Source organism: Sus scrofa, chromosome 16 (assembly GCF_054392235.1).
Source record: "Sus scrofa isolate SSC_HxYL_T2T_F1_AM1 chromosome 16, Sscrofa_HxYL_maternal_Yorkshire_Landrace_v2.0, whole genome shotgun sequence".
Taxonomy (NCBI): domain Eukaryota; kingdom Metazoa; phylum Chordata; class Mammalia; order Artiodactyla; family Suidae; genus Sus; species Sus scrofa.
In genome coordinates, this window is record NC_139398.1 from 59,628,265 (window position 1) to 59,700,353 (window position 72,089).

The 72,089-nt window shown below is 41.2% G+C and overlaps 3 protein-coding genes and 1 long non-coding RNA gene across 12 annotated transcripts in view; 3 read left to right on the plus strand and 1 right to left on the minus strand.

The window, feature by feature from the left end:
• Nucleotides 1-4,484: 4,484 nt before the first annotated feature.
• Nucleotides 4,485-18,458, plus strand: LOC146395598 (baculoviral IAP repeat-containing protein 1-like). Its single transcript, XM_085002456.1, has 3 exons — nucleotides 4,485-5,103; nucleotides 5,504-5,601; nucleotides 18,284-18,458. Exons 1-2 carry the CDS (start codon nucleotides 4,509-4,511, stop codon nucleotides 5,563-5,565), a joined length of 657 nt encoding a protein of 218 aa, XP_084858582.1. The 5' UTR covers nucleotides 4,485-4,508; the 3' UTR covers nucleotides 5,566-5,601; nucleotides 18,284-18,458.
• LOC102164352 (baculoviral IAP repeat-containing protein 1) lies at nucleotides 16,877-18,257 on the plus strand (the record flags this gene model as incomplete). Its single annotated transcript, XM_021076820.2, is given in 4 exon segments — nucleotides 16,877-17,545; nucleotides 17,547-17,771; nucleotides 17,773-17,827; nucleotides 17,830-18,257. Coding segments are annotated over 4 exon segments (1,377 nt in total), but the record flags the coding sequence as incomplete, so codon positions are not given.
• A 12,266-nt stretch (nucleotides 18,459-30,724) lies between the features above and the next one.
• On the plus strand, nucleotides 30,725-37,738 carry LOC146395599 (uncharacterized). Its single transcript, XR_014831522.1, has 4 exons — nucleotides 30,725-30,932; nucleotides 33,371-35,098; nucleotides 35,991-36,524; nucleotides 36,815-37,738. It is a non-coding gene; the product is annotated as an uncharacterized LOC146395599 (long non-coding RNA).
• Nucleotides 37,739-47,476: 9,738 nt separating this feature from the next.
• SMN1 (survival of motor neuron 1, telomeric) overlaps nucleotides 47,477-72,089 on the minus strand; it is a 38,593-nt gene continuing 13,980 nt past the window's right edge. For 2 of the 9 annotated variants that reach the window (XM_013984845.2, XM_005672519.3), the window contains 7 exons: nucleotides 69,675-69,875; nucleotides 69,376-69,531; nucleotides 67,628-67,720; nucleotides 66,163-66,273; nucleotides 59,711-59,761; nucleotides 50,820-50,845; nucleotides 47,477-47,824 (listed from right to left, as the gene is read on the minus strand). In XM_013984845.2, the coding sequence (XP_013840299.1) occupies nucleotides 59,714-59,761; nucleotides 66,163-66,273; nucleotides 67,628-67,720; nucleotides 69,376-69,531; nucleotides 69,675-69,875 (609 nt within the window). In that variant the 3' untranslated portion in view covers nucleotides 47,477-47,824; nucleotides 50,820-50,845; nucleotides 59,711-59,713. 9 annotated transcript variants of the gene reach the window in all.

Consider the following 72,089-nt stretch of genomic DNA (forward strand, 5'->3'; position numbering starts at 1 on the left):
ATGTTCTCCATAAAGTAAAAGGGCTTCAGTTCAGGTCACACTTGTGTGGCTTTTAATCAGACTTTTTAACCATAATTTTGATCCATCAGTTTTTAAATTGGCTAATCCCCTACTGAAAACCAAGGGTCAATACACATTTGAGGAAAGCTGGTGATGTGAAAAATAAACACAAGGTAAACAGAAATTAGCCTTGGAGGAAACAGATACTCAGGAGACAGAGGAACTTTATCAGATTAGTACCGATAAAGTTAATTGCCTATGGGGACCCACAAAAGGGGGGCCACCTTCATGGCCTGAGCCAAGTCACAATTCTAAACCTAAGTCAGGTTGCACTTATGGGGAACACCTGTCAAGGAAACCAAATATACACCAATCACAATCCCCCAACTCAGCTTTAGCTAGTTTGCCTGACCCTAGAAAACAGGACCTGCTAGCCTTTCCCTGAAACCCCCGATCTCCTAGCCAATCAGGCCCCTTCTCTATAAAGCCTGCTCGTGCCCCACCCCACCCCCTATCCCTCTGGAGCAGCATCTTACTCCTCCAGTTTATGGGTTGTTTTCTCTTGACTCAAGGACGGCAAACACACTAAGTTAATTTTGTCATTTGACAGTATCATAGGAGGGATTCAAAAAGATGGCCTGGGCTTAAAAAATTAAATCTCATGGATATAAGAAATAGAGAACAAGAAAGAGCTGTGGGAAATTGAAAGTATAATTTACTGATCTTAAGAATTACTTTTGGGAAGTTGGAAGATAACGAAGAGGACATCTCCCAGAAAGGAGAGCGAAAGCACTGAGGGGGAAAAAAAAGATAAGAATTTTGGTGATAAATTGAATTCCCATATGAATAATGGGAATACCAGAAAGAATGAACAGAGAAGAGCAGACGGTGCGAAATGACCAAAACCGCAGAAGCTAATTTTCCGGCACTACTGGGAGGCCCACGTGTTCAGCTTGAAAAAGTCCACTGTGTACAATCAACGTAGAAAGACCCACATCAAGACACAGTGACGTTGAAATTTTATAACCCACAGATAAAAGGAAATCCTAAAAGACACCCCAAAGAAGGAAACTGCTGCCAAAGAAATAAGGCTTATATTAGCACCAAAAATAGGAACCAGTCAAACCATTTAGAATAAAATACTTCCTATCGTGAGACTTGGTAAATTTGGTTAGACCATTTGGGTTCTCCCTAAGCCCTGCTGACTCAGCACCCTGGACATGTACTGGTGATTCTGCAGCGAACAGCAACTTGTTTTGAGTTTTAGTTCCTCAAATGTGTTCTCACCTTCCCTAAAATTAAAGGACAAAGAGAGCATTTGGAGTCATGCCACAAATTCTCGTTCCAGTTGACTGGGACTCTGGAAAACCTCGAGGTAAGTAAATGACCATCTGTGGCCAAACTGCTTTTCTTCCACACCTAAACTTCCAGCCCTTTTATTTCTCTCAGTTTTTCCCTCTCTTTGGAGGCAGGAGGGCAGGCACTAGAGTTACACAGACTTGGGTTTAAATCCTTTCCAGGACCCAGCAGCCTCGCTGGTACCCTTAGGACTTGGAGTCAAAGAGCCTGAAACCTGAAAAGGACCTTGGAGTCTTGTCTTCTCTGCTGCCCAGAAGGGGCCCCGGGGAAAGCAAAACTGACCACTGAGGAGTTCACTTCATGGCTCAGTGGTTAACAAACCCAGCTAGGATTCATGAGGACGTAGGTTCAATCCCTGGCCTTGCTCAGTGGGCTAAGGATCCGGCGTTGCTGTGAGCTGTGGTGTACGTCACAGACACAGCTCAGATCCTGCGTGGCTGTGGCTGTGGTGTAGGCCAGCAGCTGTAGCTCTGATTTGACCCTTAGCATGGGAATCTCCATATGCCGCAGGTGTGGCCGTAAAAAGTAAAGCAAAAAAAAAAAAAAAAAAAAAAACAAACAAAAAAAAACCCACCAAACCCACTGAACTTTGCTGCGGAGGTGTAGGGCGGATTTCAGCTGATCTGTTGCCACCTTGTGCTCAATTATCTACAGGGAGCCCTGGAGCCATGGTGTTACCTGTTGGCCAAATCTAAATGAAATGTCCTAATTCACTAGTGATGAATGCAGCCCTGTGCCAGGGTCTGAGACACAGCTGGGGGCAGCCTATATCTGCTTGTTTCTGTTTTTGAGACTGGTTAGGCATCCTAGTTTGGGCCATGTGACCAGAGCGACATCAAAGACGCCTCCTCAGGTGAGTGTGGTTTCCCTGAGACCAAGGTGCCTGGCACAAGGCTAAGTGGTTCCTTACCTAAAACGTCCTATATGATAGATGAAGGCTTCTAGACACTGGGCCCGGAGTCTGAGACGTCTCTGATGTTGGCCTGGATTTTTTTGGTTTTATTTTTGTATCTTATTCTTTACCTTTATTAAAGTCTGTAGTAAGTATGCTATTTAGACGCTTGTAAGTTTTTCAATTATTCCACTCCGTGTACTTGCTAAAGGCAGCACTGCAAATGGGATAATGGGAACAGGTTTTGACTTAATAATTTCAATGCTGGCTCAGGCTTTGGAAGAAGAAAAGATGAAAAATGGAGAAAGATCTAGAAGCATTGAGTGATGCCAGGCTGACTGCCTGGTTTGAATTCACTCTGGTATTAGAACTATTCATGGGAGGAAAAGCACAGCAATGGAATTTATTTGCTATTTGTTTCTTTTAAATTGAAGTTTAGTTGATTTACAGTACTTGAGGGGTATAGCAAAGTGGTTCAGTTTTATATGTATAAATATATATTTGGACTCTTTTCTATTATAGGTTAATACAAAATGTTGAATATCATCTTGTGTGCCACACAGTGGGTTCTTGTTGTTTATCTCCTTTATTTTCTTATTGGTTACGCCCACAGCATGTGGAAGTTCCCAGGCTGGGGACTGAACCCACGCCATGGCAGTGGCCCAAGCCACTGCAGTGACAGTGCCCAATCCTTAACCTACTGTGCCACAAGAGAGCTCCCTCGTTTATCTATTTCTTTTTTTTAATTTATTTTTTATTTTTTTTATTTTCCCACTGTACAGCAAGGGGGTCAGGTTATCCTTACATGTATACATTACAATTACATTTTTTCCCCCAGCCTTTCTTCTGTTGCAACATGAGTATCTAGACAAAGTTCTCAATGCTATTCAGCAGGATCTCCTTGTAAATCTATTCTAAATTGTGTCTGATAAGCCCAAGCTCCCGATCCCTCCCACTCCCTCCCCTTCCCATCAGGCAGTCACATTCTCTTCTCCAAGTCCATGATTTTCTTTTCTGAGATGCTCATTTGTGCTGGATATTAGATTCCAGTTATAAGTGATATCATATGGCATTTGTCTTTCTGGCTCATTTCACTCAGTATGAGATTCTCTAGTTCCATCCATGTTGCTGCAAATGGCATTATGTCATCATTCTTTTTTATGGCTGAGTAGTATTCCATTGTGTATATATACCACCTCTTCCGAATCCAATCATCTGTTGATGGACATTTGGTCGTTTATCTATTTCATACATAGTAGTGTGGATCTGGTAATCCCAGATTCCCCATTTAGCCCTCCCCCACCAGCCATGAAGTTTAAAGGGGTAGGTCCAGAGCCAGTGGAAGCAGCTAAATGGGTTAACACAGAAGTTTAGACAGAAAAGAAGTCAGCCAAGAATAGTGGGGCGATCAAGGATGGCCTCAGCAGCCAGCTGGGCATCGGTGGCTCTAAATCATTCTCCGTGTTTCATGGTTTGGGCTGATGTGACAAAAATGGAAGTAACTAAGAGAGAGCCTCAGGCTGCCGAGCCCACCAAGTTCTGCCCAGTCCCTTTGGTAAAGGGAAGGAACATGATGCCGACGGGGGTTGGGAGGAAGTTTCTTTTGGTCAGAATGTGACCCTTGCCTGATAACCCCGAAGAGACTCTTGGTGGGGGGAGGTGGGCACAAAGGGACAACTGATGGGAAGGAGCTTTGAGTCTAAAAGCTAAGTAACATGGCGAGCTGCTTGAGCTTCCCGGGGAACCACTGCTGAAGTGGACTGAGCATACTGGTGACAACGGAGCTCTTTTCCTGGCATTAGGTGCTGCCAAATGAAGGGCATGCTCGGGCTTTAGATCTTCAGTTCACTGTAACTTTTGCAGAAATGTGGGTAGATGCGCCAATTCCAAATCCGCTGAGCTGGATTAAGGTGGGGCACAGAACGCAAACCTTGGCAGGTGCACGTATCCAACTCCACCTGTAGGTGTTAAACGGAATAGCTTGTTGATGCCTGAAATGAGAGATGAACTGGTTATATGATGATAGATGCCTTTAATGTAAGTGATGATTGATGCTGTGAAAGGGGGCCTCCGACTGATTGGACTCCATAAGTGACCTTGCTGTTGAGAGGGAAGGATGAATGTTGGCTGTCACAGACCTACTGGCATATTGGCTTTGAATTGGGCTAAATGATGAGAAGATCAATACTACTCGGAAGCAAAAACAGGAGGAATGAAAGGACTGAAGGAAATCTCAGGACTAGGACACCAGGTGGCAATGTTCATGAACCTCTTCTTTCTCTTTGCAGAAAATGCCGCCCAAGCTCCTGACGAGAAGATTTCGCCGTTTGCTGATGCTTGGCTCCAGGAGATGTCTGCCCTTCTACACATAGATGCGGTTCAGTTTGCCAAAATAATAGAAGAGGAGCAGAAAGACCAAGAAAAAATGCAGAAGGCCTTTAATTCACAAATGCGTAGCGAAGCAAAAAGGTTGAAGACTTTTGTCACCTATGAGTCCTATAGCTTGTGGACACCCCAGGAGATGGCAGCAGCTGGGTTTTATTTCACAGGCATCAAATCTGGGGTGCAGTGCTTCTGCTGTTGCTTCGTCCTTTTTGGTACCAAACTCTACAGACACCTCACGGAGGATCACAAGAAGTTCCATCTGGACTGTGTGTTTCTTTTGGGCAAAGATAAGGGTAACATTGCCAAGTATGATATGAGAGTAAAGAACCCAGAGAACACGCTGAGGGTGGATGACAAAGCAAGGTACCAAGAAGAGAAGGCCAGACTCGAATCCTTCCAGAACTGGCCATTTTATGCCCAAGGAACATCCCCAAGGGAGCTCTCAGCTGCTGGCTTTGTCTTCACAGGTAAGTTGAAATCACTTTCTAAAATATTTTGCTGGAGGAGTTCTCGTCATGGTGCAGCAGAAACCAATCTGACTGGAACCATGAGGTTGTGGGTTTGATCCCTGGCCTCGCTCAGTGGGTTGAGGATCTGGCGTTGCTGCGAGCTGTGGTGTAGGTCACAGAGGCGGCTGGGATCCCGCGTTGGTGTGTAGGATCCTGTTGGTGGTGTAGGCCGACAGCTGTAGCTCTGATTGGACCCCGAGCCTGGGGGCCTCAATATATACCACAGGTGCAGTCCAAAAAAAGGAAAAAAAAAAAAAGAAAGTGCAGGTAGGGCTTTGCTCATAAAGCCCCAGGGACTTTTCTCTGTCATTTGACATACACGTGGCCAGTGGCACCGATGGAACTTCCTTCCGTCTAGGTATCAAGGACACCGCAGTGTTTTTCCTGCGGAGGATGATTGGAGGAGTGGGAGAAAGGTGATGACCCGTTGGAAAAACACACCAAATATTTTCCCAGGTGAGTGGAATGAATGTTTAGTGTCTATGACTTTGGATGTGTGTTAGCAATTTTCCCATTTTATATTCTGAACAAGACTTTGCCCAATCCTCTGATTCTTACGATGAAGCGCGAGTCTTTATCCCTTTCCTACCCTTGCTCTCGCGACACACTTTCCCATCTAGCCTTCCCCTCACGGCCCTCATAGCGGTTTTGGTTAGATCATTATTTTCACATTGCATGTTTACTTATCATGACTTCATAAATGTTGCATCTCGTGGTAACTTAAGATTTCTCTGTGTAGGAAGCAATAATGGTTTTGTTGATTAGTGTGTTTGCCTAGTGTTTTGGTTTTTGAGGTGAGATTCAGACTTAAACTATATTTTTTTCTCCATCTACTTGGCAACACTTGTTATATTCCTTTTAAAAGATACAGCCATTTGCTTAGTTTTTAAAAAATTTACTATTTTTAATTATAGTTGATTTACACTGTTGTCCCAATTTCTGCTGTAGAGCCAAGTGACTCGGTCATATATACACACATTTTATTTTTATTTTTTTTGTTTTTTGTTTTTTGCTTTTAGGGCCGCATATCGAGGTTCCCAGGCTAGGGGTTGAGTCAGAGCCACAGCTGCCGGCCTACACCACAGCTCACAGCAACGCCGAATCCTTAACCCACTGAGCGAGGCCAGGGATCGAACGTACAACCTCATGGTTCCTAGTCGGATTCGTTTCCACTGTGCCACCTCGGGAACTCCTTTAAACACATTTTAAAAGTATTTTTCACCATTGTCTGTCTCAGAAGATTGGGTATATTTCTCTGTGCTATACAGCAGGATCTCATCGCTTATCTATTCTAAATGTAATAATTTGCATTTACCAAGCCCAAACTCCCAGTCCATCCAGTCTCTTCCCCTCCCCCATGGCAACCACAAGTCTATTCTCCATGTCTGTGAGTCTGTTTCTGTTTTGTAGATAGGTTCATTTGTGCCGTATTTTATTTTATTTATTTATTTATTTATTTATTTAATTTTTGTCTTTCGTCTTTTTAGGGCTGTCCCTGTGGCATATGGGGGTTCCCAGACTAGGGGTCCAATTGGAGCTACAGCTGCCAGCTTATGCCACAGCTACAGCAATGCCAGATCTGGGCCATGTCTGTGACCTGTACCACAGCTCATGGCAACACCATATCCTTAACCCACTGAGCAAGGCCAGGGTTTGTACCTGTGTCCTCATGGATGCTAGTCAGATTCGTTTCCGCTGAGCCATAACAGGAACTGCATTTCATTCTTTTTTGTAGCTGATGTTCCACAATGTTAGCAATTATACAATGTGGTTCATCGTATAAATGAACCACATCTTCTTGATTTATTTTTCTGTCATTGGACATTTAGGTTGTTTTCACTTCCTGACTATTTTGAATAGTGCTGCAATGAACATGGGGTGCATGTATCTTGATGAATTACAGTCTTGTCTGGATAGATGCCCAGGAGTGGGATTGCTGGATCATATGGTAGTTCTATATTTAGTTTTCTGAGGAACCTCCAAACTATTCCCCATAGTGGCTGCACCAATTTACATTCTCACAGTGTAGGAAGGTTCCCTTTTCTCCATATCCTCTCCAGCACTTGTTAATTATAGACTTACTAATGATAGCCATTCTGACCTGTGTGAGGTGGTACCCTGTTATAGTTTTGAAAGACCTAAGAAAACATTTGTATGGCTTATATCAGAGAATATTTTGCCTTCTAGGAGTTTTATGGTGTCTTATGTTTTAAGTCTTTAAGCCATTTTGAGTTTATTTTTTGTGCATGGTGTGAGGGTGTGTTCTAGTTTCATTGATTTACATGTAGCTCTCCAGTTTTCCCAGCACCACTTGCTGAAGAGACAGTCTTTTTCATATTTTATATTCTTGTCAAAAAGATTATCTGACCGTGGGTGTCTGAGTTTATTTCTCAGCTCTCTGTTCTGTTCCATTGCTCCGTATGTCTGTTTTCCAATTAATACCACACTGCCTTGATGACTGTAGTTTTGTAATATTGTGTGAAGTCTAGGAGAGTTATACCACTTGCTTTTTTTTTTTTTTTCTTTCTCAGGAATGCTTTGGAAATTCTGGGTCTTTTATAGTCCCATATAATTTTTTGGATTATTTTTTCTAGTTCTGTGAAAAATGTCATGGATAATTTGATAGGATCACATTAAATCTGTAAATTGCTTTGGGTAGTATGGCCATTTTAACGATACTAATTCTGGAGTTCCCTTTATAGTTCAGTGGGATAAGGACCCAACAATATCTCTGTGAGGATGTGGGTTCAATCCCTGGCCTCAATCAGTGGGTTAAGGATCCAGTGTTGCCATAAGCTATGGTGTAGTTTGCAGATGCGGCTTCAATTTGGTGTTGTAGTGGCTGCGGCATAGACCGAAGATGCAGCTCCAATTCAATCCCTAGCCCAGGAACTTCCATATGCCACAGGTGCCACCATAAAAAGAAAAAACATACATAATTCTTTCAATCCAAGAGCATGGGATCTTTTCTTTGAATCCTTTTTAATTTCTTTGATTAATGTTTTGTAGTTTTCAGCATATAAGTTTTTCATCTCCTTGGTCAGGTTCATTCCTAGTTTTCCTCTTTTTTTTTTTGGTGGAAGGTATTTTAAAGGTATTTTTTAATATTCCTTTTATAACATTTCATTTTTAGTATATAGAAATACAACTGATTTCTAAATGTTAATCTGTATCCTGCTACTTTGCTGAATTTATCAGTTTGAGTGTTTTTGTGTGCAGTCCTTAGGGTTTTCTATATATAGTATCATGTCATCTGCATAGAGCGACAGTTTTACCTCTTTTCTTCCAATTTATATACTTTTAATTTATTTTTTTTACTTTTTTATTACTCAAATGAATTTATCACATCTGTAGTTGTATAATGATCATAACAATCTGATTTCACAGGATTTTCATCCCACAGCCCAAACACATCCCCCACCCCCCAAACTGTCTCCTCCGGAGACCAGAAGTTTTTCAAAGTCTGTGAGTCAGTATCTGTTCTGCAAAGAAGCTCATTGTGTCCTTTTTTCAGATTCCACATGTCAGTGAAAGCATTGGATGTTGGTGCCTCATTGTATGGCTGACCTCACTTAGCATGATAGTTTCTAGGTCTATCCATGTTGCTAAAAATGCTGGTATTTCCTTCCTTTTAATGGCTGAGTAATATTCCATTGTGTATATGTACCACATCTTCTTGATCCACTCCTCTGTCGATGGACATTTAGGTTGTTTCCATGTCTTGGCTATTGTAAATAGTGCTGCAGTGAACATTGGAGTACATGTGTCTTTGCGAGTCATGGTTTTCTCTGGGTAGGTGCCCAGGAGTGGGATTACTGGATCAAATGGTAGTTCTATGTTTAGTTTTCTGAGGAATCTCCGTACTGTTTCCCACAGTGGTTGCACCAATTTACAATCCCACCAGCAGTGTACTAGGGTTCCTTTTTCTCCACACCCTCTCCAGCACTTACTGTTTGTAGACTTTTTGATGATGGCCATTCTGGCTGGTGTAAGGTGGTACCTCATAGTGGTCTTGATTTGCATTTCTCTAATAATGAGTGATGTTGAACATCTTTTCATGTGTTTTTTGGCCATCCGTATGTCTTCTTTGGAGAATTGTTTGTTTAGATCTTCTGCCCATTTTTTGATGGGTTGTTTGTTTTTTTGAAGGGAAATGTTGATTGCTGTCTCTACCTTCTCTACCTTTCTTCCTCCTGCCCTCGTCTGACAGCTTTCTTCTAAGAATAAAGTTGGGATTTTTTTTTTGCTGCTGCTTTTGTTTATAAATTAACCCTCTTTTTCTCCCTAACTGTAGTGCGACCTGGCCACTGCTTGTGACAGGCAGAGAGACCAAGAAGTTCACTGTAAAGAATTGAGAGCAACAAAAATGAAACCTGAACTACTGAGTGGACACATCCCTCCAGGCCACATCCCTAAACCTATCGTGATGCCGGACTACGTGGCGTGAGTGTCTATCTAAGGCCACCCTCAGGAGTTCCCTTGTGGTGCAGCGACTTAAGGATTTGGTGTTGTCACTGCTGGGGGTGCAGGTTTGATCCTTGGCCTAGAAACTTCCATGATGGCCTTTCTGGCTGGTGTAAGGTGGTACCTCAGAGAGGTTTTGATTTGCATCTCTCTAATAATGAGTGATTATTGTGACTAGGACTTTCAGTACTATGTTGTTGAAAGTGAGAGTCCTTGTCTTGTTACAGATGTTAGTGGGAAGGCTTTCAGCTTTTCTCTGTTGAGTATCATATTGGCTGTGGGTTTGTCATAAATGGCTTTTATTATGTTGTTACGGTCCCTCTATACGCACTTTGGTAAGAGTTTTTATGATGAATGGATGTTGGATTTGGTCAAAAGCACGTTTTGCATCTGTTGAGATGACCATGTGGTTTTTTACTTTTGTTAATGTGGTGTATGACATGGATTGATTTGCCTATATCACACTACCCTTGGGAACTTGATATGAATCCCACTTGTTCGTGATATATGATTTTTTTATATGTTGTTGGATTCGGTTGGCTAAAATTTTGTTACTATTTTTGTGTCTACATTCATCAAAGATATTGGCCTATAATTTTTCTTTTTTAGTAGTATTCTTGTCTGGTTTTGGTATTAGGTATGGTGGCTTCATAAAATGTCTTTGGGAGTGTCCCTGCTTCTTCAGTCTTTTGAAAAGCTTAAGAAGGATAGATATAAGTTATTCTTTGTTTGTTCAGTAGAATTCACCTGTGAAGCCATCTGGTCCTGGACTTTTTTTTGTAGGAAGGTCTTTAAATTACATATTCACTTTCATTTCTAGTGATCAGTCTGTTCAAATAATCTGTTTCTTCTTGATTTGGTTTTGGTGGGCTGTATGTTTAAAGAAAGTTGTTCTTTTCTTGTAGGTTGTCATATTTGTCGGCATGTAATTGTTCATAGTATTCTCTTACTTTTTTGGTATTTCCATAATATCAGTTGAGATTTTTCATTTCTTATGTCTTATTTATTTGGGTTCTCTCTCTCTTCTTCTTGGTGAATCTGGCCAGAGGTTTGCCAGTTTTATTTTTGTGGTTTGTCAATTTTGTTTACCTTTTCAAAGAACCAGCTGTTAATTTTCATGATTTTTTTCTATTGTTTTTTAATCTCTTATCTTACTAATTTCCTCTCTGATCTTTATGATTCCCTTCCTTTTGCTAACTTTAGGTTTTGTTTGGTCTTCTCTTTCCAATTCTTTTAGATGGTAGGTTGGTTGTTGATTTTAGATTTTTCTTGTTTTTTGAGGAAGGCCTATATTGCTATGAACTTACCTCTAAGAACTGCTTTTGTGGCATCCCATAGATTTTGTATGGTTATGTTTTCATTGTTGTTTGTCTCAAGGTATTTTTAATTACCTTTTTGATTTCCTCATTGACCCGCTGGTTTTTTAGTAGCATGTTGTTTAATCTCCATGTAGTCAGTTTTTTCATCTTTTTTTCCTGTGGTTGATTTCTGATTTCATGCCACTGTGGTCAGAGAAGATGCTTGAAATAATTTCTATACTCTTAAATTTCTTGAGGTTAGTTTTGCACCTCAGTATGTGGTCAATCCTAGAGAATGTTCCATCTGCACTTGAAAAAAATGTATATTCTGGTGTTTTGGATGTCAAGCCCTGAAAATATCAATTAAGGCTAAGTATTCTATCTCATCATTTAGAATCTCTGTTGCCTTGGTGATTTTCTGTCTAGAGGATCTGTCCACCAGAATTTTTTTTTTGTCTTTTGTCTTTTTAGGGCCAAACCTGTGGCATATGGAGGTTTCCAGGCTAGGGGTCTAATAAAAACTACAGCTGCTGGCCTACGCCAGAGCCACAGCAGTATAGGATCTGAGCTGCATCTATGACCTACACCACAGCTCATGGCAATGCTGGATCCTTAACCCACTGAGTGAGGCCAGGGATCAAACCCACAATCTCATGGTTCCTAGTCAGATTCATTTCTGTTGCACCAAGACGGGAACTCCTATTGCCATTTTAAACTTTGTTTTCCAGTTGATTCTATGTTCATCCTTTGTTCCTTTCTATTTATGGTTTGAAGTTTTCCTCTTCTTTTATGTTTTTTTTTCTCTTCTTTTTGTTTTTTGGGAGTATATTGTTTGGTTTTGGTTTGTGGTTGCCCTGTTTTTCAAGCATATTAACCCTTTCTTATTTCTGCTTGATTTAGACTGATAGTCACAGAGGCTCAAACACATTTTTTAAAAAGTCTAGATTTTCTTATTCTCCTTCCCCACATTTTATGATTTTGATGTCCTTTCATACATCTTCATATTTATCCTTTTGCTGTCCCTTGTGTTTATCATTGCTTTCACAAATAGGTTTTTTTGTTTTTGTTTTTCTTTTTGATCTGTATACTGGCTTATTTAAGTGATTACTTTCCAATTGTGATTTCCTCCATCCTATATCTTCTTCTTTCCTATTTAGAGGAGACCTTTCAGTATTTCTTTTAGAAAGGGTTTAGTTTTGCTATATTCTTCTAGTTTTTGCTTGTCTGAAAAATTATTTCTCTATTTTCAATGATAATCTTGCTGGGTAGAGTATTATAGGCTGCAAGTTTTTCCCTTTTAGAACTCTGAATATATCTTGCCCCTATCTTCTGGCCTCAGTGTTTCTGTAGAGAAATCAGCTCTTAGTCTTATAGGGGTTCCCTTGTAATTTACTCTTTGTTTTTCTTTTGCTGCCTTTAGAATCCTCTCCTTATCTTTAATTTTTGCCATTTTTATTCTAATAAGTCCTGCTGTAGGTCTCTTTGGAGTCATCTTGTTGAGAACCTTCTGTGCTTCCTGTATCTGGATATCTGTTTCCTTCTTTAGCTTTGGGAGTTTTCAGCCATAATTTCCTCAGAAACATTTTCCAGCCTTTTTCTTTTTTCTTTTTTTTCCTCCTCCTGGAATCCCTATTATGTGTAGATTGGCATGCTTTATATTATCCCATAGATCTCTTATATTGCTTTCATGTTTTTAAATTTAGATTTCTGTTGTCCTGATTGGGTGATTTCCATTATTCTGTATTCCAGGTCACTTATTCTTTCCTCTGCATTATTCATTCTGCTGTTCAATGCTTTTAACTCCACATTCATCTCCGCAAATGAATTTTCTGATTTTTCTTGGCTCTTCCCTATAGTTTCTAGTTCTTTTTTTTTTTTTTTGTCTTTTTTGTCCTTTTTTAGGGCCACTCCTGTGGCATATGGAGGTTCCCAGGCTAGGGGTCTAATTGGAGCTACAACTGTGCCAGAGCCACAGCAACGCCAGATCTGAGCCGAGTCTGTGACCTACACCACAGCTCACAGCAATGCCAGATCCTTAACCACTGAGCAAGGGCAGGGATTGAAGCTGCAACCTCATGGTTCCTAGTCGGATTTGTTTCTGCTGTGCCATGATGGGAACTCCTCTAGATCCTTTTTAAAGTAACCTGTGTTACTGTTGATATCCATCTTAATACCTTCAGTATTTCCATTACTTGCTTTTTGAACTTGGTATCTGTTAGACTGCAGGGGTCTGTTTCATTTTTTTGCTCCAGAGAAATTCTCCTGTTCTTTTAACTGGAAGTGGCTCCTGTGCTTTCTTCATTTTCCTTATATTTTTCTTAATTTTTCCCCTAAACTAACAGATTACCTAATGTAATCTTGGAGGGCTATTTATATGTGGGAGCATCCCTGGTTAGCCTGTGTTGATTTGCTATTTTTTTTTTTGGTGTGAGGACTGCCTTTTGGTTTGGATACTTGCTGTCTCTTTTCTCAGTGTTTGCAGGCCATTATCCCCTTGATAAGGAGTGTGCAGATGCACTGCCTGCCTGTGCCTCCAGGTGGTGAGGGAAATAGACAGTGCCTGGTTGTTGGGCCTTTGGCAGTGACCCACAGGGAGGCAGGGGCTGCAGGCTGTGCCTTGCTGCAGGGCCCTTGGTAGTGGCAGTGACTCTCAAGGAGATGGGGATGATGCCTGAGGCCCCTGGCAGCAGCAGTGGCAGGGTGTGTGTGTTCCCAGGGAGGTGGAGGCATCAGGCAGTGCTCAATTTCAGGGCCCTCTGTGGTGGCAACCCCTGGTATAACTGAGATGGCAGGTGGTGCTTGGTCATGGGACCCTCAATGGTAGTGGGCCACACCCACCTCTGGAGTCATGAGAGGTGGGTGCAGGGGTTTGCACCTGCTCATGTAGCCTGCACAAGAGGCACCCTGCTGCCTGAGAGCCCGCAAAGAAAGAAGTTGGCATAGCAGTCCTCATTCCCCTGCTCTCACACTCCCCAAAAATGATGCTTTTGATTCTCTGGTGGGCCCTCGGCTGTGGTGCACCACTCCCTATGCCCCTCAGGCTATTTTCACAAAGCCAGCCCTAGTCCTCTCCCCAAAACTGACCTCCAAAGCCAGAGTCTCAGTGCTGTGCTCCCACCTGAGTGTCTCAGGCTGTGGTGTTCCGTGGGGTGGTACTGATCATCTGTGTGGCTCTCTCTCTGCTTTGCCCTCCTCAGACCAGCTGCTGGGATTTTCTCCAAGTCTTTGAGGCTCCCTCTCTGATCCAGCCTGTCTCCCCATCAGTTAGGTGGCCTCCCAGTGCAAGGATTCCTCTCCTCTTTCTTTTCTTTTTCTTTCTGTTTTCTTTTTCTCTCTCTCTCTCTCTCTCTCTCTTTTTTTTTTTTTTTTTTTTTTTGTCTTTTGTCTTTCTTGTCTGTCAGCGCCCACAGCATATGGAGGTTTCCAGGCTAGGGGTCTAACTGGAGCTGGAGCTGCCAGCCTACGCCACAGCAACACCATATCTGAGCCATGTCTGATCTACATCACAGCTCACAGCCGGATCCTTAACCCACTGAGTAAGGCCAGGGATGGAACCCACAACCTCATGGTTCCTAGTTGGATTTGTTTCCACTGCACCATGATGGGAACTCCCCTTTCCTCTTTCATACCTCCTTCTCAGGAGTGCTTGTCCCATCCTGACTGCTTTCTTTCTTCTTCTCTCTCTCTTGTTTGCCTTTTGTTTTACACAGTAACATGGAGGTTTTCTTACCCTTTTTGGAAGTCTGAGGTCTTCTGGCAGCATTCAGTAGATGTTCTGTGTGAGTCATTTTACATGAGATGAACTTGCTTTATTTTCTTTTTTTTTTTTATGTATTTGTGGAAGGAGGTGATCTCCATGCTAACTCTACCATCTTTATCCCACCCCAGATTGCTTAGTTTCAAAATGTATTTAGCAAGAGTTTGTTCTCAGATTCTCCCACATATTTAAATTCCTCTTCAGTCATTCAAACCTGTAAGATAGCCTACCATTTTCATTTTCTTGAAGGAGTCTGTTTCGAAGTCTCTGACCTGCTTCAACATGAACTACTCAACCTGTAGTCACCCTAGGATCTTGGGATCTTTCTTCATGATCATCCAAGGGATGCTTATAGCATCCTTCCTGTGTTGTAGGTTCTGTTTCTTGGATCTATGGTCATCCTCTTCTTGGTTTATTCACTTACTTTGGTGGAACGCTCCACAGTTCCCTGGAAAAGATTGCCTATGAGATACATGTTTTTATCTTCCAGTTAATGCATATATCTGAATATTTATATTTTCTCACACTTATTTTGTTGTTCAGCTGGGTATGGAATTCTAGGTTGGAAGTCATTCTAATTCTAAATTATAGAGACATTGCTACATTTTCTAATAGATTCCAATATTGCTGTTGAAGTTCCATGTCCTTTGATTATAAACTACATTTTCCCATCATGGAAGCATTTTAGGATTTTCCCTTTATTTCCAGTATTGTAAAATTTCATAAAGAAGCAGTTATTTCATTAATATTTATTTTCTGTGGATCTTTATTTTGGAGGGGCTTATTTTCACTCATCAAAATCTTGAAAAAGTTGTTAAGAGCAAATTTGCTGTTGTACTCTGTAACTAGTAAGTACTTTTCCAGAAGCAAATATTAATACAAACAGCTCTAAATACTTCCATCTAATTCTAAGATTGTAAAGAAGATATGGTTTTGATGGTGTTTGTCATAAGTACTTGCTTTTTTTCTTATTTGCATTTAGTGTTTAGTAAATTGTTAATCAGTGGAGTTAATCTTCTCAATTCTTGGAAAAATAAGCTAGGATGCAGTCTAATTTTATTTAGTACATTTTCTGGACTCTTTCAACTCCTTTTTTGTGGGCTTTTATACCTTTCTCTACTTCTTTTTAAAAACTGCCAACTGGGATTTTTTTTTTAAGGTGTACCTAAAATATATATGTGTGATTTAAAGGACAATTAACAAAAGAAACCAATGAACCCACCACTGAGGCCTTAGAAGGCTACTGTGCGCCCACCCTCCCCAATTCTGATTATATCCTTGTCCCTCCAATCCATAGGTAAACATGATCCTGAATTTTAGGTTAATTTTTCCTTCTTGTAGTGGTTTCACTAACTGTATATGTATTATTAAATGTACTTAAATTTGCCTATTCTTTTTATTCTTTTGGCTGTGCCCATGGCATGAGGAAGTTGCTGGACCAGGGCTCAAACCTATGCCACAGCAGCCACCTGACTCACTGTAGTGACGACACCAGATCCTTAACCCACAGCACCACAAGGGAAATCCAACTTTGCCTATTCTTTTTTTTGTTTTGTTTTGTTTTTTTGTTTTTTTGGCTGCAACCATGGCATATGGAAGTACTGAGCCAGGGACTAAATCCAAGCCACAGCTGCAACCTATGCTACGGCTGCGGCAATGCCAGATGCTTAACCCACTCCTCCGTTACTCCTTGTGGATGACTACAGAGAAATGTGCTCAATCTCCCAAGTCCTAGAGAGGATGATTCAAAAAACCACTTGTCAAGGACCTGCTTATTGACTTCTGTCCATACAAACAGGGCCAAGGACATCCACCGCTGCCTAGATACAATCATAGAGATCAAAGCGTTTTCCTTCTGTAATACTATCATATATTATGGAAGCTTTTTTTCACACAATATAACCCATCTGCAAAAGTTTATGATTCACTTTAGAGTGAATGAAACTTTGCAGGGAATTCAGACAACTCCCCTTTTCATGGCAGCAGTCTGTGCTAATTGGCATCAGTATCTTTTGCACAAGTCCTTCAGTGATGTGGCTGTTTTCTAGTCCTTTGTGGAATGCCTTTTCTTAAGATACAAATCTGGGAGTTCCCGTCGTGGTACAGTGGAAACGAATCTGACTAGGAACCATGAGGTTGTGGGTTCGATCCCTGGCCTCGCTCAGTGCAGACATGGCTTGGATCTGGCTGGCTGTGGTTGTGGCTGTGGTGAAGGCCGGCGGCTACCAGTCTGATTAGACCCCTAGCCTGGGAATCTCCATATGCTGCGGGTACGGCCCTAAAAGGACAAAAAAAACAAAGATACAAATCTGCAGCTGACCCTCTCAAAGCAACTGTGGCTTCCTGTGGTGAGCTGGCCTTGAAAGGATTTTTTTCCTCTTGCTTTGAGTTTAGCCATGATGATCTCATAGAGGCAGGAATGGATGACAATTTAGCCATGTACCTGATGAGCAAATTCATAGCCCAGAGACTAAGCCTGGTCTATAAGTTTTTAAATCCTGCATTCCAAGAATTTCTTGCTGGGATGAGGCTGACTGAACTTCAGGATTCAGATAGACAAGAAGATGAAGATTTGGGACTTCATCATTTGAAACAAACTCATCCCATGATGGTTTTGTGTCCCTACGACAATTTTTTGAGTTATGTCTCCTGCCTTGCTTCAACAAGGTCAGGGTCAAAAGTTGTATCTCATTTGCTTCTTTTGGTGGATAATCAAAAGTCACCAGAGACCCTATCTGAAAATGATGACTTCCTGAAGCGCCATCCAGAAATGTCAGTGATGATGCAATGTATTAGGGGGCTGTGGCAAGGCTGTCCGCAAGATTACTTTTCAGTGGCTTTAGGACATTTACGAGCTCTGGCTGTAAAAATTGCCTATCAATTTTGCTAACTGTTGCTGCGTGTTCTCTCTCTATTTTTTTTTTTTTTTTTTGCAATTCCTTCCTGGGAGAAGCCTGTCTTTGAAAGAACTTAATTACAGTATTTTTTTGACCACCCACCCAGAATGCTTGTTAGTGTTGAGGAGCATCAGGATCTCCATATATGGAAAAAAATTAGCCAGATTTAATTTGTCAGGCCTGGAAACATGTCTTGACCAATCCCAGGCACCCAACTATAGATCAGGACTGTGCTTCTGCCTTTGAACCTCTGAATGAATGGAGGCAGGTGTAGCTGAAAAAGAAGACAACATGCAGAGTTTTCTGAACATGCGACCTGATGCTCCACCAGACATCAGCACTGGCTATGGGAACCTCTCTCCAAAGCAGTAGCGGATTCCCCTTCTGGAAGTTGATGCGAAAGATGTTGATGCTGTGGACCAGGAGCTGCTAAGTCTTCTAGTGGAAGTTTTCTCAGCTTCACAGCACATTGAACTCCACTTGATGAGAAGCATGAGCTTTATTGAAAGTATCTGCCCGGCTCTTGAGCAGTGTAAGTCCTCTTTCACCCAGTGCTCCATTTGCAAATTTGAGCCAAGTGCAGTAGAACAGGAATTGCTTCTCATTCTGCCTTCCCTGGAAACTCTTCAAGTCTCAGAGACAAGCCAGCTTCTACGTAAACCTGGATCCCTTTTAGATAACCCATTGAATGTGTAATTTTAGCTTCTTACTCTTCATTTTAGGTGGATGAAAACTTTTGAAAGCATGAGACCAGAAATCCTAGCTGACTGAACAACTATAAAATAAACCTTCAATAATGCATACCACTGACAGAAAAAAGCAAAAGGCCTCCAAAGATAGAATGGCTTTCAAATGCTGGTAAAAATAATAAAATAAATGAAGGCTCTTAAAAACAAATGACTTGTTAGTGAAAGACGGTTCTATATGTAAATGATTCCATGAGAATTGCTCTCACCCCACCTGCCTCGTGGACTCTCCAGGAAATAATATCTCCCAGTTATTTGCGTCTCCTCTCACTTCTCCAAGCAGTGTTTGAGGGTTTTCAGTGTAGACTTTATCATCTTTTATTAAATTTATTCCTAGAAAGTTTTTTTTTTTTCCTTTTTAGGGCCACACCCATGGCATATGAAAGTTCCCAGGTTAGGGGTTGAATTAGAGCTACAGCTTCCAGACAACACCACGACCACAGCAATGCAGAATCCGAGCCGCGTCTACGACTTACACTACAGCTCACAGCTATGCCGGGTCCTTAATGCACTGAGTGAGGACAGGGATCAAACCTGCATCCTCATGGATACTAGTAGGGTTCATAACCCACTAAACCACAACAAGAATGCTCTGGGGAGTTCCCGTCATGGCGCAGTGGTTAACGGATCCGACAAGGAACCATGAGGTTGAGGGTTCGATCCCTGGCCTTGCTCAGTGGGTTAATGATCCGGCGTTGCCGTGAGCTGTGGTGTAGGTTGCAGACGCGGCTCGGATCCCACGTTGCTGTGGCTCTGGTGTAGGCCGGTGACTATGACTCCGATTCAACCCCTAGCCTGGGAACCTCCATGTGCCGCGGGAGCGGCCCAAGAAATAGCAAAAAGACAAAAAAAAAAAAAAAAAAATGCTCTGGGAACTTGTGGTTTTGATGCTCTTGTAAATGGTATTGAAATTTTTTCATTTTCTGATTGTTGCTCATATGGCTTTGGTTTTTAACAGTTAGTTAAATACCTAGGTTTGCTTTGCTTTGTATCTTCCTGAGAGTTACTGAATGTTTTTTTCAATCTGAGAGGTGATATTTATCATCAAAATAAAACATTTTGCTTATTTTTTTTCAAATCTTTTTTATTATGGTAAAATATACTTTTTTTTTTTTTTGGCTTTTTAGGGCCACACCCTCGGCAAATGAAAGTTCCCAGGCTAGGGGTTGAATTGGAACTGTAGCTGCCAGACTACACCACAGCCTCAGCAATGCCAGATCCTTAACCCACTGAGTGAGGCTAGGAATCAAACCCACATCTTCATGGATACTTCATGGATTTGTTACCACTGAGCCGCAGCAGGAAGTCCTGAAAACATATATAAAATTTTAAAATCGTTTTTTTTTTTTTTTTTTGGCCAAGCCTGCAGCATGCAAAAGTTCCCAGGCCAGGAATCACACCATGCCATAGCAGTGACAACGCTAGATCCTTAATCTGCTAAACCACCAGGAAACTCCTAAAACCATTTTTAAGTATACAATTCAGTGGCATTAAGTATGACTGCAGTGCTGTATAACCATCATCACTATCCCTTTCCAGAACCTTTTCATTTCATCATCCTAAACTCTGTATCTGTTTAACAAGAACCTCTCCCACTGCCCAGCTGCTGATGTCTTAGTCTACTTGTCTATGAGCTGGTCTAGACATTTCATGGAAGTGAAAACATGCCGTATTCTGTCCTTTTGTGTCCGGCTTCTCTTACTTAGCATTAGCGTTTTTAAGGTTCATCCATGTTGTAGCATGTGTCAGAACTTCACTACTTTTACAGCGGAATGATATTCCGCTGTATGCATACATCACGTTTTGTTCATCTGTTGATGGACACTGGCACTGTTTCTTCTGGCTAAAGCTGCTGTGAACACGGGTGCACAAATATCACTTTGAGACCCTACCTTCAATTCTCTTGGATATATACCCAGAAGTGGAATTGCTGGATCATGTTTTGTTTTGTTTTGTTTGTCTTTTCTATGGCCGCACCTGCAGCACATGGAGATTCTCAGGCTAGGGGTACAATCAGCTGTAGCTGCCGGCCTACACCAGAGCCACAGCAACTTGGGATCCGAGCTGCGACCCACACCACAGCTCACGGCAACGCCAGATCCTCAACCCACTGAGCAAGGCCAGGGATCGAACCCGCAACCTCATGGTTCCTAGTCGGATTCGTTAACCACTGAGTCACGATGGGAACTCCATGCTGGATCATATTAATGATAGTAATTCCATTTTAATTTTCAAGGGTACTCCAAACTGTTTACTACTCTGGCTGTAGCATTCTACATTCCTACAAGCAATGTACAAGGGCTCCAGTTTCTTGAAATCCTTGATGTTTTGTTTTTTTAAATCAGAGTCAACCTAGTAGGTATGAAATGCTATTTTTTATTTAGTTTTTTTGGCCATGTCTGTGGCATGTGGCGGTTCCCCAGGCCAGGGATCAAACCTGTCCCACAGCAGTGACCCAAGCCACCATGGTGACAATGTCAGATCCTCAATCCTCTGTACCACAGGATATTTAAAAAATTTATTTAAAAAATTTTTGGTGAGAGTTCCCATCGTGGCTCAGCAGAAATGAATCTGATTAGCATCCATGAAGATGCAGGTTTGATGCCTGGCCTCACTCGGTGGGTTAAAGATCCGGCATTGCCGTGAGCTGTGGTGTAGGTCTCAGATGCAGTTTGGATCTGATGTTGCTGTGGCTGTGGTGTAGGCCAGTGGCTACAGCTCTGATTCAACCCCTAGCCTGGGAACCTCTATATACCGAGGGTGCAGCCCTAAAAAAAAAACAAAGAAAAAAATTGGGTGGGTGAGTGAGTTCACCACGCTGCCGTGGTACAGCGGAGACAAGTCCAAATAGGAACCATGAGATTGGGGGTTTGATCCCTGGCCTCACTCATTGGGTTAAGGATCTGGCATTGCTGTGAACTGTGGTATAGGTCACAGCGGTGGCTCAGATCTGATGTTGCTGTGGTGTAGGCCAGCACCTATAGCTCCAACTGGACACCCAGTCTGTGAATCTCTGTATGCTGCAGGTGCGGCCCTAAAGAGAAAAAAAAATTTGTTATGGCTGCACCTGTGGCATATGGACGTTTCTGGGCCAGGAATTGAATCCAATGCCTGCTCTGTTAACCCACTGCACCAGGCCAGTGATTAAACCCACATCTCTGCAGTGACCTGAGCCACCATAGTTGGATTCTTTTTGTTTTTGTTATTTCCCCAATACAATTTCTTTCTACTGTACAGCATGGTGACCCAGTTAGGCATACAGGTATGCCTTTTTTTTTCTCACATTATCATGCTCCATCATAAGTGACTAGACATAGTTCCCAGTGCTACACAGCAGGATCTCATTGCTAATTCATTCCAAAGGCAATAGGTTGCATCCATTAAACTCAAGCTCCCAATCCATACACTCCCTCCCCCTTGGCAACCACAAGTCTATTCCCCAAGTCAATGATTTTCTTTTCTGTGAAAGGTTCATTTATTGCTGTATATTGGATTCCAGATATAAGTGATACCATATGGTATTTGTCTCTTTCTGACTGACTTCACTCACTATGAGAGTCTCTAGTTCCATCCAAGTTGCTGCAAATAGCATTATTTGGTTCTTTTTTTTATGTTTGCATATATGAGTATTGCATATTTATTAATGATATATTTTTTTATTACTCAAATGAATTTATCACATCTGTAGTTGTATAATGATCATAACAATCCAATTTCACAGGATTTCTATACCATAACCAAGCATATCCCGCCACCCCCCAAACTGTCTCCTCCGGAGACCATAAGTTTTTCAATATCTGTGAGTCAGCATCTGTTCTGCAAAGAAGTTCAGTCTGTCCTTTTTTCAGATTCCACGTCAGTGAAAGCATTTGATGTTGGTGTCTCATTGTATGGCTGACCTCACTTAGCATGATAATTTCTAGGTCCATCCATGTTGCTAAAAATGCTGGTATTTCAATCATTTTAATGGTATTTGGTTATTTATTTATTTATTGGTCTTTTTGCCTTTTCTAGGGCCGCTCCTGGAGGATATGGAGGTTCCCAGGCTAGGGGTCCAATCGGAGCTGTAGCTGCCAGCCTATACCAGCCATAGCAACATAGGATCCGAGCCACGTTGTGGACCTACACCACAGCTCACGACAACGCCGGATCCTTAACCCAGCAACCGAGGCCAGGAATCGAACCCGCAACCTCATGGTTCCTAGTCGGATTTGTTAACCACTGAGCCACAATGGGAACTCCTATTTGGTTCTTTTTATGGCTGAGTAGTACTGTATTATGTATATATACCACATCTTCCTAATCCAATCACCTGTCAATGGACATTTAGGTTGTTTCCATGTCTTGGCTATTGTGAATAGTGCTGCAATGAACATGCAGGTGCATGTGTTTTTTTCAAAGAAAGTTTTGTCCGGATATATGCCGAAGAGTGGGATTTCTGGGTCATATGGTACTTCTATGTGGAGATTTCTAAGGTACCTCCATACTGTTCTCCATAGTGGCTGTACCAGTTGACATTCCCACCAACAGTGCAGGAGGATTCTCTTTTCTCCACACCCCCTCTAGCATTTGTTATTTGTGGACTTACTAATGATGGCCGTTCTGACTGGTGTAAGGTGGTATCTCATGGTAGTTTTGATTTGCATTTCTCTACTAATCAGGGATGTTGAGCATTGTTTCAAGTGCTTGTTGGCCATCTGTTGATCTTCTTTGGAGAAATGTCTATTCAGGTCTTTTGCCCATTTTTCCATTGGGTTGTTGGCTTTTTTGCTGTTGAGTTGTATAAGTTGTTTGTATATTTTAGAGATTAAGCCCTTGTCAGTTGCATCATTTGAAACTATTTTCTCCCATTCTGGAAGTTGTCTTTTTGTTTTCTTTTTGGTTTCCTTTGCTGTGCAAAAGCTTGTCAGTTTGATTAGGTCCCATTGGTTTATTTTTGCTTTTATTTCTGTTGTTTTGAGAGACCGACCTGAGAAAACATTTGTAAGGTTGATAGCAGAGAATGTTTTGCCTATGTTCTCTTCCAGGAGCTTGACAGTGTCCTGTCTTATATTTAAGTCTTTCAGTCATTTTGAGTTTATTTTCATGCATGGTGTGAGGGTGTGTTCTAGTTTCACTGATATGCATGCAGCTGTCCAGGTTTCCCAGCAATACTTGCTGAAAAAACTGTCTTTTTCCCATTTTATGTTCTTGCCTCCTTTGTCAAGGATTAAATGACCATAGGTGTCTGGGTTTATTTCTGGGTTCTCTATTCTGTTCCATTGGTCTATATGTCTGTTTCGGTACCAGTACCACACTGTCTTGATGACTGAGGCTTTGTAATAGTGCATGAAGTCTGAGAGAGTTATGCCTCTTGCTTGGTTTTTGTTCCTCATAATTGCTTTGGCAATGCTGGGTCATTTTTGGTTCCATATAAATTTTTGGATTGTTTGTTCAAGTTCTGTGAAAAATGTCATGGGTAATTTGATAGGGGTTGTATTTAATCTGTAGATTGCTTTGGGCAGTATGGTCATTTTTAGAATACTAATTTTTCCAACCCAGGAGCATGGAATATCTTTCCATTTCTTTACATCTTCTTTAATTTCCTTGATTAATGTTTTCTAGTTCTCGGTATATAAGTCCTTTACCTCCTTGGTCAGGTGTATTTCTGTGTATTTGATTTTTAGGGTGCAATTTTAAAAGGTATTTTTGTATTCCTTTTCTAATATTTCATTGTTAGTATACAGAAATGCTACTGATTTCTGAATGTTAATCTTATATCCCGCTACTTTTTGCTGAATTTGTTGATCAGTTCAAGTAGTTTTTGGGTTGAGTCCTTAGGGTTTTCTATATACAGTATCATGTCATCTGAATACAGTGACAGTTTTATCTCTCTTCCTACTTGGATGCCTTTTATTTCTTTTATTTCTTTTGTTTGTCTGATTGCTGAAGTTAGGACTTCCAGTACTAACTGGCAAGAGTGGGCATTCCTGTCTTGTTCAGATTTTAGTGGGAAAGCTTTCAGCTTTTCTCTATTGAATATTATGTTTGCTGTGGGTTTGTCATAAATGGCTCTTATTTTGTTAAGGTATGTTCCCTCTATACCCACTTTGGTAAGAGTTTTATTTATTTATTTATTTTTATTTTATTTTTTGGGCTGCTCCCGCAGCATATGGAGGTTCCCAGGCTAGGAGTCTAATTGGAGCTGTAGCCACTGGCCTACGCCAGAGCCACAGCAACTTGGGATCCGAGCCTCGTCTGCGACCTACACCACAGCTCACAGCAACGCCGGATCCTCAACCCACTGAGCAAGGCCAGGGATGGAACCTGCAACCTCATGGTTCCTAGTTGGATTCATTAACCACTGCGCCACGACGGGAACTCCCTGGTAAGAGTTTTAATCATGAATAGATGTTGGACTTTGTCAAATGCTTTCTCTGAATCTATTGAGATGATCATGTGGTTTTTGACTTTTGTTAATACGGTGTATGACGTTGTTTGATTTGCATATGTTGAACCATCCTTGTGTACCTGGGATGAATCCTACCTGGTCATGGTATATGGTCTTTTTTATGTGTTGTTGGATTTGGTTGGCTAAAATTTTGTTTATCAAAGATATCGGCCTATAGTTTTTTTTGTTTGTTTGTTTGGTTGGTTGGTTGGTTTTTGTTTTTTTTTTTTTTTGTTTTTTTTTTGGTGGTATCTTTGGTTTTGGAATTAGGGTGATGGTGGCATCATAGAATGTCTTTGGAAGTGTTCCTTCTTCTTCAACCTTTTGAAGAAGTTTAAGGAGGACAGGTATAAATTCCTCTTTGTATGTTTGCTAGAATTCACCTGTGAAGCCATCTGGTCCTGGACTTTTATTTGTAGGGAGTGTTATTATGACATGTTCAATTTCATTTCTAGTGATTGGTCTGTTCAATTGATCTATTTCCTCTTGATTCAGTTAAGGTGGGCTGTAAGTCTCTATAAAGTTGTCCATTTCTTCAAATTTGTTGGCATACAATTGTTCATAGATTTCTCTCGTGGTTTTTCGTATTTCTGCAGTATCAATTGTGACTTCTCCTTTTTCACTTCTTATTTTGTTTATTTGGGTTTTTTCTCTCCTCTTCTTTGTGAGTCTAGCCAGAGGTTTATCAATTTTGTTTACCTTTTCAAAGAACCAGTTCTTGGTTTTATTAATTTTTTTCTATTGTTTTTTAAATTTCTATTTTATTGATTTCCTCTTTGACCTTTATGATTTCCTTCCTTCTGCTGACTTTAGGTTTTGTTTGTTCTCCTTTTTATAATTCATTTAGGTGGTGGGTTAAGTTGCCTATTCGAGATTTTTCTTCTTTTTTGAGGAAGGCCTGTATTATTATGAACTTCCCTCTGAGCACTGCTTTTGCGGCATCCTATAGATTTTGAGTGGTTGTGTCTTCATTATCATTTGTCTCAAGGTATTTTTTAATTTCCTTCTTGATTTCCTCATTGACCCATGGGTTTTTTTAGTAGCATGTTGTTTAGTCTCCATGTAGTTAAGTTTTTTCTCATTTCTTTTCCTGTGATTATTTCTAGTTTCATGCCATTGTCGTCAGAAAAGATACTTGAAATAATTTCTATACTCTTAAATTTGTTGAGGTTAGCTTTGTGTTCCAGTCTGTGATAAATTCTTAAGAATGTTCCATGTGCACTTGAGAAGAATGTATATTCTGATTTTTTTTCTTTTGACCTTTTAGGGTCACACCCACGGCATATGGAGGTTCCAAGCCTAGGGATCTAATCAGAGCTGTTGCTGCCAGCCTATGCCAGAGCCATGGCAATGCCAGATCCAAGCCGCGTCTGCGACCTACACCACAGCTCATGGCAACGCTGGATCCTTAACCCACTGAGCAAGGCCAGGGATCGAACCCACAACCTCATGTTTCCTAGTTGGATTCGTTTCTACTGCACCACGATGGGAACTCCTATTCTGATTTTTGTGGATGTAGTGTCCTGAAGATATCAAGTAAGTCTAACTTTTCTATTGTGTCCTTTAGGATCTCTGTTGCCTTATTGATTTTCTGTCTAGAGGATTTGTCCATTGATGTGAGTGGGGTGTTAAAGTCTCCTACTGATTGTATTCCCATTAATTTCTCCTTTTATGTCTGTTAGTATTTGTTGGCAGTATCTGGGTTCTCCTATGTTAGGGGCATATATATTGACAATTGTAATATCCTCTTCTTGAATGGCTCCTTTAACCATTAAATAGTGTCCTTCTTTGTCATTCTTTATGGCCTTCATTTTAAAGTCTATTTTGTCTGATTAGGAGTATTGCAACTCCTGCTTTCCTGTCATGTTCATTGGCATCAAATATTTTTTCCCATCCCCTCACTTTCTTTCTAAATGTGTCCTTTGCCCTAAGGTGAGTCTCTTGTAGGCAGCAGATTGAATGTTCTTGCTTTTTTATCCAATCTGCCACGCTGTGTCTTTTGATTGGAGCATTTAGTCCATTGACATTTAAGGTGATTGACATTTTAAACCTTATTTTCCAGTTGATTCTATGTTTTCTTTTGTTGTTCTTGTTGGATGGTTTCCATTTATTTTATGCTTGAGTACTTTTCTTTTCAGGTTTTGTGAATGTAATATTTGGTTTTGATTTGTGGTTTCTCTGTTTTTTAAGTATGTTAACCCCTTCCTATATCTGCTTGCTTTTGCCTGATAGTCATATAGGCTGAGACACATCATTAAAATAAAAAAATCTATATTTTCTTGCTTTTCTTCCCCACATTGTATGATTTTGATGTCTTTTTTTTTTTAACATCTTCATGTATAGATCTGTATGCTGACTTATTTAAGTGACTACTTTCCAATTGTGGTTTCCTCCATCCTAATTTTTTTTCTTTTCTCTTTCTTTTTTTTAATTTAGAGAAGCCCTTTATTTCTTTCAGAATGGATTTAGTGTTGCTGTACTCTTTTAGCTTTTGTTTGTTGGAGAAATTCTTTATTTCCTCTTTTATTTTAAATGATATTCTTGCTGGATAGAGTATTCTAGGTTGCAAAACTCTCCTCTGGCCTGTAGTGTTTCTGTAGAGAAATCAGCTGATAGCCTTATGGGGGTTCCCTTATAATTAACACTTTGCTTTTCTCTTGCTGCCTTTAGAATCCTCTCTTTTGGAGTTCCCGTCGTGGTGCAATGGTTAGCGAATCCAACTAGGAACCATGAGGTTGTGGGTTCGGTCCTTGGCCTTGCTGAGCAGATTAAGGATCCGGCGTTGCTGTGAGCTGTGGTGTAGGTCACAGATGCAGCTTGGATCACACATTGCTGTGGCTGTGGTGAAGGCTGGCTTAGACCCCTAGCCTGGGAACCTCCATATGCCATGGGTGCAGCCCTAGAAAAGACAAAAAAACAAAAACAAAAAACAAAAAATCTCTCTTTTACGTTTGCCGTTTTTATTATAATATGTTTTGGTGTGGGCCTGTTTGTGTTCAACTTGTCTGGGGCCCTCTGCTGTGCTTCCTGTATCTTGATAACAGTATCCTTTAGATTTGAAAAGTTTTCAGCCATAATTTCTTCCTTTTTTTTTTTTTTTTTTTTTTTTGTCTTTTTTGCCTTTTCTTGAGCCGCTCCCACGGCATATGGAGGTTCCCAGGCTAGGGGTCGAATCGGAGACATAGCCACCGGCCTACGCCAGAGCCACAGCAACGCAGGATCCGAGCCACGTCTTCGACCTATACCACAGCTCACGGCAACACCAGATCCTTAACCTGCTGAGTAAGGGCAGGGATCGAACCTGCAACCTCATGGTTTCTAGTTGGATTCGTTAACCATTGCACCACGACGGGAACTCCCTCAGCCATAATTTCTTCAAATATATTTTCAATCCCCTTTTCTTTTTCTTTTCTTTCTGAAACTCCTATTATGTATAGATTGGCCCACTTTATACTATCCCATAGGTCTCTTATATTGCTTTCATGTTTTTTCATTTTCATTTGGTTTTCTCTCTGCTGTCCTGATTGATTACCATCGTTCTATCTTCCACGTCACTAATTTGTTCGTCTACATTATTCACTCTGCTCTTTATTGCCTTTAGCTCAGTTTGTATCTCTGCAAATGAATTTTATAGTTTTTCTTGCCTCCTTATATTTTCCAGTTCCTTTCTAAAGGAATCTGCATCACTGTTCATTCCTTTCTTAATTCCTTCAGTATTTTCACTGTCTCCCTTTTGAACTCAAAGTCTGTCAGACTGCAGAGGTCTGTTTCATTGTTGACTGCTTTAGATGAATTCTGTTCCTTTAACTGGGAATGGTTTCTGAGCTTCTTCATCTTGCTTGTGTTTTTCTTTTTCTGTGGGTTCGGGGAAGCCAAACTGTAGTCTTGTAAGGCGACTTCTATGCAAGAGTACCCCTTTGTATTTTTTGGGGGGTTACTATTTATTTTTGCTGTGGGAGTTTGAATATTTGCTGTCTTCTTTCTTCGGTGTGAGAAGGCGGTTACCCCCAGGATGCTCAGTGTGTTTTCAGGGAGAAGGAGGCAATGGGTAGGGCCAGCAGTCAGTGCCTGGTCATTGGGCTCTCGACAGCAGCAAGGACCTGCAGGAAGGTGGCACAGGCTACTCCTAGCTGCAGGGTCCTGGGAAGTGGTAACAAGCTCTAGGCAGATCTTCAGGGTGACCAGAGCATATGGCAGTAGAAGCAGCAGGGTGCCTGAGTTCCCAGGAGAGTGAAAGCAACAACAGCTTGTGTTCGATTGCAATGCCCTGCTCTGAGGTGGTTGGAACCTCAGGTGGTGCCTGTTCAGGGACCCCACTTGGGAGTGGGCCATGGCTGTCTCTAGAGTTGTGATAACTGCGGTGGTTTGCCCTCGCCACCTGTAGACCATGCTTGAAGCAACCCATCTCAGCCCACATAGAGGTGCTGCATAGGCTGTTCCTAGTTTCAGGATCCTGGGAAGGGACAGAGATCAGGCATGTGGGTACTGCGAGGAATATTTGGCAGTGGCAGCAGCAGGGCGGGTGTGTTCCCAGGGGTGTGAGAGCACTAACAGGTGGTGTTCGGTCACAGTGCCCTCCTCTGTGGTGCCCTTGAGGTGAATGGGCCTGCAAGTGGTGTCTGTTCACCTACCTCTGGTGATGGCGAGCCACTCCCACCTCTGGAGCTAGAGATAACTGGTGATTTGCCCCCACCTCCTGTAGAACATGCCAGAAGCACCCCATCCTGCTTATCCCCCAGAGGAGGTGCTGCACAAGCTGCTCCTCACTGCAGGTTCCTTTGAAGAGACAGTGATCAAGCGTCTGGGCACTGCCCAGAGCGTTTGGCAGTGGCAGCAGCAGGGCAGGTGTGCTTCTGAGGGAGCGACGGTAACTATAGGTGGTGCTCCATTGCCCTTCTCTGTTGTGCCCTCTGAGGTGGTTGGGGCTGCAAGTGATTTTTTTTCAGGTATTCCCAGTGGTGGTGGGCCATGCCCACCTCTGGAATCAGGGATCACTGTGACAGTTTGCCCCCATCGTTTGCAGACCATGCAAGAAGCACCCTGTCCCACTTAGCCCATGCAGGAGGTGCTGCACCAGTTGCTCCTACTTGTAGGATCTTGGGAAGGGACAGTGATCAAGTGTCTGGGCACTGCCCAGAGCATTCAGCAGTGGCAGCTGCAGGGCAGGTGTGTTCCCTGCGGAGTGAGAACAACAGCATACGGTGCTTGATTGCAGCGCCCTCTTTTTTTCTTTTTTGCCAACCCCTGAGGTGATTGGGGTCGCAGGTGGAGCCCACCCACAGGCCCCTAGTGGTGGCAAGCCACGCTTCCCTCTGGCCTCTGAAACCACCAGTGTGTTCTGTCTTTGCCACCTGTAGATCGTGCAAGAGGCACCCCGCTGCACTTAGACCCTGATGCCCTTAGCCCACACAAGAAGTGCCTGGCCACCGGTAGCCTGCACAAAAAGCCCCCAATCTCCCCTAAATGAGCAAGAGGTTTCTTGCTGCCCATAGCCTGCGCCAGAGCTGCTCTGCCCTCTGAGAGCCCAAGGGCATGCACACACTCCGGTGTAGGGTTTCCTGTGGTGGTCTGCCCCTCCTCCTCTCACCCTCCCCAGCAAAGGTGCCTTGCCTCTCCTGTGGGTCCGGCCCTTTCCCTGGGTTCCCTCTGCCATGGTGTTCCACTCCCTAACCGATAGCATACTGCTCCCCCACCCATGGCACACTGCTCCTTAGGCCCTTAGGCTGTCCCCACATCCAGTCCTCTCCCCAGGACTGACCTCCGGAGCCTCAGTGCCCTGCCCCCCGCCTGAGCATCTCAGGCTGTGTTGTCCGGTGTTTCAGAGGATCTGTGAGGCTCTCACTCTGCTTTGCTATGCTCAGTCCAGCTGCTGTGCTTTTTGCGATGACTTTGAGGTCCCTCTGACTCCGCTGATTTTTCCATCAGGTGGCTTCTCAGGATGCGGGTTCCTTTTCTCTGTCACGGCTCCCTCTCAGGAATGCTAGTCCCATCCTGATTCCTTTTCTCTCTGTTTTTTTCTTTTCTACCCAGTTATGTCAAAAGTTTCTTGCCCTTTTTGGAGGTTTAAGTTCCTCTGCCAGCATTCAGTTGATGGTTCTGTGCGAGTTGTTTTACATGTAGATGTGTTTCTTTTATGTTTGTGGGAGAAGGTGTGACCTTATTCCTCTGCCATCTTGCCTGTTTCCCCGACATTCTGTAGTCGGATTCTTAGCCCACTGCACCAAGGTGAGAACTCCTAGCCCATTTTTAAAAATTGAAATATATCTGATTTACAGTGTTGTTAGTTGTAAGTGTGTGTATACATATATATTACACACCCACATATTAAAAATATATACTTTCTCAGATTCATTTCCATTATAGATGATTGTAAGATATTGAATACCCTGTGTGATACAGTGGGTCCTTGTTTACCTATTTTATACACAGTAGTATATATCTCTTAATCTCAAAGTCCAGTTTATCCCTACTCCTTCCCCTTTTGTTTTCTATGTCTAATAATTCCACTCCTGTTCTGTAAATAAATTAGTGTCATCTTTTATTCCACATACGTGCTATCACATTTGTCTTTCTCTTACTTCACTTAGTATGATAATCTCTAGATCCATCTATATTACTGAAAATGGCAGAGTTCTCATCATGGCGCAGTGGTTAACGAATCCGACTAGGAACTATGAGGTTGCAGGTTCAATCCCTGGCCTTGCTCAGTGGGTTAAGGATCCGGCATTGCCATGAGCTGTGGTGTAGTTTGCAGATGCGGCTCAGATCCTGAGTTGCTGTGGCTCTGGCATAGGCCGGAGGCTACAGTTCCGATTTGACCCCTAGCCTGGGAACTTCCATATGCTGTGGGAGTGGCCCTAGAAAAGGCAAAAAGACAAAAAAAAAAAAAAAAAAAGGCATTATCTCATTCCTTTTTGAGTAATATCCCATTATATATATTATATAAAACATATATATATATTTAAAATCCTGTGGTACAGAGGGTTAAGGATGTATATATATATTCCATTATATATATATATTCCATAATACATACATACATATACACACACACATCTTTATCCATTCATCTGTCGACGGACATTTAACATGCTTTCATGTCTTGGCTTTTTAAGTAGTGCTCTCTGGACATAGGGGTGCATGTATCTTTTTGGATTGTAGTTTTGTCTGGATATATGCCCAGGAGTGGTATTGCTGGATCATATTATAACTTTTAGTTTTTAAAGGAATCTCCATACTGTCTTTTTACAGTGGTTATACCAATATACATTCCCACCAGCAATGTAGAAAAGGGTCCGTTCTCTCCAAATTCTCTCCAGCATTTATTATTTGTAGGGCTGCTCCCGGGGCATATGGAAGTTCCCAGGCCAGGGGTTGAATCAGAGCTGTGGCTACTGGCCTACACCACAGCCATAGCAATGTGGGATCTGAGCCGCGTCTATGACCTATTATGCCACAGCTCACAGCAACGCCAAATCCTTAACCCCCTGAACGAGGCCAGGGACCAAACCGGTGTCTTCATGGATACCAATCGGGTTCCTTACCACTGAGCCATGACATCAACTCCTGTAGTCTTTTTGCTCATGGACATTCTGACCAGTGTGGGGTGATATCTCATTGTAGTTTTAATTTGCATTTCTCTAACTGTAATTAGTGATATTGGGCATCTTTTCATGTGCTTACTGGCCATCTACATGTCTTTTTTGGAGAAATGTCTAAGTCTGCTGCCCATTTTTTGATTGGGTTGTTTGTTCCTTTGTCAATTTTTTAATTCTATTCTGAGTTATATGCGTTCTTTGTATAATGAAATCTTTTTTGGATATGTGGTTTTTAAATATTTTCTTCTATTCTGAAGATTGACTTTTTCACTGCCTTGACAGTGTCCTTCAGTCTATAAAGTTTTAAATTTCGATGAAATCCAATTTGTCTATTTTTCTTTTTTGCTAGTGCTCTTGGCAGCATACCTAAGACTCCACTGTCAAATCCAAGGTCCTAAGACTTATTCTTGTTTTCTTGTAAATGTTTTGTGGTTCTAGATTTTATATTTAGGTTGTGGATTCATTTTGAGCTAACTTTGTATATATTGGTGGGAGGAAAGGGTCTAACTTCTTTTGCATGTGAAAAGTCAGTTGTCCCAGCCTGATTTGTTGAAATGTCTTATTTTTGTGAATCCAGAGCATAGTACAGGGCCTCTCATATAGTGGATAGTCATAAATGCTGCAAAAAGCATTATCTTCATATGTGTACTTTCTAAAAACAAATGTCTTATGGTATGTGAAAGATTTTCATTAGAAAATATGAAATAGCTTGACTAATCAGAATGAGAATTTCAGTATTTCCATTTCGATCTGGGTAGATAAATAATGGGAAATTGTATGCAGCTTTCTAGATCAACTCTTTTTTCTTTCTTTCTTTTTTTTTGTCTTTTTGCTATTTCTTGGGCTGCTCCCGCGGCATATGGAGGTTCCCAGGCTAGGGGTCCAATCGGAGCTGTAGCCACCGGCCTACACCAAAGCCACAGCAACGTGGGATCTGAGCCGCGTCTGCAACCTACACCACAGCTCATGGCAACGCCGGATCGTTAACCCACTGAGCAAGGGCAGGGACCGAACCCGCAACCTCATGGTTCCTAGTCGGATTCGTTAACCACTGCACCATGACGGGAACTCCCTTTTTTCTTTCTTTCTTTTTTTTTTTCTGTCTTTTTAGGGCCGAACTTGGGGCATATGGAGGCTCCCAGGCTAGGGGTTCAATCGGAGCTGGAGCTGCAGGCCTACACCACAGCCACAGCAACGCCAGATCCGAGCCGTGTCCTATACCACAGCTCACGGCAATGCCAGATCCTCAACCCACTCAGCAGGGCCAGGGATCGAACCCACAACCTCATGGTTCCCAGTAGGATTCGTTTCTGCTGAGCCACAACAGGAACTCCTCAACTGTTTTCTAATTTGGACAAGTTCTTGTGCCTGAAAGAACGGTGTGTAAATCTGGATGATAAAGATTTTTTTTCAGTTATTCCTGAAGAATTCCTATATATCCACCATATGGAGAAATTATTGGTCTGAATTTCAGCTGAGTATGGTCCTTCCAAATTAGGTAAGGATGTACTTGTTTTTACATCACTTGGAAAAGTTACTTGGCCAATAACGTATTTAAGAGTTAAAGTTTCTGTGCATCTTAGGGTGTAGCCTGTACCCATGGTAAATTGCAGAAATAGCAGTCTTTATTGTTAAAAAGCAGAGAGCTATGTGTAGTTAATTGATCCCTTTCTACATGCTAGGAATTATTCTAAGCATTTTATAAACATTAGCTCATTTAATCTACATACTCATTCTACAAGATAAAATACTATTATTCTTCCCATTTTACAGCTGCAGAAATGGAATTACAGAGGTTAAGCTATATTTGCTCAAGGTCACCCAGATAAGGAAATGGTAAATCTGTAATTCAAACACAGGAATTCTGGCTACTAAGTCTAAGCTCTTAACCAGTGGTATACTCTGCTTCTCCAAAAACAATTTGTAGAGTTATTTTATTTTGTTTTTAAGTAACTCTTACATTGTAACTCTCAGATCTGCCAAACCAGGAAGGAAATCTGCTAACTGGTAGCAACCAGAAGCATTTCCCTGTTTCTCATCCGTCTATTCTTCCGGTTGATGAACAACCCATATAGCTATCTTTCTTAAATGTTTCATTTAGCAAAATGAATTAGGTATCATCAATTCCTTAGTGTAGTAAAGACTAAGCACTGAAGACTGAAGAAAGGTAAATGTCTACCAAAGTGACATGCAGAGGTATATGCAAAAAAAAAGTTATTGTAGCTGAAGCCAGAAGTAGTTGTTTTCTTATACTTATCAGCAATTTTTTCATCAAATTTAGGTTCTGCTTCAGAGTTGTCACTGCTTTTGTTTCTTTGCATGGTGTTTCTATAGTGAAAAGACCATGTGCAAACTTAGAGACATCAAGATATTAAAGTTGACGGTTTTGGCTGAATCACTGGTATTATTATATAGAGAAAACTGATCCCCAGAGATAGTCAGTAACCACATGTTCACATAGCTCACCAGTTAGCTGAAGAACCTGAACCTAAGCCCAGATTACATTATGATGTTCTGTTTTAATTCAGTATTGCTGAAACAAAGTAATAAATTTTTTTAAATTGTTAAAATAATCAATTATATGGCTAATTCTGACAGAAATTTACAATCATCTTTAATTTCAGAATTCTGCAGACCTCCATATTTTCCATCTGCAATGTAATTTCTTTTTGGATTTTGAGTCTCTCATGACTGTACCGGCTTCCTGCAAGAAACTTGAGGAAATGAAAATTTCTGGACTATTTTTTAAACCCATTCCATTTGGTAAGAATTATAATTGTAACATTTTGGTTAAAGAACTTTTTCAAAATAGCCAAATCTTAAACATGCAAATGATGTCAAAGAACAAACCATTGCAATGGATACCTGATATTAAGTGAATTTTCAAGGTAACGTACTTTTGTTTCTAGATGTTTAAATATTTCTAGTTATCAGAATTGTTTGCAGTGCAAAGACTGAATGATCTACTTAAGTCATACTAATTAACTGAATCTGAATTATTAATTTCTATCACTTAAAATTTTTTTTTTTTAATTTTAGGGCTGCACCCACGGCATATGGAGGTTCCCAGGCAAGGGGTGTAGTCGGAGCTATAGCTGCCGGCCTACGCCAGAGCCACAGCAATGTGGGATCCTAGCCGCGTCTTCGACCCACACCACGGCTCACGGCAATGCCGGATCCTTAACCCACTGAGCAAGGCCAGGGATCGAACCCGCAACCTCATGGTTCTTAGTCAGATTCGTTAACCACTGAGCCACAACGGGAACTCCATCCTTGTCATTTTTTAACACAGGAAAATATACGGGGAGTCAGTGGAAATGTGGAGCATAAAGCGTGAAGTTGCTCCTGCCTCTTTCCATCTTTTGGAGGCAGCTCTGTGGGTAGGGGAGGGGCATGGAGGCTGAGGCAGGATCAGGGGCTAAGGAGGTGGGTAGCATATAACAGGGTGATCTAGAAAGTAGCACACTTAATATAATGAGAGGCAAGTTTCTTTACTGTTGGAGAAGAAATTTATAAATAGTGAAAGGGGAGGAAAGAATTTTGAGGTGTTAAATTAGAATTGGAAATACCGGTGTGGACTCATGGTTTTTAACCTATATTGATGTGATACCTGTATCTATATCTCACTATACACGCATGTATCCATGTTTTTCAGCCCAGTCAACTGACAAGACTAGAAAGTACCCTAATAGCAACGAGCATACCAGCTATCTAGATCTTGACTTTGAAATACTGGCCTCCCTAAAAGGAACCAGGGGGTCCTGGGAGAAATGGCTAACATAAGAACCAGGACAGGAAAGGAGAAAATAAGCCCATAATATTGTTCATGCCAGAAAGTGTTCACAACAGGTCCAGGTGGGAGGCTGCAGTAGAGAACTTTCGAGAGATCAAGTGATCCATAATGCATCATGCTAAGGAGGGGGTTAAAGTGAACTGAAAACCTTGAGAATGGTAGATTGTGAGGCTTTAGTGTTAGAAGGCAGAGGCAGAAATCCTTGATGATGGGTGGAAAAGAAAGAAGGAAAGGAAGAGGGCTGAAGACACCGAGGAGCAAGGAGAGTATCCTGGAGGCGCTTCAATCTAAGAGGAAGTGGCGGCGTCCCCTTGTGGCTCAGCAAGTTAAGGATGCAGCATTTCCCTGCTGTGGTGCAGATTCAGTCCCTAGCCCAGGAACTTCTGCATGCCACAGGTGAGGGCAAAAAAATAATGCTAAATTTTTATAAATAAGAGGAAATGGATTTAGGATAGGCATTCTGGACTTCAGCGCAGAAGAGACGGGCTGGGAAGGGTGGAGGAATGGTTGTTTAGAGGTAGCAGTGAAGATCAAGGTGTAGGCGGACCCCTTTCTCTAGCCTTTGGAGAGGAAGAGGAATAGTCTATGCTACATGGGGCCTCCTGGAATATGCATGATTTTAAGCTATAGACAATAAGAAACACAGTATAGAAAATAGCTTTTTTTTTTTTTTCCTCTTCTGATAGCCTACACTTTAGGTGTTTTAATAACCTGGAAGAATTGATCCTACTGGGGATGGGATCCATCAAGTGGCTAAACTCATCATCCAACAGTGTCTGCACCTTCAACATTTCTGAGTAAGCTCATTTTCCAGGATTTTGGATGATGACAGTATGATGGAAATTGGTGAGCCACCCGCAGATAAAACTGTTTCAGCTCACATGAAAAGCCAGTGCTATCACTCAGGCTTTCTGCTGCAAAATGTCTACAAAGACATTGCCCCTCTGAGAATGTTCAGCCCATTTCCTCATTTTTACTATCATATTGTTCCTTCTAGTGTTCTGTGGATTTAGATTCCTTCTGGTCATATCTGGAAGTAAAAGACAGCCTGCCTTTCATTTGGTACATTTTAGAAATGTACCCCTTTTAATCTTTCTATGTCGTTATATTTAAAGTATGTCTCTTAGAAAAACATATGGTTCAAAAAATTTTTTTTTCTTTTTTGGCCACCCCAGGGCACATGGAGTTCCTGGGCCAGCAACCAGATCTCAGCTGCAATTGCAACCTATGCTGCAGCTGCGGCAATGCCGGATCCACAAGCCACTGTGCCAGGCCAGGGTTCGAACCTGCATCCCAGTGCTCCCAAGATGCTGCTGATCTCATGGCACCACAACATGAACTCCATGACTGGATTTTTTTTTTTTTTTTTAATGTACTTTATTGGAGTTCCTTGGTGCTGCAGCAGGTTAAGGATCTGGCATTGTCACTGCTGTGGTTTGGGTTCAATCCTGTCCCCAGATCTTCACATACCACAGATGTGGTAAAAAAAAAAAAAAAAAAAAAAAAATGCAATTTAGCAATCTTTGATATTCCAATTAGAAGTAAATCTATTTAATGTACTCATTGTTAAGTGTATATACTTTTATTTATTAAAATTGGGCATTCTCTACTTTAAGTGATGGTGGCAGAAGAGATTGGTTCAAATAATCTAGTCTACCAGCACTGAAACAGAAGTCTTTATGATTCCATTTTCATAAATATTTTGCTTCTATGTTTATAGCCAAGGTTCCAATCAATGGAGGTTTCCAGAAACTTGAGAATCTTTTTTTTTTTTTTTTTTGTCTTTTTGCTATTTCTTTGGGCCGCTCCCACGGCATATGGAGGTTCCCAGGCTAGGGGGTCGAAATCGGAGCTGTAGCCCCCGGCCTATGCCAGAGCCACAGCAACGCAGGATCCGAGCCACGTCTGCAACCTACACCACAGCTCACGGCAACGCCGGATCCTCAACCCACTGAGCAAGGCCAGGGATCGAACCCGCAACCTCATGGTTCCTAGTCGGATTTGTTAACCACTGCGCCACAACGCGAACTCCGAGAATCTTAATCTTTCAATCAACCACAAGATTACACAGGAAGGATACAGAAACTTCTTTCATGCACTGGACAATCTGCCCAACTTGCATGAGTTGAGTATTTCCAGGAATTTCACAGAATGTATCAAAGCTCAGGCCATAACAGTCAAGTCTTTGAGTCAATGTGTGTTACAACTGCCAAGCCTCAACAGACCTAACATGTTAAGTCAGCCCCTGGATGCAGAAGACATCACACTGCTTACTGCCACGAAAGAAAGGCATCCTCAATCTATAAACACTTAACCCTTCACTGGAAATGGATACTGCCATTCTCTCCAATCATTCAGAAATAGAAGACTTAGCTAAAAACTGCTGAATCAAGAAAATTTGTCAACAATTCTAAAAACCTAATTATCCAAAAACTTTTCATTAAATACTGCATGTAAGAGAAAAAATGTATAAGGTACGTACTAAAAAAACCCCAAATACTCTGCTTAACCATTACCAAGCCCAAGAAATAGATTATTACCAGTAACTCTGAAGTGCCTAAATGATCTTCCCAACTAAAGATCAGACCTTTAATCAAGGTGATACATCTAACTCTTCATTACCCTGGGTGCTGACCCATCAGGCTTTCAGGCTAACCACAGTAAACAACAACAAACGGGATGGGTTTGGGGAGAAGCCGCAATATGAGAGGAGTAGTCAAGTTATTACAAAACAGCTAACGGAAGGACTGAAGCAGTTTCAGAGAGAGGTGAAAAGAGGTATTCCTTAATCTTTGCAGGGTCTGTTTTGTACATTTAATCAACTTAGGTACAGTGGGGTTTACTTACACCTTCCCTTTATCCACTGCCAATGTGAAGAAAGAGGATTTAGGAAATATGATTGTATTCTGGAGGCTTTGATTCAGTGCTTACTGTAGAAGCAAAAAGTACAGAATAGAATTTAGCATTTCTGGAAATTAGCTAAATCTGTTTTCAGGAATATTAAGTATCAGTGCTTTTTTATTTTAAAAATTTTTTTTTATTTATTTCTTTTTTTTGGTCTTTTTGACTTTTCCAGGGCTGCTCCCACGGAATATGGAGGTTCCCAGGCTAGGGGTCTAATCAGAGCTGTAGCCACCGGCCTACACCAGAGCCACAGCAACCTGGGATCTGAGCCGTGTCTGCAACCTACACCACAGCTCACAGCAACACCGGATCCTTAATCCACTGAGCAAGGCCAGGGATCGAACCCGCAACCTCATGGTTCCTTGTCGGATTCATTAACCACTGAGCCACGGACGGGAACTCCAGTGCTTTTTTAGATAACCTCATGATTGAGAGTTCAACTGAAACATTTATAATGACCTTAAAATTTTCTTAGGAAGCCACTCCGCTCAGAGAGACCATCTCTGTCAGTGACTTCATATTGTTGACTTCATATTCCTTTGTTGTGAATGTTTACATCTGGGTCCACAATTTCACTCCTACCAATTAATCAGCAGAATTTTCAGAACAGTTAGAAGGCCAGTCCAAAGTCATAAAGTTGGAAAATGACCAATCTTCTACCCTAATTCTTATTTTTACCATGAAATGAAGGTATATATGGTATGATTTTCTATTTGTTTAAAAAATACACTCTTATATTTCTAGATGCACCAAGAATTTCTGGAAAAATTTCTGGGAGAATGTATAAGAAAATGTTAATAGTGATATTCTAAGTGGTTAGAAAGGGGACAGGAAGGCATTTTTTTTCTACTACTTTTTTTGTACCTTTTTTTGTTTGACAAGTACCTGTTTTATTTTTATATTTAGAACAAAGTATAAAATGAGCTTAGCATTATAACATTAATAGTTGCTCTCGGGGGTGAGATGAGTTATCTTCTTGTGTGACTTTATACCCACTACTTTTCTAGTCAGGAAGGCTTAAGTATTGTATCCAAGTCCAATCATGAGACAGAAACCACACTACAGAGGTATGAACCGAAACTGTAGACTGCAGAAAGGAGGACTTGTTAGCATGAAACTGAGAACTCTAGGCAGGCACAGGGCCCAGCCTCCTGGCTCTTCACCCTAGCCTGAGACAGAACATCCAAAGAAAGAGCGCTAGGGGTGAGATCTAGACCTTGATAGAGAAGGCACAGCCATGAACAACAGAGAACCTGGCTGAATTGAAGAGCCGCAGCCCCAGAAGGTTTACGCTTAGAGCACTTTGCTTAGAAAGTGCTTCGGGAGGCGGGGGGTCAGGGGAAGCTAGCCAAGCGAGGGTACTGCGTGCTGCTGCCCACTGAGTACTGCTGAAGCCAGGCACTGCACAAGGCTGTAGACACTGTGTGCTGCAGGTATCTGATAGGAACACTGGACCCAGGGAAAGTACTCCTCCTCCTGCCCCTCCTGTTGTCTCACCAGCACCCTCTACTGACAAAACTTTACACTGTACCTCTTGACAAGGGATGGGTATTCACAGGGTCCAGTTGATAACTGCAGAGTAGGCAGGGAAGGCTGGATTTGGAAAGGAGAAGCAATAACATCATAGATAATACAGGTATTACGTATTTAATACTTCAAACCTAAAGGCAAAAGAACCTAGTTAAATATCTTAAGACTGACAAAGAGCAAATATATGTTCATACCGTCACAGAAATCATCTTAAATAATTAAGAAACTGGTAATGAAGATTGCAGGGAGGGAAGCAGTATAGCTAGTGGACAGGGGAGGAAGGTTTACTTCTATTGTCCTACATATAATTATCTGAATTCTGTACCAGGTACATGTACTTTCTAAAATTTTATTGGAATACAGTTGGCTTAAAAGATACTGGCTTCAGTTTTACAGTGAAGTGACTCAGTTATACATATACATATATCCATTTTCTCATATAGGTAATTACAAACTGCTGAGTAGATTTCCCTGTGCTATACAGTAGGTTATTTTATAGAGCGGTATTTATATGTAATATTCCCATCCTCCTAAAGTCTTCCCTCCCTCCCCTCCACCCCGTTTGGTTTCCTCTATGGTAACCTTAAGAATGGTTTTGAAATGCCAGTTTGTTTTTGTTTTACAAATAAGTTCGTTTGTATCATTTATTAGATTACACATATAAGTGTTATCTGACAAAATTCAATTCCATTTTTGATAAGAACTCTCCCAAAAGTGGGCACAGAGGGGACCTACCTCAACAGAATAAAGGCCAGATGTGACAAACCCACAGCTAACATCATTCTCAATGGTGAAAAGCTAAAAGCATTTCCACTAAGATCTAGAATAAGATAAGGATATGCACTCTCACCATGTTATTCAATATAGTTTTGGAAGTCCTAGCCACAGCAATCAGAAGAAAAGGAAATAAAAAGGAATCCAAATGGGAAAAGCAGTAGTGTTGTGTCATCTATCTGCACTATACCTAGGAAATCCTAAAGACTCTACCAGAAAACTGTTAGAACTCATCAGTGAATCTGGTACAGCTGGAGGATACAAGATTAATCACGGAAATCTCTTGCACTTCTATACACCAACAATGAAAGATCAAGAAGAGAAATTAAGGATATGATCCCATTTACAACTGCATCAAAGAGAATAAAATATCTAGGAATAAACCTACCTAAAGAGAAAAAAGACCTGCACTATGAGAACTCTAACTCTGATGAAAGAAATCAAAGATGACACAAAAAGATGGAAAAATATACCATGCCCTTGGATTGGAATAATCAATGTTGTCAAAATGACTACAGCACCCAAGGCAATCTACAGATTCAGTGCAATCCCTATCAAATTACCAATGGCGTTTTTCACAGAACTAGAACAAAATATTCTAAAATTTGTATGGAAATACAAAAGACCCTGAATAGCCAAAGCAATCCTAAGAAAAAAATGGAACTGGAGGAATCAGATTCCCTGACTTCAGACTGTATTACAAAGCTAGTCATTAAAAACAGTATGGTATTGGAGTTCCTGTCGTGGCACAGTGGTTAACGAATCCGACTAGGAACCATGATGTTGTGGGTTCGGTCCCTGATCTTGCTCAGTGGGTTAAGGATCTGGCGTTGCCCTGAGCTGTGGTATAGGTTGCAGACATGGCTCAGATCCCGAGTTGCTGTGGCTCTGGTGTAGGCCAGCGGCTACAGCTCCGATTCGACCCCTAGCCTGGGAACCTCTATGTGCCTCAGGAAGCGGCCCTAGAAAAGGCAAGAAGACAAAAAAAGTATGGTATTGGCACAAAAATAGAAATACAGATAAGTGGAACAGGATAAAAAGCCCAGAAATAAACTCAAACACCTATGTTCAACTAATCTATGACAAAGGAGGCAAGAACATAAAAACAGAGGAAAGACAGTCTCTTCAATAACTGGTGCTAGGAGAACTGGACAGCTACATGTAAAAGAATGAGATTAGAACATTCTCTAACACTATACACAAAGATAAACTCAAAATGGATTAAGGACCTAAACATAAAGCCAGATACTATAAACCTCCTAGAGAAATACACAGGCAGGATACTCGCTGACATAAACTGCAGCAGTATCTTTTTGATCTACCTCCTAGAGTGATGAACATAAAAAATAAATGAGATCTAATTAAACTTAAAACTTGCACAGCAAAGGAAACCAGGAAAAAAAAAAAAAAAAAAAGACAAACACAGATGGGAGAAAATCTTTGTAAACGAAGCAACCGGCAAAGGACCAATCTCCAAAATACACAAACACCTCATGTAGCTTTACATAAAAAAATAAAACCCAATCAAAAAATGGGCAGAAGATCAAAATAGGCATTTCCCCAAAGACAGATAGATAGCCAAAAAACACTTGAAAAGATGCTCAACATCAATAATTAGAGAAATGCAAATCAAAACAACGAGGTATAATCTCACACCAATCAGAATGACTTATAAATTACAAACCAAAGGAATTCCCATTGTGGCTCAGCAGTAGCAAATTCAGCAGTAACAAACAACCTAAATATCCACCAAGAGAAGACTGGATAGGGAGTTTCTGTCGTGGCTCAGGAGAAACAAATCTGACTAGCATCCATGAGGACGCAGGTTCAGTCCCTGGCTTTATCCAGTGGGTTAAGGATCCGGCATTGCCGTGAGCTGTGGTATAGGTCACAGACGTGGCTCAGATTCCACCTTACTGGGGCTGTGGCAAAGGCCAGCAGCTTGAGCTCGGATTAGACCTCTAGCCTGGGAACCTCCATATGCTGCAGGTATGGCCCTAAAAAGACAAAAAAAAAAAAAAAAAAAACTGGATAAAGATGTGCCATCTATATAAACAATGGGCTACTACTCAACTGTAAAAAAATGAGTTACTGCCATTTGCAGCAACATGGATGGACCTAAAGATTACGTACTGAATGAAGCAAGTCATACATGAAATAATAAAAATGATACTTTAAGGAATTCCCACTGTGGTACAGTGGGTTAGGAATTCAACTGCTGTGGCTTTGGTATCTGCAGAGGTATGGGTTTGATCCCCAGCCTGGCACTGGCAGATTAAGTTAAAAGATCTGATGCTGCCACAGTTTCAGCTTGAATTCAGTCCCTTGCCAAGGAACGTCCATATGCCATGGGTGTGGCCATTAAAAAATAAACAGGACTCTATGAAAATTTTGTCCAGAGCTTCTGCTTAGGGCTTCTTTCTAGTATAAAGCAGAGGGCACCTAAGGATGACCACAGCCTGTACAGCCTATGAGTCAAGAACGCTTTTTACATTTTTAGAGGCCCACAAAACTAAACTAATTTACCGTGGCCCTCTATGGAGAATGGTATATTTCTGGACTGGACAGTATTGGATAGTAAGATCACCATGCCTTTTTTTTTTTTTTCTTTTTTTTTGCTTTTTAGAGCTACATCCATGGCATATGGAGGTACGCAGGGTAGGGGTCCAGTCAGAGCTACAGCTGCTGGTCTACACCACAGCCACGGCAATGCTGGATCCTTAGCCCAGAGCAAGGCCAGGGATTGAACTCACATCCTCATGGATCAGAGCCGGGTTTGTTAACCACTGAGCCATGACAGGAACCCCACCTTCTCCCTTTCTGATTACATTTTCCACCTTTCCCAGCTCCCTAAATCCTTCCTTTGTGCTCACATGAGTAACATCTCCTATATCCTCCACCTCTTTTCTAAACATTCTCTGCACCTTTTCCTAATCTCTTATTTTTAAACCTTTTTTTGGGGTGGGGGGGTGCTATGCCCATGGCATGTGGAAATTCCCTGACCAGGAACTAACTGTACCTACACCACAGCAGTAACCAGAGCTACTGGTTACTACAAATCCAATGACAATGCTGGATCCTTACCTAACCTGCTGAGCCACCAGGGAACTCCTCAAACCTTTTTTTTCTTTTTTAAAAGGCAGGGTAAGAAATCTTACATAAAAATTTTACACATATACACAACCAACACGAGATTCACGAAACATTCTAAAATCTACGCTAAATATAATTTTACTAATACTCAAATATAACAAAAATTTGGAAATACCAACTTCCTGGCAAGAGTTGTTTCTATGTGCTGTCTTCAGCTGTTCTTACATTCTCTACCACCTCCTCCGTTCCACTAAATCAGCCCTTATGAGGGTCACTGCTAAATTCAACCAATGCTTCTCAGCCCTCATCCTATGTGACTTGCTAGCAACTATCTGATCTTTCTGTAGCTTTGATAGGCCTCCATCCCTCCTCAGCACACTTTCTCCGTTTGGCTGTCAGGGCATCCCTCTGGGTTTCCTATTTCTTTGAGAGCTCTGGCATTTGCTGCTTCTCCTCGTATTTCATCTCTAAACAGTGGGAATACCCCCGAGCTCTCCAGCTTCTCTATTTTGTATGCACTACCCTGGCCATCTCATCCTGTAAAAGGCTTAAATTCTGGGTCTATGCCAACTTCTAAATTTTTGTCTTTATCCCAGATCTCTCCTTTGAACACGTTACTCATATCTAACTCCTATTAATGGGCATTTCAGACTACACAGGTCCAAACCCAACTCCTGTCCTTCTTTTCCACAAAAGTACTCTTTATGCAGACTTCTCCATCTCATTACTTTATTCTCTCATTTGCTCAGGCCAAAACACTTGGGAGTCATCCTTGACTCCTTTCTTTCATATTCCACAAATAATCTATTGGCAAATCCTGAGCTCCACTTGCAAAATATACTCAGATCCAACTCTACTCAGCCTGCTCTCTCCCTTGAAACCTATGGTCTGTTTTCTTTCTTTATCAGCCACACCCACTGCATATGCGATGGAATCCAAGCTGGAGCTGTGGCCTCTGCTACAACTGCAGCAATACTGGATCCCTAACCCACGGCGCCAGACTGGAGATTGAACACCACCTCCACAGAGACAAGCTGGATCATAACCCACTGTGCCAAGACTTATGGTTTATTTTCAACAAAGCAGTCAGAAGCCTCTTTTTATGCATCTGATCACACTACCTCTTTGGTTCGAAACCTTCCAATGGATTCCCAGCACCAAGAAATGCTGAGGACCTTGCAATGGCCTACATATGACTTCACCCCTGGCTAACTCTCTTACCTTCATCTCCTTAATCTCTCCTTCTCATTCGCTTCCACTCGAGCCATGCTAGTTTCTTTGCTATGCCCTGAACACACTCTTGTCTTAGGGCCTGTGCACCTTTCATTTTCTTTGCCTGGGAGGTTCTTCCTCTACTTAAGTGAGTGGCACTCATTTCCTTCAGTCTCTACTCAAATGTCACCTCAATGAGGAGTTCCCTAACTGTTCATTTTTTTTTAAAAAAAAAGCATACCTGGAGTTCCCGTCGTGGTGCAGTGGTTAACGAATCCGACTAGGAACCATGAGGTTGCGGGTTCGGTCCTTGCCCTTGCTCAGTGGGTTAACGATCCGGCGTTGCCGTGAGCTGTGGTGTAGGTTGCAGACGCGGCTCGGATCCTGTGTTGCTGTGTCTCTGGCGTAGGCCGGTGGCTACAGCTCCGATTGGACCCCTAGCCTGGGAACCTCCATATGCCGCGGGAGCGGCCCAAGAAATAGCAACAACAATAACAACAAAAAGACAAAAGACCAAAAAAAAAAAAAAAAAAAAAAAAAAAAAAAGCATACCTGGAGTTCCCATTGTGGCTTAGTGCTTAATGAAACCGACTAGCATCCATGAGGACGGGGATTTGATCTCTGGCCTAGCTCAGTGGATTAAGGATCTTGGGTTGCCATGAGCTGTGGTGTAGGGCACAGATGCAGCTCAGATCCCATGTTGCTATGGCTCTGGTGAAGGCTTGCGGCTACAGCTCCGATTAGACCCCTGGCCTGGGAACCTCCATATGCCATCGGTGAGGCCCCAAAAGACAAAAGAAAAAAAAAAAGCATACCTGCTTCCAACCACACTCTGCCTAAGTGCTTTTCCTGTTTCCCTTTTCTCTATGACATGAATCACTATGTGCCACCTTATAAACTTCACTTAACTAGCTAGTTTCCACCACTGTAAACAGGAACTTTCATTTATTTTGTTCTCAAGCACCTAGAAGAGTACCTAACACAAAGTTGAATAAATATTTGCTAAAATAAATGATTTTCCTGATTACTGCACCACAGTAATCACTGCTCTCCAACTGCATCAGGCATTAAGGGAAGTACTAATACCCCCAAAATCTTAAAAAGCAAATAAGCGACCTTCACAACTACATTTAACCTGGCACATGCTTAGACAACAAATATATTAGCTGACTGTCATGAAAAACAATAAAACTCTACTTGCCCTACACAACAAAGCTCAAGTCGTAGAACATCCCATTCTGTAAAGTGTACTTACCAGGCACTTATAAGGGTGTCTGTGCAAGGCACAGTCTGTTTGCCCATGCAAAACCTCTGAAAGAAATGGCACTTATATTAACATTTTCCCCCCACAGCTAGATGGACTAGGAAAAATCTCAGGTGCATGGACACCAGTCCTTTAGACTCAACTATAACTGTTATGTTTTACTGCTCTGGAGAACCTGAACTGAGAGACACAGAGTCAAATCGATGGTAGGTGGAACTGCAAGGTAGTGCTGAGGAGAGGATGGCTTAGGCAATCATGTTAGGCAGCGTGCATGAGGAGGACATGGCGGAAGCTAGGAGAGGCAGACAGACAAGAAGAGGTGCAGGTAGAGAATGACAATGTGACCTCTAAGCACCAGACCATAGCCTTTGTTCCTGACTGGCCAGGTCCAGTCCTATGACACTCCACTTCAGCTAGGCTTTGTTTCCTCACCTTGGATTATCAGCAATGTTGTTTCACAATCGGCTCTATCTTTACAACACTACCCTTTTACCCAAATAAGCTTGAGAGTTTTTTTCTTTAGACAGACTGCAACTTACCATATACATTCTAAAGAAAAATATTCAGATAGTCAATGTTAAAAAAATTATCATTTATTTTAAAGGCATTAATAAAAGCTTAACAGACTAAGAAAGTTACAATATACAAATGTGCTAAGCCTCAATTTTGACAGATTCACTTTCTGTACTGTATGTGACCTTGAGTTTCTTTTAATTACTCATATTTCCACTGTTCAGTTATTCAAACTGATTATTCCCTTAAAACATTTAACTGGTTATTTAAGCAAGAGTCACATGCATCGAGGGGCAAATGAAGATGACATGCACCCATCTGAGTGTTCATGAAGAAAATGATGAAACTTTTGTTCATATCGACCAGGGCACATCAAAATACCATTCTCCTTGGGAGAGAACTGCACCTGAATTTGAAAGATAAAAAGTCTAAACACAATTATGAAATTTAAAAACCTATTTTCTTATAAAATCATAAAAAGGAGAGAAAATGGAAAGCAACACACTTGTCGCAGTAAATACAACTAGAATAAAAATATGCTAATATAAAAGACAATGTAATACTAATTTCAAACTTTATGGGACAGTTAAGTAATTAGACAAATTAACTTTGAAATTTACTTGAAGGAATAAATGGGTAAGAGTATTTTTTAAAATTCTTAAGGAGCTCTGGTATTTGATCTGTCCTAATAATATTTAAAACATTAAAAACAATAATCAAAACTATGTGTTTAAAAAATGATAATTAGAACAATACAAAAAAAATTCTACAAGCCAATAAAGCTAGAAATTTAGCTTCACCATTTAGAAATTAAAACATTAAATATTTCTGGAGTTAAAACAAAATTTTGAAATTTGGAACATCTAAAAAATAAGAATTCTAGAGAATACAACTGAAACATTTTTAGAAGAAAATTTATGGTCCTAAAATATACATTTAAATAAACAAATAGGAAACATTTTTTAAAGAATTTCTGGGGAGTTCCCGTTGTGGCGCAGTGGTTAATGAATCCGACTAGGAACCATGAGGTTGCGGGTTCGGTCCCTGCCCTTGCTCAGTGGGTTAAGGATCCGGCGTTGCCGTGAGCTGTGGTGTAGGTTGCAGACGCGGCTCGGATCCCGCGTTGCTGTGGCTCTGGCGTAGGCCGGTGGCTACAGCTCCGATTCAACCCCTAGCCTGGGAACCTCCATATACCGCGGGAGCGGCCCAAGAAATAGCAACAACAACAACAAAAGACAAAAAGACAAAAGACAAAAAAAAAAAAAAAAAAAAAAAAGAATTTCTGGGAGTTCCCGTCATGGCACAGTGGTTAACAAATCCGACTAGGAACCATGAAGTTGCGCATGGTTCCTAGTCGGATTCGTTTCCACTGTGCCACAATGGGAATTCCGGGTTTGCTATATTTAAATTCTCATTAAAATTGCTAACAAAGATATTGTCACTATCTCTTTATTCTGTAAACTATATATTACTTCAAAATACAGAGTTGTTTCTCATTATTCATGACAGTTACCATTTTTTTGGGTTTTGTTTGTTTGTTTGTTTTTGTCTTTCTCTTGAGCCACTCCTGCGGCATATGGAGGTTCCCAGGCTAGGGGTCGAATTGGAGCTGTAGCCACCGGCCTACGCCAGAGCCACAGCAACACAGGATCCGAGCCGCATCTGCGACCTACACCACAGCTCATGGCAATGCCGGATCCTTAACCCACTGAGCAAGGGGAGGGACCGAACCCGCAACCTCATGGTTCCTAGTCGGATTCGTTAACCACTGTGCCACGATGGGAACTCCTCATGACAGTTATGTTTTTAAAAGTCACCACAAACAATGAAATTGTGAATACTGAGCCACTGCTCCTCGAAGAAATAACAGAGCTAGGTTCCTGCAAGCCTCTGGTCACATTATCAATTGATCAACATATAACCCTGTTTTGTGTGCTTCTGTTGAACGACACATCATTTCATATATCGCTGAGTCATTACAATTGAACTCTCAGCCAAGAACACTGCAACTCATGCCCCAACACATCTAACACATATATTTTCCCTTTAGGCACATCACAGTCTTCTTGCACTTGGGAACACTGGTTATCACTACAGAACAATGCTTGGGGCTATTTTGAAAAGTGAAATCATATCACAAAGAACTCTTGCAAATAAGGAAAAACATACATCCCTGTTGAAAAGTGGGCAAAGATAACCATAAAGTTTTCAGAAAATAAAAGATACATAGCTCTTAAACACATGAAAAGTTGCTGAACTTCACAATAATAAGATAAATTATAAATACAATTCAGTAATAATCTCCAACTACTAGACAGACAACGATCCAAAGGCCTGAAAACTTATTGGCTAAACTATAGGAAACAGCAACTCTCAAACAATGTTGGTGGGAATACAAATTAATACAATCTCTACTGAGAACAATTTGGCAAACTCTTTTAAAATTATAAATGTGGGAGTTCCTGTTGTGGTGCAGTGGAAATGAATTCGACTAGGAACCATAAGATTGCAGGTTTGATCCTGGCCTCAGTGCGTTAAGGCTCCTGCGTTGCTGTGAACTGCGGTATAAGTTGCAGAAACGGCTCAGATCTGGTGTTGCTGTTTCTCTGGTGTAGGCCCGCAGCAACAGCTCCGATTAGACCCCTAGCCTGGGAACCTCCATATGTCATGGGTGCGGCCCTATGAAAGACAAAAGACCAAAAAATAAATAAATAAATAAATGTATGTCCTCTTCAATTCAGGAATTCTTTTATTTTTATTTATTCTTTGCTGTTTAGGGCTGCATCTGTGGCATACAGAGGTTCCCAGGCTGGGAGTCAAGTGAGAGTTGCAGATGCTAGTCTATGCCACAGTCACAGCCACATGGGATCTGAGAAACATCTGCGACCTATGCCATAGCTTACAGCAACATCAGATCCTTAACCTACTGATCGAGGCCAGGGACTGAACCCGTATCCTCATGGATACTAGTCAGATTCGTTTTTGCTACACCACAACAGGAACTTCTCTTTATGTAATCTTAAAAGATGTATTCACATGTCTATAAAAAGAATTATGTAAAAGAATACTGACTATAGCAAACAACTGTTAAGTAATCTAAACTTCCATCTGTAAGAACTCAAGTAAGTATGGTACACATCTATACATAAGAATATCGGAGTTCCCGCTGTTGCGTCTCTGCAGCGCCAGACTGCAAGTTCAATTCCCAACCTGGCACACTGGATTAAAGGATCCGAGTTGCCACAACTGCAACTTGGAACATATGTGGCCAGGGAATTCCGTATGCCACAGGGTGACCAAAAAAGAAAAAAAAAGAGTATCTTGCGACTGTTTAAAACAAGACAGTTTTACATACTGATATGAAGTGTTCTCCAAGGAACACTGAGAAAAAAACTACTTACCTATTACAGAACACCGTATGATTTACCTATAAAAGTGAAAAATTAAAAAAGTTTAACGGAGTAAGATAATATCTTACCAAGTTTATCCTAATTACATACTATTTTTATTGTCAGTAAATGTACATAGCACAAAAATAGAAAAAAATACAAAAGAGTACACTGGGAAGTTTCCCTCACATCCCTGTGTCTTCTAGTCCCTCCTCAGAGGTAACCTGAGTATCGTCCTGAGAGGATAATCAATGCACATACCTACATGTATGTAAAAGTATATTTTATACCAATGGCAAGTAGCACAACACACACAATTCTATATTAAATATATTTTCCTATCAGATTGCTATACATATCAAGAAACAACGTAGTTTCAAAAAACACAAAAGAGAATTAAAAGAATAAAGTGAATAGTGCTCAAAAACCGATTCAGGAGTTCCCTTCATGGCTCAGTGGAAACAAATCCGATGAGGAACCATGAGGTTATAGGTTCGATCCGTGGCCTTGCGCAGTGGGTTAAGGCTCCAGTGTTGCCGTAAGCCGTGGATATAGGTCGTAGACATGGCTTGGATCTGATGTTGCTGTGGCTGTGGCGTGGGCCAGCAGCTACAGCTCCAATTCAACCCCTAGCCTAGGAAACTCTATATGCCATGGGTGCGGCCCTAAAAAGCAAAAAAACCCAAAAAACCAAAACCAAAAACTGATTCAAACTATTTTAGAACTCTTATTTATAAACATGAGTAAAAATGGAGAAAGAAATCTGAAATAAATTGTAATAAGTAGCTACTCTAACAATTAGATAAAGAATGAGGATATTATTATCTACGTAAGATGATCTACAGAACTGTTTAGATACTGAGGCCCAATATATGAAACTAACCAATAATTCACAAAAATAATTCTATGGAACCGAAAGAGCCCAAAATAGATTTATTATTGCCAGGAGTTTCTGTAGTGGCTCAGTGGGTTAAGAACCTAACTAGTATCTATGAGGACACAGGTTTGATCCCTGGCTTCACTCAGTAGGTTAACAATCATGCATTGCCGCCAGGTGCAGCACAGATGGCAGATATGGTTCAGAACCTGTGTTGCTATGGCTGTGGTGTATGGTGGCAGCTGCAGCTCTGATCTGACCCCTAGCCTGAGAACTTCCATATGCCGAAGGTGTGGCCCTAAAAAGAAAAAACAAACATATCTACTATTGCCATGTAGAAAAATATATATCAATTACCCCAAATTTTGACATATTAACCTTGTGGACCTGAGAGACAGAAATATCACTGTTTTAACCATCGCAATTTGTTTTAACCATCACAACAGATTAATAATCTTTTAGAAATCATTCAACAAGTGAAAATTAATTGTTCCAAAATGGAAAAGGTGATGCAATGCATTGTCCCATCCAACCAAGTATTCAAGAAGAAAATGATAAAATCTTTCTTTAAATATAGGAGGAATAGGAGTTCCCGTCGTGGCTCAGGAGAAACAAATCTGACTAGGAACCATGAGGTTTCGGGTTCGATCCTTGGCCTCGCTCAGTGGGTTAGGGATCAGGCACTGCCATGAGCTGTGGTGTAGGTTGCAGACATAGCTCAGATCCCACGTTGCTGTGGCTGTGATGCAGGCTGGCAGCTACAGCTCCAACTGACCCCTAGCCTGGGAACTGCCATATGCCACAGGTGTGGCCCTAAAAAAAAATAAAAATAAAAAATGTTACATATATAATCTCAGGACAATAGTTCAACCCACAAGAAATAGTAACTTGAAACAATCCTGTGCAAAAGAGTAGACACTACATGATTCCATTATATATGAAGCTCTAAAATAAGTAAAACTCATCTTTGCTTAGAGAAGTCAGAATGGTGATAGCCAGGATAGTTAAGTGTGGTAAATGACTAGAAAGCGTTACAAAGAAACTTCCTGGATTAAGGAAAATGCAGGACATCTTGAGATAATAACAATGGTATACCGTCTCAAAACTCATCAAACTCTTCACTTTAAATCTATTTATTTTGGAGTTCCCGTCATGCCTCAGTGGTTAATGAATCCAACCAGGAACCGTGAGGTTGCAGGTTCGATCCCTGGCCTTGCTCAGTGGGTGAAGGATCCAGTGTTGCTGTGATCTGGTGTAGGCCAGTGGCTACAGATCCGATTAGACCCCTAGCCTGGGAACCTCCATATGTCACAGGTATGGCCCTAGAAAAAACAAAAAAATTAAAAAAAAAATCTATTTGTTTATTGTATATAAATTATATCTCCGAACAAGTAATGGAAGGAAGTTCCCACTGTGGCTCAGTGGTAATGAACCCAACTAAAATCCATGGAGAGGAGGGTTCGCTCCCTGGCCTTGCTCAGTGGGTTAAGGATCCAGCGTTGCCGTGAGCTGTGGTGTAGGCTGGCAGCTGCAGCTCCAATTTGACCCCTCGGCCTGGGAACTTCCAATGTCACAGGTGCATCTCTAAAAAGTAAAATATGGAAGGGAGGGAGGCGGGAAGGAAGAAAAGTAATGGGAAAAAAATGAGGGCTGTGTAAAAAATGTTCGTGAACTCTTTTGAAAGGCAACAATTCACACATAAAAATAACAAACGCCAAATATTTAGTGAAATTACAATACTGAATGTCTTCTACTGACTGCTGTATATAAACATGGATTTCTACAGAAGCAGGAGTAACTAGTTAACATTTCAGAATTTGATTTCTGAATTGAATTCACTTTTTCCATTAACAACACATTCATGGTGCATAACTATTTAATAGTTTAACAAATAGTTTAATTAAAATTAAATAGTTTAAATATTAAATATTTTATTTAAATAATAGTTCATAACTATTAAGAACCATTAACTCTAATTTATTTCTATTAATGACAACCATGCAGAAAACCCTAATTTACAACATGACTGAGATAAAGAAACTTCTGACTGATCCTTTGATGAAGGCTTCGATTATGCATCTGACCTTCTATTTACCTCTTTTTTTTTTTTTTTTCTTGCTTTTTAGGGCACACCCGTGGCACATGGAGGTTCCCAGGCTAGGGGTCCAATCAGAGCTACAGCTGCCAGCCTACACCACAGCCACAGCAATGCCAGATCCTTAACCCACTGAGCAGGGCAGGGATCAAACCTGCAACCTCATGGTTCCTAGTCAGATTCGTTTCTGCTGTGCCATGGTGGGAACTCCATTTACCTCTCTTCTAAATGTAAGTACAGACCATGGAATTTTCCACCTGTGATTCCTAACAACCGCAAGGACAATTACTACAGTGAAAGTCAGAAAACAAGCTGTTTTGACTTTAGTATTTGGATTACTCTAGACATTGAGTTTGTGGTGACTTTGCTATTTTCTGTACTTGAGGAAGCTGCCTCATTATTCAATATTTAAGGAAACATTGTCTAAAAATAACTGTAGATCAAACATCATTACAAGTAATTCAACTTTCAAAAGCATTCACCTAACGCAGGTTCTTTATAAAGAATAGTGTTCTGGTAAGAACTAGAACTGATGCCTAACTTTTCATGATGTGTGAAAGATTTGGTCTATAAACAACTCTAAAATCTTTCCTCCATTTACCATTTTCTCTCTTCTTTGACATTCCTTCTAGTCTATGTACTAAGCTCATCTAAGACTTCAAAAAAACCAAGCCAGATACTGTAGACAAGACGAAGAAAGAGATGTAGTACCTTGTCTCTAATGACAGAGGAAAGAAAGATATATAAACAATAAACATACTGTGAAAAGCTATGTAATAGAAACAAGCAGAGAACAGATTCAAAGAGGCAGCTTCCATTTGACAAAGTCCAACATCCATTCATGATCAAGACCCTCGCCAAAGTGGGTACAGAGGGAACATTCCTGAATATCATCAAAGCCATTTATGATAAACCCACAGCAAATATAATACTCAATGGGGAAAAACTGAAAGCCTTCTTACTCAAATCTGGAACAAGACAGGGATGCCCACTCTCACCACTGCTCTTCAACATCGTTTTGGAAGTCTTAGCCACAGCAATTAGACAAACAAAAGAAATAAAAGGCATCCATATAGGAAGAGAAGAGATCAAACTGTCACTGTATGCAGATGACATGATACTATACCTAGAAAACCCTAAGGACTCAACCCCAAAACTCCTTGAACTGATTAATAAATTCAGCAAAGTGGCAGGATATAAGATGAACATTCAGAAGTCAGTTGCATTTCTGTATACCAGCAATGAAACATTAGAAAAGAATACAAAAATACGATACCTTTTAAAATTGTACCTCACAAAATCAAATACCTCGGAATACACCTGACCAAAGAGGTAAAGGACCTATATGCCGAGAACTACAAAACTTTAATCAAAGAAATCAAAGAAGATGTAAAGAAATGGAAAGATATTCCATGTTCCTGGATTGGAAAAATCAATATTGTGAAAATGGCCATACTACCCAAAGCAATCTACAGATTCAATGCAATCCCTATCAAATTACCCAGGACATTTTTCACAGAACTAGAACAAACAATCCAAACATTTATATGGAACAACAAAAGACCCAGAATCGCCAAAGCAATCCTGAGAAACAAAAACCAAGCAGGAGGCATAACTTTCCCAGACTTCAAGAAATACTACAAAGCCACAGTCATTAAAACAGTGTGGTACTGGTACCAAAACAGACAGACAGACCAATGGAACAGAATAGAGAATCCGGAAATTAACCCTGACACCTATGGTCAATTAATCTTTGACAAGGGAGGCAAGAACATAAAATGGGAAAAGGAAAGTCTATTCAGCAAGCATTGCTGGGAAACCTGGACAGCTGCATGCAAAGCAATGAAACTAGAACACACCCTCACACCATGCACAAAAATAAACTCCAAATGGCTGAAAGACTTAAATATACGACAGGACACCATCAAACTCCTAGAAGAAAACATAGGCAAAACACTCTCTGACATCAACATCATGAATATTTTCTCAGGTCAGTCTCCCAAAGCAATAGAAATTAGAGCAAAAATAAACCCATGGGACCTCATCAAACTGAAAAGCTTTTGCACAGCAAAGGAAACCCAAAAGAAAACAAAAAGACAACTTCCAGAATGGGAGAAAATAGTTTCAAATGATGCAACTAACAAGGGCTTAATGTCTAGAATATATAAGCAACTTATACAACTCAACAGCAAAAAAACCAATCAATCAATGGAAAAATGGGCAAAAGACCTGAACAGACATTTCTCCAAAGAAGATATACATATGGCCAACAAACACATGAAAAAATGCTCAACATCGCTGATTATAAGAGAAATGCAAATCAAAACTACCATGAGATACCACCTCACACCAGTCAGAATGGCCATCATTAATAAATCCACAAATAACAAGTGTTGGAGGGGCTGTGGAGAAAAGGGAACCCTCCTGCACTGCTGGTGGGAATGTAAACTGGTACAGCCACTATGGAGAACAGTTTAGAGATACCTCAGAAATCTATACATAGAACTTCCATATGACCCTGCAATCCCACTGTTGGGCATCTATCCGGACAAAGCTCTACTTAAAAGAGACACATGCACCCACATGTTCATTGCAGCACTATTCACAATAGCCAGGACATGGAAACAACCCAAATGTCCATCGACAGATGATTGGATTCGGAAGATGTGGTATATATACACAATGGAATACTACTCAGCCATAAAAAAGAATGACATAATGCCATTTGCAGCAACATGGATGGAACTAGAGAATCTCATACTGAGTGAAATGAACCAGAAAGACAAAGGCAAATACCATATGATATCACTTATAACTGGAATCTAATATCCAGCACAAATGAACACCTCCTCAGAAAAGAAAATCATGGACTTGGAGGAGACTTGTGGTTGCCTGATGGGAGGGGGAGGGAGTGGGAGGGATCGGGAGCTTGGGCTTATCAGACACAACCTAGAATAGATTTACAAGGAGATCCTGCTGAATAGCATTGAGAACTATGTCTAGATACTCATGTTGCAACAGAAGAAATGGTGGGGGAAAAAACTGTAATTGCAATGTATACATGTAAGGATAACCTGACCCCCTTGCTGTACAGTGGGAAAATAAAAATATATATATATATATATATATATATATATATATATATATACCGAAAAAAAAAATAAAATAAAAAAAAATAAAGAGGCAGCTTCCATAGATGGAGGTACGCATAAGGCTGAGTGGCATTAGGAACAGGGATATATGACATTTGGGCTACCTTTGGCCTTGAAACACACTGCCCTAATGCTTCTACCTTTGTACATTTTCTGCCTGAAACATCTGAACCCAATTCATCCCCTGCCTAATTTTCTATTCATCATTTTATGCTTAGCTGAATTAACCTAGCTGAAGAACTCCAACTGAATAAAAATGACTTTAGGGAATTCCCATTGTGGCTCAGCAAAAATAAATCTGATTTGTGTCCATGAAGATGCGGGTTCGATCCCTGGCCTCGCTCAGTGGGTTAAGGATCCACAGTTGCTGTCGAAGACGTGGCTCAGATCCGGTGTTGCTGTGGCTGTGGTGAAGGTTGGCAGCTACAGCTTTGATTTGACTCCTAGCCTGGGAACTTCCATATGCCACTAGTGAGGCCCTAAAAAGAAGAAAAGAAAAAAGAAATGACTTCACTCAGGAGTTCCCTTGTGGCGTAGCAGGTTTAGAATCCAGTGTCATTGCAGTGGCTCAGGTTGAATCCTTGGCCCAGGAACTTTAACATGCCTCAGGCACAGCCTAAAAAATGACTTTAGTCAAGGAATGAAATACAGGTAACTACACTTTTAAATATGATGATTTATATAATTTTAAAAATATCCCTCCCAGGAATGCATCAATTTTGAAATTCAAAAAGATGTTTCTCAAAATTTGCTTTTCAGGCAACATGGAAACATCTACCAAGAATAGTGTCTACGATCTTTTGCCAGAGTCACAACACAGAAAACTACCTTAAAGCAATGACAGAATACAATCTAGTACTAAATATAAGAACACATTTACTAATGTTAAAAGCTACTGAAGTGGAGTTCCAGCTTTGACGCAACAAAGACTGGTGGCATCTTTGGAGCAGCAGGATACAGGTTCAATCACTAGCCTGGCACAGGGCGTTAAAGGATCCAGTGTTGCTGCAGCAGGTTGCAACTGTGGCTCGGATTTGATCCCTGGCTCGGCAACGTCATAGGCCATGGGGCAGCCAAAAATAAATAAATAAAAAAGTTACTGAACTAAAGGAACAGTGACATGACACACAGGCAAACAATCTGAGAGAATACGTAAAAACATTAAAAATGTGATGTTGGAGTTCCCGTTGTGGCTCAGCGGAAACAAAAGAGACTAGTATCCATGATGGTGCAGTTTCAATCCCTGGCCCCAATCAGTGGGTTAAGGATCTGGCATTGGCCTGTGAGCTGTGGTGTAGGTCGCAAACATGGCTCGGATCTGCTGTTTCTGTGGCTCTGGTGTAGGCTGGCAGTTGTAGCTCCAATTCAACCCCTAGCCTTCGTATTTCCACATGCCAAAAATGCGGCCCTAAAAAGCAAAAAAACAAAAACAAAAACACAAGACTATGTTAAGTGGGGATATACACACATAAAAAAATTACTGATGACAAACATCAAAACATACATGAATATGGACCAAAAGTGTGAAATAATATGTGAAAAGGGAATAATAGACGCACAGCTTTTACTAATTTAGTTTAAAAATACTTAACATACAAAAAACAGAAAAAATACAGTAAACATCCATAAAAACACACTTAGATTCAGTAATAGACATACATGCTTCATGCACAAACATATATACATTTTGCTAAGCCATTAAAAAATGTATCAGAGACACACTAACATTTCACTTCTAAATACCTTAGTGAGCAAATTTTTAAAGACATTCTTCTAGAAACTACAAAACCATTACCACAACTCATAAATCAGCAACAATTATCTAGTATCATTTAAAATCCAGTCCAAAATTTCCCCAACCCCCAAGTCTCTTATAACTGGCTTGTCAAAACTAGGGTCCAATCAAGGATGCCACATTGCATTTCGCTGTTATCTCTCTCTTTTTTTTCGTCTTTTTAGGGCCACACCTGCAGCATATGGAGGTTCCCAGGCTAGGGGTCAAATCAGATCTGTAGCTGTTGGCCTACACCACAGCCACAGCAATGCAGGATCTGAGCCACGTCTGTGACCTATACCACAGCTTGATCTTTAACCCACTGAGTGAGGTCAGAGATTGAACCTGTTTCCTCATGGATGCTAGTCAGATTTGTTTCTGCTGAGCCACGATGGGAACACCCTGGCTCTTATATCTCTTGTCACTTTTAATGTGGAATATTTACCCACTTCACACCATTTTTCCTTTCATGACACTGACTTTTCGAAGAAAGGTAGCCAGTTATCTTCTACAACATTCCATGTTCTGATCATTTATTTTGCTGTGTCATTTAACTTGTTGCTCTATACCCAGTACTTCCGATAAAGGGAAAAGCAGATCTTAAAGGTCTGTTTAAATTCCAGTTAAACTTTTTGACCAGAACACTTCATAGGTAATATAGTGTATTTCATACTACATCACAAGTCAAAAAGCAAGTCTGACTATCTGCCTTTGTGATACAAAGTTTCATTTCTGATTCTAAGGGTCTCTTAATTGCAGAGGTATATTTTCCTTTCCACACCACAAACCAAGTATTTGCTGAGATGATACTCTGACATCCTGAGAATTCTAGAGAGGATAGAGACCAACATTTTTTCAAACAGTTTTGGTATCAAAGTATCTTTAATATTGCTTTACATTAACTTTTCATCTTTTCAATATTTCAATTTTTAAACAAGTACTTTCCACAAACTATAAAATTTATACAAAAGTTTAGATTCACTGTTATAATGATGGGAGACTTACTCCTTAATTGAAATGTGAGCATCTTCCTTCTTTTTGATTTTGTTTGAAACCCTGTAAGGAAAATAAAGGAATGTGAAAGAATAGAATATGCATTTTATATAGAACCAAACATTTTGTTTCACCTATGACATTTCACTACTTCTCCTTAACAAAATGTCATCAGATGACAAGTTTAGCCTTTAAATGTGCTTTAAAAAGTGATCCCAAAGTAAATAATAATTAGGCTGCAATTTTCTTCTTTCACTAAGGTTAATGATGTTCCTGAGCCAATTTAACCTTACATCTATCAAGGTATATAGTGTGTATATAATGGTTTTATTTATTAAAATAAAACCATTAAAGAACATGGAGATCCTATTGTGGCTCAGTGGTTAAGGCATCTGACTAGGAACCATGAGGTTGCGGGTTTGATCTCTGACCTTGCTCAGTGGGTTGAGGATCTGGCGTTGCCGTGAGCTGTGGTGTAGGTTGCAGATGAGGCTCAGATCCCGAGTTGCTGTGGCTCTGGCGTAGGCCGGTGGCTACAGCTCCAATTCGACCCCTAGCCTGGGAACCTCCATATGCCGCAGGAGCGGCCCTAGAAAAAGCAAAAAGGCAAAAAGACAAAAAAACAAAACAGTACTCACTAGACAAAAACTTTTTTTTTTTTTTTGCTTTAGGGCCAAACTCGTGGCACATGGAAGTTCCCAGGCTAGGGGTTGAATCAGAGCTACAGCTGCTGGTCTACACCACAGCTCACGGCAACGCCGGATCCTTAACCCACTGATGAAGGCCAGGGATCAAACCGGCAATCTCATGGTTCCTAGTCGGATTTGTTTCCACTGCGCCACAACGGAAACGTTCCAAAAACATTTTATAAGTTTAAAAAAAAAAAAAAGACAAATATCTTTCCTGGTCAGACCTGACCCAATGTCCTATTCATCATCTCTTCAGGTCTCAAGATCTTCTATCTTTTCCTACATATACACTAGCTTTCCATTTCACTACTAACCTATACCTTAGAGGCAATAAGATGTGTTAAAAATGATCTGTTACTGGAGTTCCCACCATGTCTCAGTGGTTAACGAACTCTACTAGCATCCATGAAGATGAGGGTTCAATCCCTGACCTTGCTCAGTGGGTTAAGGATCCAGCGTTGCCGTGAGCTGTGGTGTTGGTCAAAGACGAGGCTTGGATCCCGAGTTGCTGTGGCTATGGCATTGGCAGGCAGCTACAGCTCTGATTCGACCCCTAGCCTGGGAACCTCCATGCTCTATGTGTGCGGTCCTAAAAAGCAAAAAGATTAAAAAAAAAAAAAAAAAATCTGCTACTAATTAGTATCAAAGTTATAGCCTATATTATTTCAATAACATTACTTATTCATCTGCATAATGCTTAGACTTCCAGAAAAATAAACAGGTATAGGTTAAGAGCTAAACCCAAACCCTGCCTGACTGACTGCTCTTAAGGCAACAGGTTAGTAATAAAGTTGTTATTATGTATGCTGTTCCCACTGTGGCGCAGCAGTAGCAAACCCAACTAGTATTCATGAGGATACAGGTTTGATCCCTGGCCTCTCTTAGTGGTTAAGCATCAGGTGTTGCCGTGAGCGTGGTATAGACTGCAGACGTGGCTTGGATCTGGCACTGCTGTGGTGTAGGAAGGCAGCTGCAGCTCTGATTAGCCTGGGAACTTCCATATGCCACAGGTACAGCCCTAAAAAGCAAAAAAACAAAAAAGAAATTATGTATGCTTCTGTGCAACAATGGTTAAGAATTGCTAGCTGAAGGCAAGAGTGTCTAAAACACACATAAGCTGCTGGAAAACATTACGATGAATAGCAGCTTCTTTCTATATGGTAAAAATCTCCCCAAGTTCCTACTGTGGCTCAGCAGTTATAAACGGGACTAGTACCCAAGAGGGGGATTGGATCTCTGGCCCTACTCAGCAGGTTAAGGATTCTGCATTGCCATGAGTTGTGGTGTAGGTCACAGATGCACCTCGGATCTGGTGTGGGCTGTGGTGCAGGCAGGCAACTACAGCTTCAATTTGACCCCTCACCTGGGAACTTCCATATGCCGAGGATGTGGCCTTAAAAATAAACTAAATAGGAGTTCCCGTCGTGGCGCAGTGGTTAACGAATCCGACTAGGAACCATGAGGTTGCGGGTTCGGTCCCTGCCCTTGCTCAGTGGGTTAACGATCCGGCGTTGCCGTGAGCTGTGGTGTAGGTTGCAGATGCGGCTCGGATCCCGCGTTGCTGTGGCTCTGGCGTAGGCCGGTGGCTACAGCTCCGATTCAACCCCTAACCTGGGAACCTCCATATGCCGCGGGAGCGGCCCAAGAAATAGCAACAACAACAACAACAACAACAACAAAAAGACAAAAGACAATAAATAAATAAATAAATAAATAAATAAACTAAATAAAAATAGGCAGAAAGAGTTCCTGCTGTGGCACAGTGGGTTAAAGACCCAGCATTGCCTCTGAGGCACCATGGGTTTGCTCCCTGGCCCAGTGCAGTGGTTTAAGGATCCAGAAGTGTGGTGTAGGTTGCAATTGCAGCTCAGATTCAATCCCTGGCCTGGGAATTTCCATATGCTTTGGGTGCAGCTAACAAAGAAAAAAAAAAAAATAGAAATGGGCAAAGGATGTGACTAAACAGTTCTCCAAAAAAGATATGTAAATAGCCAAGAAGCACATGAAAAGATGCTCAACATCATTTAGTTATTAGGGAAATGAAAATCAAAACCATAATATACTACCAGTTCACATCCCCTATATTGGGTATAATCAGAGAATGTGGAAAAATAGGGACCATCGCACATTGCTGGTGGATATATAAAATGATGCAATTGCTTCAGAAAACAGTACAATGTTTCCACTAGAGTAACACTTTAAAAGGGTGAATTATATCTCAATTAAAGAAGACATGGATGGAGTTCCCGCTATGGTGCAATGGGATTGGTGGCATCTTTGCACTGCCAGGATCCAGGTTCAGTTCCTAGCCTGGCACAGTGGGTTGAAGGATCCGGTGCTGCCATAGCAGCAGCTTGGATCTGATCACTGGCCTGGGAACTCCATATGCTGCAGGATGGCCTAAAGAAAAAAAAAACAAAGGAAAGAGATAGTATCTTGAATCGGGTAATAGCAGAGGAGAGAAAACAAAGTGCACTAATTCGGGATCTATATGGACACAGTCCTAACAGTACTTTTTTACAAATTTGATACAGAAAGTAAAGGAAAGTAAGGAATCAACTTACGGAATTCCATGTTTGTGGCTTGACAAACTGGGGCTGCTAGTGTCCCAATGTTACTGTTTACTCAGATGTCAAAGGCTACGGCAGTAGAGGGGTATGAGGTAACATAAACAGTTTGGTTTTGACTATACTTTGGTTTGAGACATACTTAACAGACATCAATATGGTGAGGGAAACAGGCAGTTGGATAATCAAGTCTGAAATTCAGAGTTTGACACCTGAGAACTACCAGTACAAACATGCCATTTTAAATTCTGGAGTAGATGAGATCACCTAGTGAGTTTATGGAGAAGAGAAGGGGGCCACAGGCTGGGCATAAGGAATCCCACTTAGACACTGGGCAGAGGAGGAAAAGTTGATAAAGGGAGTCTAGAAAGAGCAGCCAAGAAGGAAGGTATAAGACCTGTAGTTTATAAGTTATGTGACTGAGGGCAGGAGAAAAAAATGTTTCGAAAGTATACTCAAGGAGGAGTTCCCGTCATGGCACAGTGGTTATCGAATCTGACTAGCATCCAGGAGGACGCGGGTTCAATCCCTGGCCTCGCTCAGTGGGTTAAGGATCCAGTGTTGCCATGAGCTGTGGTGTAGGTCACAGACACAGCTCAGATCCCATGTTGCTCTTGCTGTGGCTGTGGTGTAGGCTGGCAGCTACAGCTCTGATTAGACCCCTAGCCTGGGAACCTCCATATGCCATGGGTGAGGCCCTAAAAAAACTAAAAAAAAAAAAAAAAAAAAAGGTATACTCAAATGTATTAAAATGCTGCTGAAAGGTAAGAGAGCTAAAACAGAGAATGGACCTCTGAGTTAGCAATATGGAGGTAAAATTTCATAAAGTAGGGGAAGACAGACGTCTAACCTGATAGTTCTAAAGAGACAATGTGAGGTAAGGAAGCAAAGAGAACAACTAGAGGTAACTCTTAAGAAGCTTGTCTGTGAAGGGAAGGAGAGAAATGAAATAACTAGAGAAGTTTGGAAATATATAGGTGGTCACTAAATTTAGCAAAATTGGTCACCAACAGGTTGATGACTAAGAACATATGCAGTTCCCGTTGTGGCTCAGCGGAAACGAATCTGACTAGGAGTCACGAGGTTTCGGGTTTGATCCCTGGCCTCGCTCAGTGGGTTAAGGATCTGGTGTTGCCATGTGCTGTGGTGTAGGTTGCACACGCAGCTCAGATCCCGAGTTGCTGTGGCTGTGGTGTAGGCCAGCAGCCACAGCTCTGATTAGACCCCTAGCCTAGGAACCTCCATATGTCATGGGTGCAGTCCTAAAAAGAAAAAAAAATTGTGAACATAAAAACAATACACTTTAATTTACTGAATAAATTTATTAAATATTAATCTATTAAATTATTATTTTACTTAATGGATTAATTTGTTTGGCCATGGCATATGGCGGCTTAATATGGAATCTCAGTTCAAAGACCAGGGATTGAACCCAGGCCCCAGTGGTGAAACTGTAAAATCCTAACTAGCAGGCCACCAGGGAACTCTCCAAACTATACATTTCTTAAGAGTATTCATACATGCCTGAACACAGAGAAACAGATTTGATATGCTATACAGCAAAATAGTATCAATGGTGACATCTGGAAAAGGGCAGGGACTGGGTCTGGCTTTTGCTCACCAATAGGATTTCTGTCTGACCTTTAAAATTTCTGAAAATTTTACAAGAGAATGTATTCCTTTAGCACTTGCAGTTAGAATATATATATATATGTGTGTGTGTGTGTGTGTACGTATATACATATACATATGTATATACATATATATATACGTACACACACACACACACACACACATATATGTATGTATATGGAGAGAGAGAGACATTTTTTTTGTCTTTTTAGGCCTGCACCCACGGCATATGGAGGTTCCCAGGTTAGGGGACGAATCAGAGCTATGGCTGCTGGCCTACACCACAGCCACAGCAATTTGGGATCTGAGCCACATCTTCGACCTACACCACAGCTCATGGCAATGCCAGATCCTTAACCCACAGAGCAAAGCCAGGGATTGAACCTGCATCCTCATGGATACCAGTTGGGTTCATTACGACTGAGGCACAGCGGAAACTCTCTAAGCTTCCCTATTCTGCACTTAAATTTCTCTGCATGGTTTTTTTTGTTTTTTGCTTTTTAGGGCCGCACCTGCAGCATATGGAATTGGAGCTATAGCTGCCAGCTTACACCACAGCCACAGTATCCGAGCCATGTCTGCAGCCTACCACAGCTCACAGCAATGCTGGATCCTATATCCACTGAGCAAGGCCAGCAATCGAACCTGCAACCCCATGGTTACTAGTCGGATTTGTTTCTGCTACGCCACAAGGCGAACTCCTCTGCATGTTTTAAGTTAGGAAATATTTTGCAGTATCTCCAGGGGATTGGCTCCAGGACCCCCAGGGGTACCAAAATTCAGGGATGTTCAAGTCCCTTACAGAAAATGGCATAGTACTTGAATATAACCTACACACATCCTATGTACTTTAAATCATCTTTAGATTGCTTATATTACCTAATACAATGTAAATGGTATGTAAATAGTTGTTGGCACGGGACAAATCTAAGTTTTGCTTTTTTTTTGGAACTTTCTGGAATTTTTTTCTTCGAACATTTTCAATGTACAATTGGTGGACTCTAGGGATGCAGAACCCATGGATACAGAGGGCCAAGTGGAATCAAAATAAACTAATAATATGAAAGATTTTAAAAATAACTACAACTATACTTAATGGGGACAATACAAGAGTAATTTTAACCTTAGATAGCTATGGTTTTTTAAACTGTAAGGTACAGGCATACTTGTTTTATTGTACTCCAGATACTGCATTTTGTACAAATTGAAGGTTTGTGGCAATCCGGTGTTGTCAGATGACAGCTACCGTTTTTTTTTAGCAATAATTTATTTTAAAATTAAGGTATGTACACTGGTTTTGTTAGACAAAATGCTATTAAATACATACTAGTAAATAGTATGTTGTAAACATAACTTTTACAGGTACTAGGAAACCAAAAAAATCATGTGACTCACTTCACTGTGATATTCATTTTATTGCTGTGATCTGGAACAGAACCTGTAATATCTCTGACATACGCCTATAGTTCCCAATCCTTAGACTCTACCTGACATAACAAATCAGTTTTTAGTTACCAACAAAAGAGTCACAAAAACACAAAGTGACTGTCAGAAAAGACGCAGAGTGATCACTTACCATATAGTAACCAGTATGATAGCCACTCATGTACCAAGAGATTAACATACTTCCCAAAGCATCAGCATCATCCAGAGAATCTGGACATATAGGAGGTGGGGGGGGAATTATCTGTAAACAGAGAAAGATACACTTTAAAGTCAGTAGACAAAAATGTAGTCTGGAAATCCACTTTACGTACAGAATGCTGGATGTTATTTGTAAATTTCCCTACATTCCTGATCATCTCCTACTTTAAAAATTTTTTAAAAACATGGCATTTGGAAAAAGCCAACCAGAACAACAAAAGACCAATAAAATTAAATTGAACAAGAATCAAAAGATAACAAGTTACATAAAAAACATTTGCTTTGATTAGACCTATTTTTTTTGTTTCATTATGAAGCTACTGGTAAAAAGACCATGGATGAATGCTTCTACAGTTTTCCTCAAAAAACACCCACACAGCATTTCAAGTGAAGGTTCTGGGTACAATACCTGCACTAACTCCATCGCAACACAGATTTTACCAAAAAGCGTCTTCATATTTCACCCATTGTTGATATCTAAAAATTTATCAATAGATATCTGGAGAGTCTACCTGATCAGAGCTAACATCCAAGCATACCTGGAAGGGTAAAAGATAAAATCTTTTTTTTTTTTTCTGTCTTTTGTCCTTTTAGGGCCACACCCACAGCATACGTGGGTTCCCAAACTAGGGGTCCAAACGGAGCTATAGCTGCCGGCCTACGCCACAGCCACAGCAACACCAGATCCAAGCCGCATCTTCGACCTACACCACAGCTCACGGCAACACCGAATCTTTAATCCACTGAGCAAGGCCAGGGATTGAACCCGCAACTTCATGGTTCCTAGTCAGATTCGTTTCTGCTGCGCCACAAAGGGAACTCCTAAAAGATAAATCTTTAGTACAGGGTAATTAAATCCTTTTGGATACGAGTTACCTCCCTTAGATACTTCTGCCAGGATGGAAGCATGCACAATAGGACTCAGAGTTGGGCCTTTATGAGGATTGAGTCTGTCATTAAAAACACAAACCCCCAGGAGTTCCCGTCGTGGCACAGTGGTTAATGAATGTGAATAGGAACCGTGAGGTTGCAGGTTTGATCCCTGGTCTTGCTCAGTGGGTTAAGGATCCGGCATTGCCATGAGCTATGGTGTAGGTCTTGGACTCAACTTGGATCCCAAGTTGCTGTGGCTCTGGTGTAGTTTGGCAGCTACAGCTCCAATTAGACCCCTAGCCTGGGAACTTCCATATGCCGTGGGATCGACCCTAGAAAAGGCAAAAAGACAAAAAAAAAAAAAAAAAAAAAACCCCACAAACCCCTATGTTTAGTTTGAATTTTTATCCATTAGGATGTGGCCCTAGGTATGGTATAAAACAACATTTTCCAACTACCTATGTTCTGCTAAATTCCAAACTGTGTATGAAAGCAAAGTTTAATTTGAATTCTTTTGCACTTACTGGTGGTCCAGAAGGAAACGGAGGCAGCCAGCATGACAGGAAGTGTGGCGGTGGCGGTGGTGGTGGTGGTGGGCCGTTGAATTTTAGACCTGGCTATAAAGAATATTTCAAAGGAAAATTAATTTACCAGTTTCAATATGTAAAAAGGAAAAAAAAAATCAATGTCAAAAGAGTTTAAATAATCACCCAGAATAATATCTGTATTATCCATATCAAGAAGGCTACACAGGAGTACCCACTGTGGCTCAGTGGGTTAAGAACCTGACTAGTATCCATGAAGATGTGGTTTCGATCCCGGGTCTTGCTCAGTGGATCGAGGATTTGGCATTGCCATGAACTGTGGTGTAGGTCGCAGATGTGGCTCAGATGCCCACATTAATGTGGCTGTGGTATAGGCCAGCGGCTGCAGCTGCCATTTGACCCCTAACCCAGGAACTTCCACATGCCACAGGTACAGCCCTAAAAAGGCAAAGAAAAAAAACCCAACTCCACAGAATTTTGCGTATCAAATGCTGAAGTCATATAGACCCATAAACTTAGATTTTTCTCATTTCCTTCCTATATAGACATTCAGGAAGTAAAACCAAAGTAAGAAAGATTTTTAATTACCTAACAGATCAGAGATCCTATATTTAGCAAGACATTTCAATCATAAAAGAATGTATCTCGGAGTTCCCGTCGTGGCTCAGTGGTTAACGAATCCGACTAGAAACCATGAGGTTGCACGTTCGATCCCTGGCCTTGCTCAGTGGGTTGAGGATCCGGCGTTGCTGTGAGCGGTGGTAGGTCGCAGATGCAGCTCGGATCCTGTGTTGCTGTGGCCCTAGTGTAAGCCAGCGGCTGCAGCTCCAATTGGACCCTGAGCCTGGGAATCTCCACATGCTGTGGGAGCAGCCCAAGAAATGGCAAAAAGATGAAAAAAAAATAAAAATTAAAACAAAAGAAAGAATGTATCTCCTACAGTTTCACCAACTAAATTGTATAATCTATCAGACGTCCCTTTTAGTTACGTATGCTAACATAGGGTATATACTGTAAAAACTAGTAAGCTTCTCACTTAACAAGAAAAACCAGCCCTGTGAGACCAATTAAGCATATTATGTATATGTTCTGCATATAAAATATAATATAAACCTCAATAAGGAAGCTCTCACAGAACAGCCTAAGGAAAAGTTTTAATGTTATGCTTAATTTTTAAAAATCTTTATTATTGCCTGAAGAAATCACTGCTTTGTATACAACAATGGGACAGGGACTTGGACAGCACGGCATAACCTGAGGTAAAAATCTCTTGTTTAAGGTGATTGGTTACTGATAACCAAAAGAACCCCAAATAAAAACTTACATTTTGCTCTACAAAACAATCAGGGAGCTTCTCTGGATTTCAACTGCATCAGATATAAATACTGGATTCTCTTCTGATTTTTATATACCTTACACAAGGGTCATAGGGACTGCAGCACGATACCTGGCTGACGATACAATACTATGCTTTCAAACTTTTAAGTTTGCTAAATTATTACCCTAAGACCTAATACTCCATAAAAGTCATTGCCAAAGTCCTTCATTATAAACCATTCTGCATTTTTATCTTATTTCTTATTCAAAGAATTCTCAGATATGTATATATAACATCTACAGAAAGTGAAAACAATTTCATGAGAAAAGCTACAATTCACTAACAAGGGGCTGAATGTCCCAATACTATTATCCATTTGCTGGGAAACCTTTTCTGGGTAGAAGTTTACCTTTCTTGGTCCAAGACCTGCTCCTGGCATAGGGGGTGGTGGAGGGAGAAAAGAGTTCCATGGAGCAGCTTTTGACTTGATGTTATTTGGCTTATTTCCAGGAGATCTGGAGGAGCTCTCACTTTCATCTGTGGAAATTTGACTTTCATTTTCATTCTTTTAAGAGAAAGAAATATATTTATTTTTGTTATAAAAGTATCATTACAAAAAATTTAGTGCCTCAGTGGATCAAACTAGTTATACCATTCTGTTTCTCATCTAGTCTCTGCTTGCAAGATTTCTACTTCTTGTATCCTTACCTCCTGAGCATTCTCTTCTATATTATTAGCTACTTCAGAGGTGGGGGAAAGTAAATCAGACAGATTTTGCTCTTCTCTATTTCCATATCCAGTGTAAACCACAATACAGGTTTCTCTCTTAAAATCAATCGAAGCAATGGTAGCTGGGTAAATGCAGCCATCTTCCGACCAAATGGCAGAACATCTGTCACCAACCTTCCACTATAAAAGAAACCAAAGATACACATACACATATTGCCTTAAAAGAGGGTAAACAAACTATAATCTTGTTCCGGGCGGGGGGGTGTGGAGCAGTAGCTTCCAGTTAACTTTTCTGGGAGGCAGAATGTTATAGTGAAAAAGACTTGGGAGTCAAAAACACAGAAATCTGAATTTTATTTTTTTATTTTTTTTGTCTTTTTGTCTTTTTTTGTTGTTGTTGTTGTTGTTGTTGTTGCTATTTCTTGGGCCGCTCCCGCGGCATATGGAGGTTCCCAGGCTAGGGGTTGAATCGGAGCTGTAGCCACCGGCCTACGCCAGAGCCACAGCAAAGCGGGATCTGAGCCGCGTCTGCAACCTACACCACAGCTCACGGCAACGCCGGATCGTTAACCCACTGAGCAAGGGCAGGGACCGAACCCGCAACCTCATGGTTCCTAGTCGGATTCATTAACCACTGCGCCACGACGGGAACTCCCAGAAATCTGAATTTTAATATAAATACGTCATAATTCTGCCACTTATATAATCATGGACATGTTTCTTAACCTCCTTGAATCTTATTTTCCCTATACGTTAAGTAGGTTTAGTATCATCTTCCTCATGTATTTGTTGTGGAGGAAAGAAAGGAGGGGGAGCATATAAAGGGTCCAGCACTCTATCTAGTCTAGCACATAGCAAGCACTCATCAAACATCAGCACTCTTCCCCTTTGGTAATGATACAACTAAAGCAGCTAATGATACAATTAGTTTCCAAGTTAACAGATTTTTTGTTCATTTGTTTTGCGCTTTTTAGGGCCGCACTCAGGCAAATGGAGGTTCCCACGCTAGGGGTTGAATTGGAGCTACAGTCGCCAGCCTACGCCATAGCCACAGCAATACCAGTCTGAACGGAGTCTGCGACCTACAGCTCACAGCAATGCCAGATCCTTAACCCACTGAGCGAGGGCAGGGATCAAACCTGCAACCTCATGGTTCCTAGTCAGATTAGTTTCTGCTGCACTACGACAGGAACTCCTATTTTTTTTTTTTTTGTCTTTTTGTCTTTTTTTTTGTCGTTGTTGTTGCTATTTCTTGGGCCGCTCCCGTGGCATATGGAGGTTCCCAGGCTAGGGGTTGAATTGGAGCTGTAGCCACCGGCCTACGCCAGAGCCACAGCAACGCAGGATCCAAGCCGCGTCTGCAACCTACACCACAGCTCACGGCAACGCCGGATCGTTAACCCACTGAGCAAGGGCAGGGACCGAACCCGCAACCTCATGGTTCCTAGTCGGATTCGTTAACCACTGCGCCACGACGGGAACTCCCAGGAACTCCTATTTTTATTATTATTTTTTAATTTATTTATTTTTTGCTTTTTAGGGCCACACCTGTGACATATGCAAGTTCCCAGGCTGGGGGTAGAATTGGAGCTACAGCTGCTGGCCTACACCACAGCCACAGCAACATGGGATCCAAACCTCGCCTGCGGCCTACACCACATCTTATGGCAACGCCAGATCCTTAATCCACTGAGGCCAGGGATCAAACCCACTACCTCATGGATACTAGTTGGGTTCATTACTGCTGAGCCACAACACGAACTGCAGGTCAATCATTTTAAATAGCAGAAACAAGGGAGATCCCATTGTGGCTCAGTGCTTAATGAATCCAACAGGAACCATGAGGTTGCATGTTCGATCCCTGGCCTCACTCAGTGGGTTAAGGATCCAGCATTGCCGTGAGCTATGGTGTAGGTTGTAGACACAGCTGGGATCCCGAGTTGCTGTTGCTCTAGTGTAGGCCGGCGGCTACAGCGCCGATTCTACCCCTAGCCTGGGAATCTCCATATGCCATGGGAGCAGCCGAAGAAATAGCAAAAAGACAAAAAAAAAAAAAAAAAAAAAAAGGATCCAGCATTGTCGTGAGCTGTGGTGTAGGTCACAGACAAGACTCGGATCCAGTGTTGCTATGGCTCTGGTGTAGGACTGCGGCTACAGCTCCGATTAGACCCCTAGCCTGGGAACCTCTGTATGCTGCTGGTGTGGCCCTAGAAAAGACAAAAAGACAAAAAATTAAAAATAATAATAAAAAAAATAGCAGAAATGATTCTCAGAATTTTTGGCCCTCAAGTAGTAATAGTTTTTAGTTTTTGAAGAAAAAAAGGATACCTCTCTTGGTTTTGGAAAAGTCAAACACTGCCAATTCAGTTTAAGGCCCTTAAGTACTCCTCCCAA

Bases quoted from the DNA above. Each gene is read 5' to 3' on its own strand.
- LOC146395598 (XM_085002456.1), top strand. From the start codon at position 4,509: ATGTTCATGAACCTCTTCTTTCTCTTTGCAGAAAATGCCGCCCAAGCT. The intron at 5,104-5,503 runs GTAAGTTGAAAT...CCTTCCGTCTAG, and splicing joins TGCTGGCTTTGTCTTCACAG to GTATCAAGGACACCGCAGTG.